This window comes from Carassius gibelio, chromosome B23, assembly GCF_023724105.1.
Source record: "Carassius gibelio isolate Cgi1373 ecotype wild population from Czech Republic chromosome B23, carGib1.2-hapl.c, whole genome shotgun sequence".
NCBI lineage: Eukaryota > Metazoa > Chordata > Actinopteri > Cypriniformes > Cyprinidae > Carassius > Carassius gibelio.
The window spans coordinates 6,588,852-6,650,140 of NC_068418.1; the positions used below are offsets into that span (position 1 = coordinate 6,588,852).

The window sequence follows — 61,289 nt, forward strand, 5'->3', positions numbered from 1 at the left end:
TCTCTTGACTATAAAAAAGGTATGAGAAAGAAAATGTACAAATAATTGGATTCCAAGGGAATGTGGAAGAACTTTGAATATTTTGTCTTTTTCTCATACCCATCAAATCACATATTCAGATGCCCACACTCAAATAATATTTAATAATAAAAAGAACAAGAATAAGAAGAAAACAATTATTATTATTATTATTATTGTTATTATTATTATTATTACATAATACCACTACTAATATTATTATTATATAATATAACTATGGGCCCAGACAACTTATTTACTAATCTTTTAATGCCTTTTTATGCCCATTTTAAATTAGGTCATTTGGCTGAACTTAGTTCATTAGTACAGATCCAACTACAGAAAGTAGTGTTTCTGAATTACATACTCAGTGTTTATGCAATAACTATTGGTTAAGAGATGGATTTGTGACTTAAACAACCAAAAAGTAGTGTTTAGCTTTGGATGAGTAGCTTTTTTAACTCTCTTCTCTCTAGCACAACCAGACACCCCCAATGATCTGTAGACATCATCAATCAGTCCTCATGTATACTGAGAAGAGGATAGGGCCAAGTACTGAACCCTGAGGTGTTTCAATAATAAATACAGTTTACCATTAACACAAGACATTAATACTTCAGTGTGAGTTATTGTCTGACAGTACATGTACATTTATACTTTTTTTTCTCACACATTTCATTATATTTGTTGGTTTTATGCATTGTTTGAAGAAATTGAAAGGCTTTCTAAAATAATACATTTAAATAAATTAACTTGCAAAAGCAGAGAACTTTCTCCCTAATGTTTAGCAACTGAGAAGGACTTTGTCAGTGAGTCTAACAGATGGAAAAAGGACATATTTATATTTTCATTGAATTGTTGGTGACAGTTGTTGGTGACAGTCAACACAGGCATGGCTGCATTTTAGCCAGCCCATCATTATTCCTGAACTTTCACCTTTGACATCACATTATAGTCTCAGCTCTGGACAGACTACAGACTCCTACAGACCTATGAGAATCATTTCATCTCTGTAACCTCTGACCTCCACGCACATATTAGTGAGTCCAATTTGTGCTACGTGACTGTTGCAGATGACGTACAGGTTACTGATGAACTTGCATACTGGCAGATGAACACACACAGACTCACGTCTAAGCAGGTCAGTACAGACTAAAATAGACAATAAGGTAAATACAATAAATACAGCTAAAACATCACTAAACATCATCCAACCAGAAGAACCAATAGTTTGAATCCATATATAACTCTGGATAGTCCATTGTTATTATTATTATCTTCAAAACACTCTCGCTGTGAAAACACGACTCAACAGGATGAAAAAGTGGAAGTGTGGAATAATGGTTAGCATACACATTGAAACACACAAACAGGAATCCATGCCTTCACAACCAAAATACAGCACAGGCCCTGGCCCGCTGCCCCCGGATGCAGTCCGACACAAGGCGCAAGACCCACACCTGCATGTATAACAGGAAGTAAACACACACACACGATATGCATAAATATACTTTCTATCAGGTAGATGCTTTCCCTTGGACAAATTTAATTTAAGAATTTCAACTCATAAGTTAATAATAATATTAATAATAAATAAAAAAAAAAAACAGAAACATTTGATTCTTAAAGATTTGAATTAAAATTTGTATTTTAATTGTCTGCTTTTTGATATATGAAAAAAAGGCTTTGGTAACACTTTAGTGAATGCATATTCAAAAACTATGAGTTTTCTAATTGCTGCTTATTGATAGCAAGTAAAGTAGATGTTGTATTAGGATTAAGGAATCTAAAATATGGTCATGCAGAAAAAGGCATTCATTTGTGCTTTATATGTACTAATAAACAGTCAATATGTTATTCAAACTTTATGCACGCTTAATAAGAAAAAAGTTAATAGTAAATAGTGTCTCCAATTACTGACTTCTCCCTGTTCACTGATGTTACTGCTGTAGAACCTTTAGAGGTGGCGGCAACCACTGCAGAAACCTCCAGAGATGTCATTTATGAACTCTCTGCCTGCCCAGTCATGGCCAAGGAGGCCGTTTATGAGTTTTCAGTTTGTCCTGTCACTTTCAAAGTGACCGTTGCTGAATTCTGTACCTGTCCTGTTAAGGCGGATGTTAATGAACTCTCCGTGTTTCCTGCTGGTATTAGAACCTCCAGGGGTGGCAGCATCCGCTGTAGAACCTCCAGAGGTGTCAGTAATATCCACTTTTGAACTTTCGTCCTGTACTGTTCCGGCCAATTAGGCCGTCTGTGGAGTCTCTGCCTGTCCTGTAAAGGCTACAGAGGCTCTTTATGAACTTTTATCCTGCTCTGAACCGGTCAAGGAGGCCATCTCTAAACTCTCTTCCTGTTCTGAACCAGCCATGGAGGTTGATTCTGAACGGTCTGTTACAGCCTGCCTTTGAACCTTTAACCCTGTCTGTCATGAGCCCAGAAACTATAAATGCACCCTATTTCTTTCCCATTTATCCTGTCACTGCTATAGAGACCACTCATGAGCTCTCTACTTGTTTGTTTCCCCAAGTGTGTATGACCTTGAACTATATGTCTTTTCCTAGGCACCAGTCTCTGCCATGGGTCCCGGCCCTGTCTGCTTCACCCTGGTGGGCTTCTGCTCTGTCTACTCTGCCCTGGTGGGTACCCGCTCCTTCTGCTCTGCCGTGGAGGTCTTCTGCTCTGCCCTAGTGGGCTTCTGTCCCATCTGCTCCATCATGGTGGTCTTCTGCTCTGTCTGCTCCGGCCTGGTGGTCTTCTGCTCTGCCGTCGGGATCTTCGGACCCGTCTGCTCAGCTGTTGTGGTCCTCAGCTCTGGCCTGGATTCCTGCTTCACCAGTTCTGCCTTGGTGCTCTGCTCTGCCAACTCTGCCTCAGTCCCCGGTCTCTTCATTTCCACGTAGACCTGGCCCTCCGTCCCTCCCCATGTTCTATCTCTGTTCCACCAACCTCCTGGATTGTATTGCGTTAGGAGTGGCTTACAGACACTCCATGTCACAAATCAGGGTTTATAAACTTCTGTTTCACCAACAGAGGTCAACCGCTCTCCACATGGACTCTCACACTACACTGACTATTACACATCACCCTGGACTACATTTCCCATGCTCCATTGCATTAATCACAAGCTCACCTGAAACCAATCGCACACAGCTGTCAATAATCACATGCTCACCTGAGAGCTATTACACACTCAATTTAACACCCATTCAGTTCCTGTTCAGATCACTGAGTATTGTTTGCATTCATCTCTCTACACTTTACAGAGCCATTGCCCTGTCTAGGTTTCTTGTTCCTAATCTCAGTTCCTAGTTATACTCTTAGTCTAGTCCCATTGTGTTTCCTTGTTTCTGATTCTTGCCCGCATATCTTGGTTTTACCTTTTGTTAACATTCGCTGTTTTCTAAATCAAGCCCGTTTTGGATTGCTCTTTTGTCTTGCCTGTGCCATACCCATTTGCTGTTGTTTGACCCTGCCTGTGTTTTTGACTGTTAATTAATAAAAGCTTGCATATGGATCCACACGCCTCTCATCTCATCAGCCTTGTTACAATGCCACATTTTTTTTTTTTTTTTTGGCTTTTCATCAGCTTAGACTTATTTACCATTTTTCCAAACACAAAAATCTTTGATCACCATAAATAACTGTTAAAACAGAAAGAAAAAAAAAAGTAAAATGGACCATCAACAGACAAAACACAACAGGATGTGCTGTTTGTGTGCGAGTAAATTCAGATTAATGAGGTAATGACAGACAGCAGCCTTGATTGGTCAACAGCTGTTTTCCGTGCCTTGTTACCATTTTTAACACACACACACACACACACACCCTCTTAAAAATTTTAATGGTCCCACTTTATATTAGGTGGCCTTGACTACTATGTACTTACATAAAAAATAAGTACAATGTACTTAATGTGTTCATATTGTATTGTAAAACACTTGCTGCTATTGAGGTGGGATAGGGGTAAGGTTAGGGAGAGGGTTGGAGGTATGGGTAAGTTTAAGGGTGGGTTAAGGTGTAAAGTATGGGTCAACGGTGTAATTATAAATGTAATTACATAAATTAAATACAGATGTAATTACATGTAGGTTTTTTAAAATATAAGTGGAAAAACATTTATGTACAGAATAAGTACATTGTACTAAATTATTAATTAAAATGTAAGTACATAGTACATAGCCACTTAATATAAAGTGGGTCCTCTTTAATTGTAGTGTGTGTGACTGGATAGATTAAAATAAAGCTAACACAAATACTAACAAAATAAAATCACACAGGTACAGTCATGCATTGGTCACACCACTCGTGTAATCAGGGTGTCCTGGAGAGCCGCAGCCCTACAGAGTTTTGCTTTTACCTTGATAAAAACTCACTCGCCTGTAGCTTTCTAGTAACCCTTACACCTTGTTTAGCTTGTTCAGATGGGTTTGATTAGGGTTGGAACTGAACTCTGCAGAACTGTTGATCTTCAGGACTGATGTTGGCTGCCTCTGGTGTAGGCCACGAGGGTGCTAACATCCAGCACATTGTACCAACATTTCAGATGTTAATTTAGAAAAACTGGAATCATCCATAGAGTTGCACAAGCTAGACAGAGTGCACAACAAGCATCTGATTATGTTTATACTCATTATATATTGTCACTGTCAGACAGAAACCTTGCATGTCCAAAACCATTACTTTCAAGAACACTGACAGACATAAAGTGTGACCAATATTATTGATTTAAGAAAGAAAAAAAAAAAAAGAATAACAAGCCAGTTAATAGAATTGGAAACGTGTCTCTGTTTCAAGGTCAAGGAAACCTTAGTCTAACATTCAACTAATGAATCGTTCACAATATATGAAATATTTTCTGTGGTAATAAATTATAAACTAAGTCTAAACTCAACAGTTATACAAAAGAAGCCATATTTTTGGCATTAATTTGTGTGCATTAGCATGGTTTAAATACTTATGTAACCACCATCAGTTCGTAGCAGTGAATGTAGAGGTATCATATTGATCACAAGTGCAGCATAGAGTACCTCAAGGCTCAGCACTAGGGCCGCTACTCTTCACGCTTTATATGTTACCCTTGGGAGATATCATCAGGAAACATGGTGTTAGCTTTCACTGTTATGCTGATGATACTCAGCTCTATATTTCTTTGTGGCCCGGTGAAACACACCAATTCGAAAAACTAATGGAATGCATAGTCAATATAAAAAACTGGATGAGGAGTAATTTCTTACTGCTAAATTCAGAAAAAACAGAGGTGTTAATCATAGGACCTAAAAACTCCGCTTGTAATAACCTAGAACACTGTCTAAGACTTGATGGTTGCTCTGTCAATTCTTCGTCATCAGTTAGGAACCTACAGTAGGTGTGCTATTTGATCGCAATCTTTCCTTAGAAAGCCACGTTTCTAGCATTTGTAAAACTGCATTTTTCCATCTCAAAAATATATCTAAATTATGGCCTACGCTCTCAATGTCAAATGCAGAAATGCATTTATGACCTCAAGGTTAGATTATTGTAATGCTTTATTGGGTGGTTGTTCTGCACGCTTAGTAAACAAACTACAGCTAGTCCAAAATGCAGCAGCAAGAGTTCTTACTAGAACCAGGAAGTATGACCATATTAGCCCGGTCCCATCAACACTGCACTGGCTCCCTATCAAACATCGTATAGATTTTAAAATATTGCTTATTACTTATAAAGCCCTGAATGGTTTAGCACCTCAGTATTTGAATAAGCTCCTTTTACAGTATAATCCTTTACGTCCACTACGTTCTCAAAACTCAGGCAATTTGATAATACCTAGAATATCAAAATCAACTGTGGGCAGCAGATCCTTTTCCTATTTGGCGCCTAAACTCTGGAATAACCTACCTAACATTGTTCGGGAGGCAGACACACTCTTGCAGTTTAAATCTAGATTAAAGACCCATCTCTTTAACCTGGCTTACACATAACATACTAATATGCTTTTAATATCCAAATCTGTTAAAGGATTTTTAGGCTGCATTACACTTCCCATAACACCCGATGTACTTGCTACATCATTAGAAGAATGGCATCTACGCTAATATTTGTCTGTTTCTATCTTGTTCCGAGGTCACCGTAGCCACCAGATCCAGTCTGTGTCCAAATCAGAGGGTCACTGCAGTCACCCGGATCCAGTACGTATCCAGACCAGATGGTGGATCAGCTCCTAGAAAGGACCTCTACTGCCCTGAAAGACAGCGGAGACCAGGACAACTAGAGCCCCAGATACAGATCCCCTGTAAAGACCTTGTCTCAGAGGAGCACCAGGACAAGACCACAGGAAACAGATGATTCTTCTGCACAATCTGACTTTGCTGCAGCCTGGAATTGAACTACTGGTTTCGTCTGGTCAGAGGAGAACTGGCCCCCAACTGAGCCTGGTTTCTCCCAAGGTTTTTTTCTCCATTCTGTCACGGATGGAGTTTCGGTTCCTTGCCGCTGTCGCCTCTGGCTTGCTTAGCTGGGGACACTTCATCTACAGCGATATCGTTTACTTGATTGCAAATAAATGCACAGACACTATTTAACTGAACAGAGATGAGATACCTGAATTCAATGATGAACTGCCTTTAACTATCATTTTGCATTATTGACACACTGTTTTCCTAATGAATGTTGTTCAGTTGCTTTGACGCAATGTATTCTGTTTAAAGCACTATATAAATAAAGGTGACTTGACTTTACTTGACATGTTGAGTTGTGAAATGTGGATAATAGTTTTCTGCAGTAAATATGTTCTTATACACACTAATGTAAAGAAAGGACAAATGAACATGATTTGTGGAAATCAAAAACAAGATACTTAATGAATACCTTGAATAATTAATTATAAAATGCATTTCTTTCAAAGATTCAGCAAAGAATCACTCAGGCATGATTTAAGTAACATAGGAAATATATACGGGTCGTTCTAGAGCCATGTGTGTATGTACTGAAGAAAAATAAACAAAATGATTTGTGGAAGTCAAAAACAACATATTTAAAGACTCTCTGGAATAAAACATTTCAGAGATTCAGCAAAGAAACACTCATCCATAACTAAAATAACAGGAAATTAATAATAGGAGTAATAGGTGCAATAAACCAATCAGAGTCTCATCTTCCATTCCCTGTAAGAGCCAGTTGTGCTCGTGCCATGACTGATTTATTATTTACACCGCCAAATTAGACAAGCGCAAAGACAAAACGCGTCTCAGAGATGAAACTTGTAGTTTGTGAGCAAATAGATAGCTTTATTCTGATACATGTGATGACAATCCATTATGACATATAGGCATTTATATATATATATATATATATATATATATATATATATATATATATATATATATATATATATATATATATATATATATATATATATATATATATATATATAGTATATTAGCCTTTAAAATATTCTTATGCAACGCAATCCTTTATTTTTTTATATTTGGCATGCTTGTGTGCTGCTGTGCATCCCTGTGTTTAATAAGCAGTGTGTACGCTCTTTAAATAACAAAGAAAAAACATTGCGCCAGACTTAAGACCAGGTTTGAGCTGGTCTATGGCGAGTCTATTTTCAGCTCCTTAAAAACCCCACACAGCAGCAGTGTTTATACTTCGCTCCACAAAAGTCTACTCATAGTTCACTCTGCACATTAAACTGGGATGCAAAAAGTGCTACTTGGTTTGTTCTGCTGTGTCTTTAACACTCTTAACACAACGGCATCTTTTATCTATTACAAATCCAGCACTGGTCACTTAGAATCAGGTGAATAGACAAAAAGCCTTTCCTGAAGCTCTCCACATGTTTTAATGAGGACGCTTTAAGTCATTTGTGATTGGCTGTGATGATTGGCCTGTTTTCACATGGTTCTGAGCTGTGCACAGGAGAAGTGCGTATGCATTGTGTTTCGCCCTGCGGGGTTCACCTGTGACCCTCTTCCACACCCTCAGAGCACCCAGCAGAGCTTTACGTCGAGGTCACGACCTTTCACCTGTCCCTCTCAAACTACCCACAGAGAGGTCATGCTTCAGAGAGACAGAAAAAGAGAAATGAGCCTTCATCTTTTGTTTCTTCTCAACAACACAAACCTACCCCCACTCTCTCCCTCTTTCTCTCTCTCTATCTCTCATATTTTCAGACTCGAGTAGTTTTATTGACATCCCACAAAAGCTTTACAATGCCAAAGCACTGATTACAAACTGGTATGCATTTAGACACATATATCAGCAAATACCAATAAAATGGAATCCGTTTTTTTCTTTTTTTTTTGGCATAAGAAAATTTACACAATGAAGTTTATGTCCTAATAATGAACAACAGTAATACTGAGGTTTCCATAATAAAATAAAAACAATGGTTTGCTAAACTATGTAATAGCATGGAAGCCCGTTTCCGCTACTTTTGAAATTATGACTTTTTATCTCACAATTCTGACTTTTTTTCTTGCAGTTGTGAGTTTACATCTCAGAATTCTGTCATATAAACTCACAGTTCTGACTTTCTTTTTGTTTTTTTCAAAATTGTGAGATGTAAAATCACAATTGCAAGTTATAAAGTCAGAATTGCAGGATATAATCTCGAAATTGCAAGAAGTAAAGTCAGAACATTACACTTTTTTTTATCGCAATTGCGAGTTTGTATCCCACACTTCAGACTTTATATCTCACAATTTTGACTTTATATTTCACAATTCAGAATTTTTTTTTTCTCAGAATTGTGAGTTATAAAGTCCAGCTCTAAAAAAAGACCGATATGTTCTCAGAATTGTGAGTTCTGTCAGAGCTGCAAGTTTGTATCAGGCAATTGTGAGATGTAAACAATTTTGAGAAAAAAAAAGTCAGAATTGTGAGATAAAACTTAATTTTTTTATTCAGTGACAGAAACGAGCTTCCATATAAAAGTGATGCCTGCTCATAAAATTAAATTAACCCTTTGATTCACAACAGGGGTCTAAAATGCCCCAACTGAGTTTATTTTTTTCTATATCTTTGCAAGAAATTAATTTCATCATTCAGAATTCCAGGAATTCCTCATTTAACTTGTTTTTGATTATTAAAAATGTTTTGTGTAACTGTTTCTAATGCACATCATGGGCCCTATCATACACCCGGCGCAATGTGATGCAAGGCACAGAGCAAGTGTGTTTGCTAGTTTCAGTCCGGCGCTGTTCGCATTTTCGCGTCCAGTGCCACGTCTTTTAATTAGCAAATACATTTGTTCCAATTTGCGCACACATGGGCGAGCTGGTCTAAAAAAGAGGTGTGTTCAGGTGCATTGCTATTTTTAAACACTGCTGTTTGTCTGACCAGCTCAGCATGTTGACATGAAGCTCAATCAGTGCTGTGAGTTTGGGGAGGAACGACCTGTCAGCTGTGTCACAGAGGGAATGTGAAGCCCTGCGTGAATTTCAGAGGACGGTAACGTCAGCTTCCACCTTCTGTTGGGTTGAATGTTGCAGTGAACATGAAATGTATTAGCAGCATACATCAAATTATTTTTACATGTTTTTGAAAGAAGCATCTTATTCTCACAACAGATGCATTTGAAATGAAACAGATTTCAATTTGAAAAATACTGAAAAATACACCTTTTGAATAAAAAGGGAAAATATATGAAAAATAAGCCTTTATCAGTTATACAGTGTCATGCCCCCCATGTGCCCCCTCAAAAATCATGGGTGCATGAGCCCCCGATCTTCACCACAGAGTGTATTTACAAACATTTGGAAAATTACATATTGTGAACAATTGTGTCCTTTCAGAGGATTTTAGGAAATAATGTTTTAGTGAACTCAAATTCATAACTATTGGTTTTGAAACTTGGATTGAAGCAATCAGGCTTCTCAGTTGATATGAGCTTATTGGGGTTTATAGTGTTCTGCAAATAACTGAATATACAAGAGGCAAACAGACACAAGCCTTCGAGCAGTTTTGTCTTTTTCTCAGATGTTTGGTGGAATGTGAAGTATTTTAGATCTACACTGCAGGGATTCATCACTCGGCGAGCTTTTCAGCTCAAACACACAGTCTGGATGTCTTTAAAGGCACGGGTCAGTGTTTTTATGTGTTGTTGAAAAGCAGCTGCACACAGTGTATGTGTTGTGTATGTTTCGTAAGCACAGTAGCTATGTGAGAGGTGTCTAGACAAGACCTTTTGATTACAGGCCATTCCACATCTTCAGCCGTCCTGCAGAGCTTTCCCTGGAACATAATAATACACTCAGCATGTTGTTTCTTTAACTCATGATAGAGCTTATGTAACACACACACACACACACACACACACACCTCTGATGTTTCGATGCCAGTGCTAATCCTAATAAGGCTAACCAATGCTTAAAAATGTTGACAAAATTGTTTTATAATTCATTATTGGCCTGCTTTATATTGATTATATGAAACAAAAGACAGGGAGTATTGGATAGAAGACTTTTCGCTTTAGTTTATGACCACTTTTGGAGTTTGCAGAAATAACAGTTCATGCTTCAGGCAGGTGCATTATGTATTGCTGTGCAAAACCTCTAAAAGCATGCTAATGGATTGCTAATGGGGTTTCATAATTTATTATTTGACACCAGTCCTGAAGGGATAAATTAGGAATCCAAGAATTCCAACCCAGTCTCTTTGGAAAAAATTGCCTCCGTCTACACTTTCTATGACTCACTTTAACATGCCTATACATACAATCCTCTGCAGTTTCAGCTGAAGCCAACACTGGTAGCAGTACAATAGCAACAGCTTTTCCTTTTTACACTAATTAGGATTATACGACCAGATTATTGATCATTAAAGACTTATCTTCAAGACTATATGATCTCAAAGCACCTTGAACATAGTGCATGAGTTCTAAACTAATCTATTTTCATCACATAAGTTTGGTTAAACAAGTTTCTCCCCTGGTGAAGTGTCGCACTTACAGATCTCTCAGATATGAGGCCTCAAATCCACCACATGCTTTTATCCAGCTCGCCCACTATATAGGTTTATTCGAGGGTATGTTATTTTCATTAGCGACAGAGAATATCTTTATATATCGCCACACCAGACATTTCATTTCTGAACTGGTGCAATACATGCATGAATGAACCAATGCAATTCTATCCAAAAAGTATTTACTGGCTCAACAGTGTAATCCGATTACTGTACCAATTACTCTTTCTAAAAGTATTGCATTACTTATTACTAATTTTCTATAATCTTTGATAAACCTCGACTATTTGGTCAATGCATGGACAGATATGAAACTGTGTATTTAGTTGACAGGATAATATACTGTACAATTGCATAGGCCTAACTTATTCCCGTACTGACTAAAGTATTTAAAGGGAGAAGGTTACATTAACCTCGCAAAATGTCACATTGCTTCTTGTTATACAGATTTACATAAATTACATCAGAAGTAGGCCTAACTGTAATTCACTTTAAATTACTTTATTTTATTTTAATTAATTACTTCTCATTTTTTATACAGTCACGTTCATCTGTTTTGGAGGAAGCTGAATGCACTTTTCAGCGCCACCCACTAAATGTTTTACATTGAAACTGCCACCTAACACGCAAGAATGTGCTCTTCAGTGATAAGAAATGAATGCACCGATATCCTACTGTATATCAATATATTTTTTATTCTTTTTTATATCCGTGAATACTTGTCATATTTTATAAATCATTTTTACAATGTTCTTAAAACCAAAAACGAACTTTAGAATATTATTATGGGAATGTTCTACAAAGCATCCAGCAAACCAAAAACAAAACATAAAAAAATAATGTTCTAGGAACCAAACATTTTTAGCCAGGATGTCAGGTTGACATTGGACATTGGACATGACGTCAAACAGACATTTTTCGTTGAGAAAGAAATTGGGTTAACGTCAGTATTTGATGCCAATTTGACGTTGACTAAACATTGAATTTTGGTTACAGAACCTACTGTAAAAACAACAAATATTAATGTCAGCTGACGTCAGTATTGGACATCAAATTAACATTGAAATTAGATGTTGAATTGAATTTGAATTTTGGTCACACCGATGTCACAACCGAAATTCGACCAAATATCAACATCTTTTGACATTGCTGGGATAAGACTGAGCTGGAGAAATAACTGAAATTTTTATTTCAGTTTACAGTATAGGCTCTATAAAATATTTGATCGTTTTATTTCAAATTAAAATGGACATTATTTTAGTATTTTTGAGAAGGGGTTTTGATAGAAACATAATTATTTTAAGTCACTTTATAAAAATAAATCCATATCCTACTAAGGGTCTTTTAGAGGTGTAATTTCCGCATATTAAACTAGACTGAGAACATCCAAACAGCTAAACAACACATCAGCTTTCTTACTGTATGAACCTCGATTGGCCTTCAGTAGCTGATGTGTGCTCGTGTTGAACTGTGTCAGTGTCTCATCAGCCGCAGTGGTGTGGGGTTTTTCCTCATCTGTGCTCCGGTCTTTACTGCTCCGGCTGCAGCGGGACGCCGCTGATGAACAAGCCGTCTTTAAAAGCCCTTGAAAAGCTGCTATTGAGCGGCGCTGGGCGGCTGCCAAGCTCTGTGGGCAGACTGCAGGACTACAGACTAATAGAGCTGAGCGCATTCACTGGGAGGACGCCTATCGGTTTGGTCTCAAAATAACTTCCAGAAATGTATTAGATGTTTTATTTTATTTTTTTGAAGTTTCAATGTTTTACAGCTACAAATTAACCCTCTTATCTGCAATGATAACTGGATTTTTACATTTTCTGAAGACAATTATAGCTGTGCTTGTTGTGTAAACTCTTGCCACTATGATGCAAGCTGTTGTGGATGCTTGACAGGGCAATACTGTTCAGTTGCTAAGGGTTTTTAGGTCACTGCTAGCTTGCCCAAGGGCCCAGACAAACGGATGGACATCGGGACAGATGTGTGATTGTAGAGTCACACTAGTGCAGTGAATCAGTGTGTCACGGTGCTGTGGTGATCTGAGCCACATTCCCATCACCATGTCTGTATCTGGTTCACAGCAAGCTGAGCAAATGTCATAAAGTGGGTTCATATCTGATTATGCCTCCTCAAAAGACAATGCAGATACTGAGATGCTGAGGGTGAGACATGAAGGAGCTTGAGGCGGAGAGAGAGAAATGAAGAGAGTGGGAGACTTGAAATGGGAAATATCAGAGACACATCTATGTTTGTGCTACTGAATGCTTTTTACTATATTCATTTTTATGTATTATTTGCTGAGTCTTTAGTCGTAAAGACAAATAGGCATAGGCAAAATTATTACAGATAACCTTGTGCTACCTTGTGATTCACTGAGCTGAAGTCATGAACCAATGATTCAGACTGGCTGTGTGAACTACATCAACTGATTCATTATAAAGAGTTAATTCACTAATCAGACATGGTTACTTCTCTCTTTTATCATGTGACTTTAAAACAATTGTGTGTAGTGCACAGTGACTTCTTTTTTGTCTTATTTGTTTGTTTGTAAAGTCCTCATTGAAATTCAATACATTGGAAAGATCGGTCAGGATTTTCCTCTGTAGAGATCTAATGATGTGTAGTCAAGCACCGAACACAAAGCGGACCTTCTTTGTAATTACAAAATGACACTTCCTTCTGTATACAAAATACGTGATGTGTTATTGAGTGTATCCTTGTGTATAACTTGACCTTTGTATGATAATAGAAGGATATAAAGCAGTACACATACTGATCAGCAGCACCACCCACTCAATAATAATGAAGATTGTTATGACAGGACACACATGCGAATGATGACTGACCGATGACCCGAGGGACTGGCCTTTATTCCCAGACTATCCAAAAAAATCAAATGTAGGACAATTTGAGAAGACCAAATCCCTCCAGTCATAAAGATCGCTATCCTACTGCTATTTATTGGTAAAAAAAGTGTATTTGTGGCTCACTGATGATGACTTCCTGTTGGTGGGATATAACTTCCTGTATGCGAATGCTTGTTTATCTATGTGTGGGTTTGTTAATGGCTCTGTTATAGAACATAAGGTGGCTTGCATCTGATCGTAAGTGTCCTGTGAAGTGGACTTTGCTGGCTATTCAGTCTTTATAAGTGTGATTGCAGACTGGCCATGTTCAGATCTGGGCGAGTTATGAAAGAGTTAAAGAGAAAGCTGGGGGGAGTGTTTTTATTATGTATCTTCTAATATGCTGTCTCAGTTTTATTTTTGGTTATGGTCATGTATTTTAAGCCAGTAGCTGTAATTGTGGTGTGTAATTACTGCTGTATGTCATCAGGGAATCATTTCAGCACGTGAAAATCCTTTTCTAAATATTCATAGTAGTAATGACGTTCTAACTAAGACCAGATGTGTCACAGATGGCTGCAGTCTAATTAGGAAATGTAATTGTTTACTGAAAGATTTGTTTGTAATAAGGTCTTGCTCTGAGAGAGTGACGTACAGTGTCCTGCTCATGATGCTTCAAATAATGAAACACGTGAAGCCGTGACCTACTGAGAGACAGAGACCCTTCAATTTACATGAAAACAGACGCACAATTATGAGAGACAGAGACAGCTGTAGTTGATGACATCGTCCAGACGTTATGTTTTGTCTTCTACTGCGTATTAGAAAGACATTGTCTATTCATTACAGCCAACTGACATACAACTACGTTAACATTCAGCCAGACTTGCCAATGTTGTCTGAACTGAAAATGAACAGTTAAGAATAGTTTTACTGTCTGCAATTTGCATTATTTCCAGGTGATGTTTAAGCGACGTCTCATCCTATATCCAATCTTAAAGGTGCACTCGGGTTTTGATAATTACAAATGTTTTACTCATAAAGAAATTAACAACTTTTGCCTGCAGACAGACGCTGCTCTTCATGGGGCTCATGGCAGTGAGACTGTAAGCATCTGTGTGAAGCATCTCTGAAGGTAATGAGGATCATCACACACAGGAAGTGAAGGAAATGCCACAGCGGGTGTGTGATGCCCTCTCTGCTGTCTTTTATACCAGTCTGTTTATTGATGTGGAGGGGGCTGTAAATGTAAGATGGGGAAAAATATACACTGACCCAAACACTGCACTGTGACAGGCACATCAGTGAGAGTATTTACAATAGTTACTAACAAAAAAATGAGCTATACTCTTTTATTCAATATTACATTTAAAGTTAATGCTGCAACTTTCAGTGAAAGCATAATCACTATCTTGTCATGTTTTTAATGGAGAATAAAGCCAAACGAAGACATCCTCTCACCTTCAAGAGTGTGTGTTATGTAAGAGATGAAGACCATCATGTATTTATGAGGATGTGTTAGAGATAAACAATAGCTATTCTGCATTACATCAGTCTTTTTGAAGTTTAGGGATGGTGGGATGCACATCTGAGCAAAGGTACTGTAGTGGGTGTAGTCACAAAACATTAAAATAAAGGTGGTTTGACATCTGTTAAGGCTACTCTCTCTCTAAGATGGGAAAGTCACAGCTGACACAGTCAACATCAGTCCAGTCCAGTCTCAAAGCAATCGTTCAGCCAAAAATGAATGTGTTATTTTTCAGGTTGCTAGTTACAGACAGCTAAACCTACCTTTTACAGAAACCTGAACATGACACTGAAAAAAAAATAGATATAAAAGATATTGTTAGCCATAAATGCTTCCACATCTTAATTCATTACCTCGTTTAAGGGTCACGCTGGGTAAATTACTAACATGTTTTAGCTACTAATTTGTTCATGGCCACGATTGAACTAAATTAAAACATACTGTTGTACTACGATTGAAACTCCCTAAAACAAGGGAACAAATCAATCAAACATTGCCGTGATTTAATTAAAACATGGCCACAGATTAATAAGTAGTTGGAACAAATTTGTAGGGTTTACACAACGATGTACTAGACAACATTTGCTCTGCATCTTTGAAAAGTTTCACATACAGACAACAAAGTTGTCAAACAATGTCTCCTGATCCATGAGAAAGTGCTGCATTATTCATGCCAGGCCAGTAGTAGGTGCTGTCATCTTGTGGGAAACACTATGTGACACACACAAGCGTATCACATCAAAGTAAACCAACAGTACACTCTAAAAAATTATATTTCTAAGTTGAAAATAAAATAATTATTGTAGTATATTTTAGAAGAAAATATTATTTCAGTCTATTTACTTAAAATGTAGCATTTCATCCAGTGTTATTTGCAGTTTTGCATAAAAGTAGCAAATGTAGCAATTTCTGAGTGAAAATTGTTTTAAATTAAATCCTACACAATATTTTTTTCAGTGTAAAAGAAAATTATTTTCTAATGCCTGCTTTAACACCCCTTATTGCAACACTGAGAGTGCAACATATTATGTTATGAATTGCTTTAGATCCAGTACGTATCCAGACCAGATGGTGGATCAGCACCTAGAAAGGACCTCTACTGCCCTGAAAGACAGCGGAGACCAGGACAACTAGAGCCCCAGATACAGATCCCCTGTAAAGACCTTGTCTCAGAGGAGCACCAGGACAAGACCACAGGAAACAGATGATTCTTCTGCACAATCTGACTTTGCTGCAGTCTGGAATTGAACTACTGGTTTCGTCTGGTCAGAGGAGAACTGGCCCCCCAACTGAGCCTGGTTTCTCCCAAGGTTTTTTTCTCCATTCTGTCACCGATGGAGTTTCGGTTCCTTGCCGCTGTTGCCTCTGGCTTAGTTTACAGTTTTGGTTTTATTTCCAGTGATTTTGTTGACCTGATTGCACCAAACTGAACTGAGCTGGATGATGACATCATTGAATTCAACGATGAACTGCCTTTAACTGAAAAATTGGGTGTTTACTATTGTCTTTTTGCATTATTGACACTATTATTTTTCTATTTAATACTGTAAAGTTGCTTTGACACTAGGCATCAATTAACACTGTTTTGTTAAAAGCACTATATAAATAAAGGTGACGACATTTCATAACACAGTGAAACCGACCATGCATGACATGAAGAGTTCATTGACCTTCATCAAATAAATGGTTTTACAGTATATTAACAAGAAAAAAGGATACAGATGTTTTATGCCATATTTAATATCAGCTGTTAAAGCAGTTTCTAGCATTTACTGCAAGGGTGTATTGTTGTTTTTCTCTGGCTTTCCTTTGCCGGGCCTGACCCTGAATGATGACATCAGCGAGGAACGAAACTAATGTGACTAATCGACCTCTTCCTCGGCTCCTTTTCACCTCCCTATTCATTCATTCATCAGAGTTTCCTCAACAGAGATTCCTGTCTGACCTCACCTCCTTATTTTGTCATTTCATTCATTTTCTCAGATCTCATCTGTTTTCTCCACCAGCTGAAGGGGGTTTCTCCTGTTCTCCTCATCCGTCTGGAGCTTCCGAAGGGAGATTCCCTGTTATTCTCATCAGCACAGCTTCGGTCTGCACCTTTAAAGTGCCCCTGTTATGGATTTTTGAAAATGACCTTTCATGCAGTGTGTAACACAGCTCTGAGTAAATGAAAACATCCTGCAAAGTTTTAAATCTGAAAGATTCACTTCATTGGGCCAAAAAAAATAATTGTTCCCTCAAATCACTTTAATGACGACCTACTTTTACATCAAACGTCATGTCAAATCATTAGTGCCTAACCTAATTAATATTCACAACCCACCAATTCACATTTTTGACATCACAACCAGGGGTGTTTACCAAAAGCATCTCTAGCCAACTACAGCTCACAAGTCAATTTCAGTAAACAATCGTAAACAGCATGACAATGTTGTGTAGAGGGAACTAACTTTCTTGTTTCTTGATATTTGTACTTTAATAGATCACAGTCTTGTCCTAAGCAAGCTAACATACTGTATCTTTAATTCCATAAATATGCAAATTAAAGTCTACATCTTTCTAACAACAGTGAAAATACCATGAAAAAAAAAAAAAAAAAAAACTTTCTTAGTACCCAGAGAGGTGATCATAATATTTTTCAGTTTTTTTCTCACAACAGACCCCTTACACACTTTCTGTGTCTTTCTCCAACTGGCAAACATGTGCAAATATCTCTCCCTCCCTCCATGCTTATCTCTCTCTCTCTCTCCCTGATCTGTGCATCCTCAGCAGGTTTTGTGCTGCTAATCTCTAATATATCTGGTATCAGTTACTTGTGACCTCCGGCAAGCAGTAAGAAATGTGATCACATTCAACTTTGGTTTGTGAAATGTCTCACACTCTTCAGCTGATGCTGGGTCAGTGTGAAACTCTGGTTGACTTCCTGTACTTCCTGTTTTTCTCTCCTTTATTTATGAACCACTTTTTCCTTTGAAGATGACAACAGATTAAAATTCAGAGTAAAGTATAAAATTATAACAGTATAGATGATAGATATTCCTCCTTATACACACACACCTCCAAAACCTTCCATCATTTATCATCGCTTTTTCCTCTTTGTTTGGTCCTGCAGCAGTGTGTGTGTGTGTGTTGTGTCAGCATCCCCTGATGACAGAACTAGATCTTTTTAAACTGGGCGAGTGCGTCACACACACTCAGGGACAGGTTGTCCCACGGCCCGCCCCAGATTAGATCCGAACTACCAGTAGCGCTAAAGTTAGCGATGTAATTAGCACACAGGCTAATTAGCCCAGAGACATGCAGAGCACACACACATACCATTAGACACACACACACACACTTGACAACAATGATGGGGGCAGTAGGAGCCATGATACACCACTTCCATGTGTTCAATGCAGCAAAACTGATATTTATAACATCATGAACTATTTCACAGATTACAAATGATATTAAGCATTAAAATATTATCAGCCACTATTTATTTATAGTAGCATCATCATGGTTAGTAGGTCTTAGATATATATATATATATATATATATATATATATATATATATATATATATATATATATATATAAAACATTAAAATAAATGTATACTGTACATACATTGACTTGAATGCACTTCTTCTGGGATAGACAATGTTTTACATTTCTGCATCAAAGTTTAGTTTTATTTTTATTTTATTTTTTCTAGGGCATAACAGCAGAAATGTCAAGGTGACACAACTGTCCCAATACCATAATGAAGAAAATACATAATTAAATAAATAATACATGGGCTGACATTATGCAAATGTGTTACTTTGTGACTTCTTAAACAGAACTCAGTCCTCATGGACAAAGGTCTAGTAACAAATAGATGGGCCATCTGCTGTCCTGCTCTGTAGATATAAACAAAAAGACCAATATCAGCCCTGCATCACGTCCTCTACTGTCCTTCTCGTCTCTCTTTCTGTCCCTCATGCTGATCATGCTCTCATTTTTTAATCAGTCAAGCTCATTTTGATCTCAATCTGATGCTTGAGTATCTCTCTCTCTCTCTTTCTCTCAATGGAAACTAAAATGCCCACCTTCCCACATTCTCTCTTAATGGTGTCACTCAGCCGAAACATATCCAGCAGATGAAGAGAAAACTGAAAACACGAGCCCCGGGAAATGTGTGCGATGGTAATCAAGACCACAGCCAAAGAATGCAGAGTGAAAAATATCTAACAATTACCACTCTGTTGGTCAGTAGGAAACTGACTCAGGTGCAATCAACGCTCATTCACACATTAAATAGAGCTCATTGTGGGTTCACACACACAGTATCGAGCAGTATCTCTCAGCATCTGAGTATCAAGTGAATGAATGCACCTCACACATTCCCTCTGAATCATTGTGCGTTATATATAAAAGAACTCAATGGGATCACATTGAGGCATCGGGTAACAGCCTTCCCTAATATGGAAAAATGCACACTTGATTGGCATACAAGAAGCATGCACAATTGATTCAAATTCTCGAATTTTTAAACAATATTAAATTAAATGGCTCTGCTTACAAGCGTGTTCAATTATGTACTGCCTCTTCTTGGTCTTTCTTTAGGTTAAGCTTCGTTTACTGACATTTGAACAAAAATAGATTTTTTTTCAAGGGACATTGGATGCAAAATTCACTTTTAAATGTAAATGCATCTTAGCAGTGTATGTACACAATCACCCTATGTGATAGATACAAATTCAGTGCTTTTTTTATGCACACAAATCACAAGCACTTTCTCAGAACAAGCAGTTCACAGATTCTGGGCAAAGTGACATCAGTTTGCACAGGCTCCTCCCACGACTATTGACTGACACTGGTGTTTAATCATAGACCTGCCCTGTGTCAGCTGTCAACCGTTCACCATTGTTTCGAAGCCAGAGCAGGTGTAGACAAGAATGTCTCCTAAGCAGTTGAGGTGTTTTGCTGTTTGATGTGATAATGAACATAAGCAGTTGTAATTTACGCCCAATATCTAAACTGCTATAGACGCAGAAGATTACCTTTGTCTTTGAAGGGAATGTACCCCCCGATCTATTTAAATAAGTCTATGTTCACACCAATCATTCATGATCCAGCTTCACCTACAAGAAGATACGACAAATCTTTGACATTAAACTGATACACCGTTTTATTTAAGACGTACATGTATGTGAGCAAAGAAAACAATCAGTATAAATGTAACGATCAGTATACTAAACATAGCACATCCTGTGGAATCACACAACATGATATCGATACTGAAATATATATATATATATATATATATATATATATACATATGATGCAACCCTATTGCCCAGGCAATCAACAAACAGGGGAAGATGCTCCAGAAAGTCATCACTGCCCTTGGTCAGCTGTCTTCCCCATCCCCCTCCCAGTAGCAGAATTCACCAATCAGCCCTCAGGATCTCTTGAGCCACGTCCCAATGGTTGGTACCTCTCCCAATCCTTTAACTCCCAGTCCCATGGCCAAACCTTCACTCTATTCAGGTGCCCCTGATGAATGCAATGAATACCTCCTTCAATGGAAACTGGCCTTCAAAATGCAGCCATTCTAGTAACATGGATCAAACCAATGTCACTTTTATCATCTCTCATCTCACCTACAGAGCTCTTCATTAGGGCATAGTGCCCAAGACAAGACAGGGGCTCAAATCAACAAAGTAATACATTTGTGGCTGATTATGCTATCCTGTTTCCTGGCAGAAGTGAACCAGCCCTCGTACTACATATTGCCTTGTGCTCTGCAATAAGATCCAAATCCAGTTGATGAGAAAGGATGACACCCTTAGAATAGAAGAAACAATTTAGTATGTTATTCATGTAGAGGGATGGTTAATGTCCTGCCAACACAGGTGCCAGTCTCTAATGAAAACCACATGCTCCTTTTTCCGTATCTCACGTGGTTAGTTACACTGCATTGTCTATTGTAGAACCTATGCAAGTGGGGTCCTCCCAATTTTCTTTGGCAGACACCTGTTTGCCCTCCCTGGCGAATGATGAGTTAATTCAGATATTTGCCCCCAGAATCTACAAACATCCCCTCTCTCCTCAGTTCATCATCACCAGCCCTATTATCTCACTCTCCGCCAGTGGTCTTTCTGATTCTGGCTCTGCCAAGAATTTCATCACCCATGCCCTCAGTTCCATCCTCCAAGCCTGAGTGAAGCCCCTTGTTATGACTGCTTTCACCATTGCCCCATTCTCAAGCATCCAGATACAACCAAGGCATTTGTTATTGAGGTTGATGCTTCTAACTCTGAGGTAGGAGTAGTACTTTCACAATACCATGTTATTCCTCCAAAACTACAGCCCTGTACATACTTTGCAACAAGCTCCAAATAACCGTAGACTCCTGGCCATCAAACGTTTAGAGGATTGGAGGAACAGGCTACAGGGATCCTGTCTACCGTTCCAAGTCATTACCGACCACTGCAATCGGAAGAACATCCACTCTGACCAAGCACCTTAATCCTTGCGGGGCAAGGTGGGTGCTCTACATCATCTGATTTCACTTCACTGTCACCTACTAACCTGGTTCTGAGAGCAGTAAAGCTAAGGCCCTCACCCAACTTCATACTCCTTTTATCGTACCCATACTCCATTTTCATCAACCCCATCCAATGTGTGATGACCAGGAGACATTATCATTCCTTATACTATTGGACCATTAAATGCTTCAATCTGATTGGCTGACAAACATTCTGAGGTGTGCAATTATTTTCTGGGAAATGCACAACGAATGTAGTTCCAGGCAGCTCTCCTGACCACATTACAGTTCCATATCATTTTGCCTAATAATGGTCACGCAGTTTGTACAAAAAGGTGTTGTCAGCGCTGCCCTGATAATCCCTTTAAATAAATCATTGGATCGATGTCTTGAGGTGTGGTGACCGTAGAATAGCCTGAATAATTGACTCCGGACCGTTTAATTATTAGAAAAATAATGCACACATGAGGTGAAATGGCCACTCCGCTTTTCGTTGTGACCGCATCGCCACCTCAAGTGTGCATTATTTTTCTAATAATTCAATGGCCGTCATCAATTATTCCTTACTTCTTCTGCTTCCCCAAGGTCTGGCGACAAGAATGTCCCTCTTCTGACACCATTCTTGCACAATGGTCCAGTCTACACTGTTCAGGCCACTTACAGTATCTCATTGATTAGAAGTAGTATAATCCTGGGTCTCATGGCATAAGATTCTGGATCCAGCCCTGGCCATGTGGCCATTTGGGTGTTCATGATGATGAGGAGTTTGGGCATTTGGAGCTGTCCGTGGAGGTTTTGTCTGGCCCTCTCTCTCCCTCTCCTGTTACTAATCTGTTCCACTCTTCATTTAACTCACATGTTCCCCATTTCCTGGACTGAGCTTTTTGTGTGTATACAAGCCCTTCAGATGGTTTATTCAGTGCAAAGTCTTGATCGTGTGTACACCCTTCTGTCTATTCATCTATTAACTGCCCACCTTATCTCCGTTGCTTTGCCAAAGCTTAGTATCACTTGTCCTATGAGTTTTTGTAGTTGGAGTTGTAGATCTTTACTTCAATCATTGGATTTGCTTGGCTTGTTCATCTGAATCATTCTTTTTCTTATTGAAGTACACACCCCAGATTGGTTCCTCTCACAGAGGATCCTCGTTCCTAATCCCTGACCGTAACAGTAGCTCATGCCTCATTTTTCCACACACACATACCTGGTTGTGAATAGATTCAGCAGTAACAGATGGAGCTCCATTAATCACAGGAAAAAAGACGAGTTTGTGGCCCATAAAGAGAGCAGCGATGTGGGGAGGAGAAGATAGACGAAGTCCCTGGTCTTGTCTTCAGATCACCCAGAAGGCCACTTGCCTCTAGAAGAACTTTAGCTTACACAAACTACAAAGGACTTTTTAACAGTTTCCTCTTGGTTGAGACATTTGTACCACAGTGTACACAGATATGTCTGTGCATATGTGTATGTAACTGTGTGGTATAAATCTGTGCATAGGGTTATGGATGGTGTCGGTCATGGGGTCATATTGGTATGGTTTGAATATTTCCAAACAATCATCTGCAGATGATAACCAAATTAAACTGTTTAAATTTGCATTGAACACTGGAGCCAGGATTTTTTCCGGGTCTCAAAGAATTTGCATAATTGAGCACTGTAAATGCATTACAAGGTACTGTACATTGTAACAATTTAAAATTTTGTCCATTGAATTTCATTGTGGGTGGAGTTACTGAACACAACACCAAAGAAATCTAAATTAAACTAACCAGCAAAATAGTGTAATAGTTCCTAGGGACTGTTCCAAAAATAGGAGCTATTATACTATTTTGCTGATCGGTTTAATTTAGATTTCTTTGGTGGTGTGTTCAGTAGCTCCACCCACAATGAAATTCAATGGACAAAATTTCTGCACCCATTATATACAAGTATATATACAGTAAATACCATGTGTTTTCATTTATTCTGATAATAAATGTATGACATCACAGACAAATACAATGTGTCACCGAAACCTTACATCGCACCTGGCTAAGAGTTTACTATGTGTTGGTTGTTATTTTTGCTACTGTTATGTTATGCTACTCAGCATAGTTTGCTTGCTATATATGTGCGTGTGTGTAAACAATGCAAATGTAATAAATATAAACATATAAATAAAAAATAATAATGTAAAAACAGTATAAAAATACAGTATAGAACAAAACAGATTAAAAACCATTATATTGGGAAATATGTGATGAATTCCTTTGAAGCAAAGCTCTATTTTCAGCAGACATTACTCATAATCTTTAATACATCTATGAACAGAAAGTTCAAAAACACATCACTTCATCATTTGTTTGAAATAGATGTTTTGTAACATCATAATTGAATGTACTGTTACATTTATTCTGCAAGCACACAATACACACACACACACACACACACACACACATATATATATATATATATATATATATATATATATATATAGATCCCAAGCTTTTGATCAGTAGTGTATATATTTACAAATAAATAAATAAATAAATAGAAATAATAATAATAATACTTTTTGTTAATTTTCTCATTACTTCCAAAGAGTGCTTTGGAATTGGCTAAGCTGAGCTCAGTATGAGGTTCAGTTATGTGTTACTCCATTAGACCAGGGGGACTTTCCAGCCTCAGCACAACCAAAGCACTATTCTGTTTCCTTTATCGCTTTCGTCATGGTTTGCTTTGGTGTAGCATCCGGTCATCTCCAGCGGGACTCGACCATAGCACTCGGCAGAGAAACATGCTCTCTCTTCAGGCCGAGGTTGTTCCTCCTCGAGCCCAGATTTAGACTCAAAGTTTCAGACTGGACTCACACAATGCCGGCTTTCACCATCTGACTTCACGCATGACCGCAACATCTCAATGATCTAAAACCTCTCACACACACACATTCATGCAAACACAGCAGCAGCATTCAGAATAATTAATATAAAAAACTGCAGTGCTAGTCAAAACTGCAGATTCCAGTCAGTGCTTTTGTAACTTTAGTTCACTGCTGCCTAAAACTGGCTCTAAATAGAGTTGTTATATGATGTCTATACGATAAACAAAGTCTATCTATCTATCGATCAATCTATCTATCTATCATAAAGTTTGGTCTAAACTGAATGGTCTACATATGTAGAACACATTTATCCCCATGCTGCAAAACTGCACCAACATTTGCCCAAAATCTGTGTAGAAAAAGTGAGATTCTGCAGACTTTGTCAGTACAGCTGCATTATGATCAGTATGCATGTGGCGTATTCATGTCATAATAACAATACCTGAGCCAGGGGCTGTTTTTGCCGTGGTTTCATTCTCGTCTCACTGACACAAATGTCTAGACGCAGTCTACTGTATAGTTCATTTGTACATTCCTGAGGGAAATAACATTAAGTCACCATAAACAATAAACTTATTTATGTCCAAACAGACATGAAAGAGAGCAGGGCTGCTGTTCTTAAAGCAGAATAATGACAGCAACAGTGTTATTTGATTTTCATAATGCTGTGTTTGATCAGATGCCAGGGAAAAATGTGTCCGAGACTCAACGGAAATGTCACACAACACACAAAAACTATTGTCAAAATACATTTATATCAATGTTATTAACAATGTTGAAAACAGTTTTTGCATATATATATATATATATATATATATATATATATATATATATATATATATATATATATATATATATATATATATATATATTGAAGATTAATTAATGAATAGAACAAAATGTATTAACAGCCTTTATTTGCAATAAAATAGTTTTTGTAACCATGCCAAAGTCTGTCACATTAGATAAATTGTATGCATCATTGCTGAATAAAAATATAACAAAAATCCGTAAAAAATAAAGAAAAAAAAAATAAAGAAAATACTGATATCAAAGCATATGCATATACTATATATTGTATCACGTTGATATGGATGTGGAGTTTAAAAGCTTTCACCTTGTGCAGCTTTAACCAATGATCATGCTTTCATTTATTTCTGTAATCATTCCTTTCAGTCTGAAGGTGGGTCATGTGTGTGGTGTTTGAGAGCCTGATCTGATACAGCTGTGATCTGCGGTCATGGCCTTTAGCAAGTGAAACAGTTTCGAGCTGATAAATTAAACCCATATGATGAAAGGAGCCATCTAGTGGTAACTTACTAATAACTGCAATGCAACGCTTGATTTCCCTACCAGTTTCTTTTCTGGCTACCTTTGCATGCTGTTGTGCTTTTATTTGTAGTGGGATAGAGAGCATTACCACAGCAGCACACAGCTCTACAAAGATCAGTCCTGATTGGAAAACATTCTCCACTTCAAAGAGCTCCTATCATAAGAAATCGACTGTTCCCTGAACATCTGAGAGTAAAGAGCTCATTGTGCTATGAAAACACTGCAGCTTTCTCAACATTTCATCCTCAGGGGAAAAAAAACAACTTGTTCTGAATTTTCAAAACTTCTGAGATCAGAGACATGAATTTATAAACAACTCGTATTATTTACTGAGGTAATAAAGAAGAAGCAAGACAGATGCAATAATTTCTAAACAACAGATGAAAAGATCAACTGTGGGTCAAAGCCTGTGCTGTTTCTGACTGTGTAGCACCTACAGCTCTGCAGGACGCTTCAGTTGATTTAGTCTGATCACAATCATTTGTGAGTCATATTTTAGCAATGATGGTTTTATGAATCCATCATAGTATTTTGCAGAATAAAATATATAATGAACCCCTGAAGAACGGAAACAAGAAGTGGCTAACACCTAGTATCTAGAAGTGCGCTGATGAAGTTCACACAGTTTGATTACCCTTCATGACCAGAGTAAGGGGACAGTGTGTGTGTGTGTGTGTGTGTGTGTGTGTATATACAAACACACACACACACACACACACACACACACACACACACACACACACACACACACACGCGCGCACACACACGCACACACTCTAAAACAATTATGAACACAAACACTCATTTTGGTGTATCTAAAAGACTGGTACACAAAAATGACGTTGAACGTAGCAGTTGTGTAATTCAAATGTTTAAAAAATATTTCAAACATCTCGGTTCAGTACAACAATCAAAAATATACAGAGTAAAAGTATAAAAGCTGTAAATTCACACTTAAATAAATAACATTCTAGAGACTGAGTTTCTTTAAAAATGATAAGACAACTACTATTAATAGAGGTAGTGTTAAAACACACTGGACAGGAGCACAGGAGCTCTACAAAATCAGAAATCTATATAAAATATGAGATTTTCATTTCATATGAGGCATATCAAGAAGTCTTTTCACTGCTGCTGATGGTGTTGTGCTGAGATCTAGCGTGCACTGACCAGGGAGGCGATGTAGACCCAAACGGAGAGCACGTTACCGGGGTACGGGTGCACGTAGACCGCCAGGGCAAACTCTACATTTGGGGCTTCGACCTTATGAACCCCTGTGCTGTGAACGGCTTCAATGATTGGCCGAATCTCTGAGAAAGGAAGGTGCAGGGGAAACCCAGATATCTGAAACAGATCAGTAAGAAGACAACATTAAAGGGACCGTTTACTGTGATGCAATAAAACTTGGCCACCTATGTGATAAAAAGGCTTTTTTTTGGATCTGTGCTACATTACAAGAGAACAAGCGCTATGGAATTCAGGTTTGCTTTTTACGCTATGGAATAGCTGACATTTGTGCTTTCTGTAAGGCTGTTAGCCTGTGTGAAGTGTGATTTCTTACAGAAGACTTACCCTGTATTCTCCCAGAAGGCTTTGCAGCTCGAGGCGGTGTTCCTCAGCCACCTCTCGCCCTCCGCTCAGCTCTAATTTTGGCAGGAACTGACGTAACGTAGAGATGCAGTAGCGGTTCCAGCGTGTGGGGTGACGCGGACGCCATTCCATGATCTTCTCCCTCAACACCTTCTCTATTCTACAGCACAGAAGCTCATTATCAGATATGTGTACCTTACTCTTATAAATCTGTTAGATACTCAATGATTTGACACACCTAGATACAATATCACATGCACATGCACACACGCACACGCACACATACTAACACTTACAAGAATACATATATACAGGAAAAATGCTAGCTAACAGTATATATATATATATATATATATGTTCGTTTGTCGAAGTGATTATGTATTTGGCACTTGTAAACATTGTCACATTCCTTACTTGCATAATATATATATAAAAGGATGTGTAGTTTAATGACTGGTGTGTGTTTGATTCACACTGACCTGTCTTGTAACTCAACAGCAGCAGCTCTGTCTGTGTGTCTGTACACCAGGCCCTCCGGCTGAAAAACATGACTCAAAATCAGCAATTTGGCCCAAAATGGCAAGAAACTGTTCTAGTTATTGCGTTAGCAGCGCAAAAGGTTGTGGGTTCGATTGCCACAGAACACACATAGTGCTAAAAAAAAATGTATAGCCTGAATGCACTGTAAGTGGCTTTGGATAAGAGCGTTTGTTAAATGCATGAATGTAAATGTAATATAAATCGAGGCCTGTGATTGGTGGAGCCGTCCTCACCTGCACACTAGAGAGACCGGGATCAGGGAACGATCGTGAGAAAAACGCTTTCCAGAGATTTGGTTTAGAGACGTCGAAACTCATTCTCACAGGTGCAGCGTATGGCTGGATATTAAACCACACCTGAGACACACGGACATAAATATCAATACAATTACCATACAATATATATTTTTATCATATCACAGAAAATAAGTGCCAAGCTTTGCCATAAATAGCTTTTTTTTTGTGCACAAACAAATGACTGGTTTGGATTTATCTGATAAAGTCTCTTAAGCTTAAATTTATTTGCTCAAAAATACAGTTAAAACAGTGATGCGAATATATATTTTTTCAACACTGATAATAACATAAATGTTGCTTGAGCAGTAAATCATCATATTATCATGATTTCTGAAGATCATGTGACACTGAAGACTGGAGGAATGATGCTGAAAATACAGCTTTACATCACAGGAATAAATTAATTTTTTTAATATATTCACATCGAAAACACTTATTTAAAATTGTAGCAATATTTGACAATATTACTGTAGTTCTGATCTAATACATTTGGCACAATGTTCCAAAAACATTTTTTTTTTACATATTCTAACTTTTGACTTGCAAATTGACTGTAAAATGTATATTTGCACAGATATGAAGTCAGTTCTGATAGTTGTGATAGATTTAACTGATTGTTTTGGTGGTGTTTACTAACGTTGTCTGAGCTGATCAGGCAGCCGATGGTCTGTAGGGGGCAGAATGAGTCATATTGTCCGTAGTGCTGCCCGGTGCTGGGATTCCAGATCAGATAGCGGTTCTGCTCATACGTCAAAACATACGCTGTAGGGCCCTAAGACAATGACACAAACCCATGCAGGCATAACAAAAAACAACAACAACAGCAACAGTCCATCACTGATTTCCACTGATGTGTTTTCATGATCTCAAAAACAAAGATTTGTGGTTTGTGGCCCTCAGTTTTACTGACGTGTGATTGGCTAAGAGGCTTGTCACTCACCTCAGGAATGGCGATGCCTATGATAAGCCACGCCCTTTTCCCCATCGACAGGAAGTAGTTACAGAGTAAGACAGCATGCTCCTCCTCATCTCCAGCTAGCAACGCTAGGAATTGCTAAAAGAGCATAAATCAGACACAAAAGAGTGTATGACACAATCGCACAGAACAGAAACAAACAGGAGAGACGTCCATGTTTACTTACATCACATGTGCTCCATAAGTCACAAACCCCTGCGAAAGACACGCTGTCTGGAAGAGAAGGAACGAGCGACACGTATCGTGCAACCAACTCCTGAGGAGAGAGCGCAGGAGAGGATGAGCAGAAGACAACACACACACACACAGGTGTCCAACAGTGTGTGGACAGACCGTGGTCTCCTGAGGGCCGTTTGGGAACGCGTCCAGCAGCTCCTGCGGGGGGTTCAGAGGCCGGATGAAGCGCGTGACGAACACGGTTTTCCCGTTGATGTCGATGACGGTGGTGAGACAGGGCCGCTCGGGGAAACGCCCACCTGCCTCCTTCTCAAACACTTCACTTGCCATCAACAAACGCTCACCTTCCTGAGAGTCGAACTGAGAGGAGAGAGAGGTCAGAGGTCATAAAACTGTGATTTCACTCAAGTTTCCCTTACTGTATATTAATAAACTGAGCTGTTCACTGAATCTCTGAACTGAGATTTTATTAGTATTATTATTATTTATTTGAAAGAAGCCTGAAGTTGCAATTAATTGATCAGAATACAATGAAATCTGTATTTTCAGCATCTGTACTCCATTCTTCACTGTAACATGATCCTCCAGAAATCATACTAATATGCTGATTTGCTGCTCAACAAACATTATTATTAACATTTTTATGGCAATGGGGATACTACCCCCGCCCCAAAGACTGCTTAATAATAAGAAAGTTTAAAAGAACAGAATGTATTTGAAATATATATTTTTTGTAACTTTTTTACATATCTTTACTGTGACTTTTGATCTTTTTTAATGCCCCCTTGCAAAATATAAGCAGCGTTTCCCACAGACTTACACTCTATCTGTGGCAGCACTTGTCCTGGTGGAAATGTATGTATTTAATGTAAATATAAAAAAGTGCTAATTCATTCTCTGCCAGCAGGAGGCGCTTTAAGAGCGGCAGAAACAGCAGCTTCCCCGGTAACGGCTGTAATCATGAACACTACTTTATCAGCACTATAGGACAGATGAACTGAAAACTACATCAAAACTTTTCTGAAGACAACCGGTTCGCTTCCAAACCGATACATTCACATAAAACACCCTTGCTGTGTTTTGATTTTGATACATGCAGTGCTCGTGTTTATTTAAAGAAGTCAAAGCATTGTGGAAAATCTTTTTGTGGCGGTCAGTGTTGATAATGTGACAGGCCACCACAAATAAGTCATTGTATGGGAAACCCTGAAAAGTATTTCTGTCTTTCTCTCTTTCTTAAAAATAAAAAAATAAATAAATAATAATAATTACTGACCCCAAACCTTTGAATGGAAATGAATATACAAGCTAAGCTGTACGATGCTCACAGATGCTGTCGATTACTACAGAAAAACATTTCGACTCTTTTCTCCATTTGTGAAAACAAACAACAGTCATCTTTACAGTAATACAGTCACTTACAGCTGAAGTCTGTGGGGCAAGACAACACAAATCTGCATCTTGTGTATTTGCTAAAGCGCTTTTAGTCATTATTCCACATCAAACGTTTCATATTTAAGCTGTGAAGTTTTTTTATTTATTATCCTTGTAGAGGTCATGATCAGCAGACTTTTCTCCATGTAAACAGTTCCTTTCTTGCATCCTTTCTGCAGATCATGTGAATACCTCCCAGTTTACTGGCTTTAGTAAAGGTTACTACTCAGTTGTACGTTAAAACATAAAAGTTTAAGCTTTTTGGTGATACTTCAAAAACAGTTATGTATTTCAATGTTTATGTTAGCACAACGCTTTTCCCCATAGACTTCCACTGAAAATAAACATGATTCAGACTCCAAACATGTTACCTTTACTTCCTTCATCTTATAAAAGCAGTCAAAAAGAGAGACAGAGAGGAAAAAGCAATATTGAACAAAAAATAATACGATTCTTATTTTTAGGAACATAAATAATTAGTGCTGTGAAGCGATCAATCGCATTCAAAATAAAAGCTTTTGTGTACGTAATATATGTGTGTGTACTGTGTATATTTATTATGTATATATAAATACACACACATACCGCATATATTTTGAAAATATTTATATAATATAATTTATATTATATACACATGTATTTAAATCTAAATATTTTCTTAAATATATGTGTGTGCATGTGTGTGTTTATATATACACATTAACACATAGTACATAACATAATACACAACACAGAAGTACACTATGTAAACAAAAACTTTTATTTTGGCTGCAATAAATCATTTCACAGCACTATAAAAAAATTTTTTATATTTTTTTTGTCCTCACATAACACTTGCTATAATGAAGCAGATTTTTCTGCTGTACCTTTTCTCTGATGGTGTCTCCAGGAACCAGCTGGGGTTCGATAGTAATGAAGAGGCTGAGGAAGGTTCCTTCACTCAGGCTGCGGACGGTGTCATATCCGCCTTCACTGCCCAAACTGCGCTCCTTACTGTATCCCAGCAGCACTGGAGGAGTGGACACCTTAAACGTCCCATCAATCTAAACATAATAATAGATACCGGTCACAATCAATCAAACCTGAGTATCTTCAGCTTTACTGATTACAACATAAATAAACGAGAAAAAACACACCAGCCAATCATATTTAAAAGAGATATATTGTGTCAACCAATCAGAGGGGAGCAGGAAAATTTAAGAGCATGATTCTATTATACAAGAACACTTGTACAGAAGCAGAAACGGTCATGTGCTCTGTGTGAAGTGCTGGTGTCTGGTGTCTTGCCCGAGACTGCAGGTAGATGGTGCTGAAGGGGATCTTGATGGAGCCGAGCCAGTGGCGCTCTATACGGGTGTGAATCGTGTTCCCTCGCTCCCGCTCATCCTGACAGAGTTCAGACAGACAGCTCAACATCACATCGGGAAGCTGAAAATGACTCTGGGAATGATCAGAATGCTTCTCACCTCCACCACATCATAGAGGACCTCATCGAAGATGTTGATGAAGACCTCGTCTCTGACCGACTGCAGACTGCTGGAGCTGTAGTCTCCGTTTGGAGCACTGACATAAAGGAGACACTGTTGATTCACATCGTGCAAATACTGAAACTCAGTGTGAAACGAGTCACATTTCCTAGTGAGCTGCCTACTAAGACAGCACTGCGAGGTATCACAGGCACACTCCTAACAGAACCACTGTTCTTAAACTTAGATAGGAACATTATTCTGTCTTTTAAGACGTCTAATTTTTTGGCCTAATTGTAATGTAGTATCACATCACAGATTACACCATGACAAGCTCAATGAAAATAAATAAATAGATAAATTAGAAGAAACTGCAATTTTTCAACAGCAATAAATACATACTATTATGTAAATGCTTCTCATGCTTCACTCAACATTGCAGAACATCAAGAAAAAATTTATAAAAAATATATATTACTGATGTAAATACATATAATAAATATTCTTATTCAATACTATAAATTATCAAGAAAAATTTAAAAAGAAATCCTAATGTATCAAGGTCAATAATAAATATAATTAATGCAAATTTATTTCTATTTTTATTTCATTTTTTTAGCTTCAACATTTGAGAACATCAGGGGGAAAAATGAAAATGATATTTTGTCAAAATAAATAATATATATTATTGATTTAAATGTATATTAAAAATATGCATTCATATTCAATACCTGAGAATATTAAGAATGAAAAACTAGAATTAGGAAAGTATTCAATATTATACATTTTTACTTTTAAAATATTGATGCATTGTTCAGTACCGGATATTGAATAATGAATAGAAAGTAAGAATAAATAAATAAATAGATACCCCCATTTTACCTATGTACCAGTTTTTTTTCTTGCTTATCCACCTTATTCCTAAATGTGGAAGTACCGTATTTTCGCACTTTCGCACGCAAGTCGCACTTTTTTTCATAGTTTGGCTGGTCCTGTGGCTTATAGTCAGGTGTGACTTATTTATCAAAATTAATTTGACACGAACTGAGAGAAATTAACCAACAGAAAACATTACCGTCTCCAGCCGCGAGAGGGCGCTCTATGCTGCTCAGTGCTGCTGTAGTCTACACTGAAAACATAGAGCGCCCTCTCGCGGCTGGAGACGGTAATGTTTTCTCTTGGTTCTTGGTTCTAAATGAATGCGACTTATAGTCCGGTGCGACTTATATATGTTTTTTTTTCCTCATCATGAAGTATTTTTGGACTGATGCGACTTACACTAAGGTGCCACTTATAGTCCGAAAAATACGGTTAGCCTATGGGCAAGACTTACAACGTGAATAACAACGTGCAGTAAACAGTAAACCTGGTTGCACTATAAACCAGTGTGTTCATAATTAAGATAATACGTAAAAAATAATATAGTAAGACACCAATTTGCAGTATCAAGCAGCAAAAAAAAGAAATAATAATAATACAAATAAATAAAACATTTTGTACAGCTACAGTAAAAATAGCTGGAAGTGAATGCGACCGAAAACAATACCCATACAATTTACAAAAGGCCCACCCATTTTAATATAAGGACTAAGATTGATAAGAGTGTCATTAGTGTTACTCACTAGGAGCTTTTCATATGAGCCACTTATGAGGTTCTGTTTCAGTTTGGAGACTGTCTTTGAAGACGGCAAGACATGTTCAGGAATAGAGCTGTAGTGACAGTAGAGCTATGAAGTTACGCTGTAGGTTTTAGTCTGACCTGAATGGCAGAACAATCTCCTCGTTCCAGCAGGGGTTTGGCCCCTCAGCTGTAGACGTCTGCAGCACTGAACGCTGGAAGGACACCTCCACAAACGGCCTGATCAAGGGCTACAGTACACACACAGTACATGAATACATACAGTTAGAGTCAAATAATATTGAGGTAAAGGTGCAGGTGTGTGCTGTTACCTGTCCGAAGGGCCACTCACTGCCCTGCTGGAGCGTCTGGGACGACACGGGAGCTGAAAACGGCTCGGTGAATGATCGCCCAGACTTAGCCGACACAGGGGGTTTGCTGAAAATACAACAAAGGATGAGTGATTGTTTCGGGTCTTCTTATTGGTCAGCTTTCCTGGGAGTGCAGAAACAGGTACCTGGTGTAAGGTCTGCGGATGGGCAGGTCGTACCCTCTGATGATGTTGACCAGGAGCTTGATGTCTCCATCTGAGAGGTTCTGAGCAGTCACCTTCTTCCTCTCCTTCCTGCGAGGCTTCAGGGGCCGTTTGGGCTCGGCAAGTTTGAACAGGTTCCACCCTAACACCCTGAAAGAGTGTCAGCTGAGAGTCAGTGGAGATATCCCAGAACACACTGCGGTATTAGTGAGGGATCACAAGAGACAGTGAAACAAGACTGCATCAGCCTCACATACAGCGCACTGGTTTCTATCCTGAACACAAAACACATAGATCTATTATTGATGTTGAACACGTTTCTGATGGACAGTCACAGTTAGTGCATTAGTGATGGAGAGGCATCAGGGACTCTTTCTGTAGCTGACATCATTAAACCAGTCCATGGAGACTCTTTAGGAGTCATTCATTCAACCAATTAATTCAAAACTGCATTCTTTCTGGAAGTGACTGGGTCTGGGTCAATAACAATAGATTGTGTGTGAACCGTCTGAGTAAAATCATTTTATGTACTGAAAGTAACAAAAGCCTATAAAGGAGAGGTTGTGGAAACTCTGTGGAGATTGTTTGTGTTTTATCCAAATTACTAACCTGGGGCAATTTTTTTATGATTAGATTTCCTGTGTGTGTAAATCTAAACAATCTACATATTTATTGATTAATGAGACTCACTTTTATATGAGGGAGTCATTGAATCATGCACTTAAAGGGGGGGTGAAATGCTATTTCATGCATACTGAGTTTTTCACACTGTTAAAGAGTTGGATTCCCATGCTAAACATTAACATAAACGTTTGAATGAGTATTTCTGTTCCAAAAATACTCCTTCCGGTTTGTCACAAGTTTCGGAAAGTTTTTTTCGAGTATGGCTCTGTGTGACGTTAGATGGAGCGGAATTTCCTTATATGGGTCCTGAGGCACTTCTGCCGGAAGAGCACGCGCTCCCGTATAGCACAGCACTGAGAGCACAACAGACTTCACTGATCAGAGCGAGAGCGTCGCGAAATGTCACAAAAGAAGTGTGTTTTTGGTTGTCAGGGCAAGACAACCCTGCACAGATTACCAAAAGAGAAACAGCATTAAGGGACCAGTGGATGGAGTTTATTTTTACAGAGCATCAACGGAGTTGTGCAAGTGTTTGTGTTTGTCCCCTGCATTTCGAAGATGCTTGTTTTACAAACAAGGCCCAGTTTGACGACGGATTTGCGTATCGTTTGTTTCTTAAACTGCAATTTACTCAAGATTAACTTCTTGTTTACTGAACTGCTGTATAAAAGCTATACAATCACGATCATGCTGTTGCCCTGAATATCACCAAGGAAAGCTAAAAGATCTGTTCAATTTTGGTATTATTTTAGAATGTGTTAGACTATTTTTGTTGCATTTGGAGTTTGACAGTCTCTGGTTAATGTATAATTTCACTGCATGGAAAAGAGCAGCATCGACATTCCGTTAAACGTCTCCTTTAGTCTTCCACAAAGGAAATAAGGCTGTATGGGTTTGGAATAGCATGAGAGTGAGTGAGTGAGTGAACACGTACATAATTGCTCTAAACATTCACTATCAGTACTCACCAGCAGATCAAACACACACACACACTCTCTGAGTGTGTGATCTCCACATTAACACACACACTTTACACTGACTAACTCTACAGAGAACGGCACCTCATGAACACACAGATCTGAGGGGAGGAGCACAATAAAAATAAAGGAATGGAACAGAAAGTCCTCAGAACATACCCTGCACCTGGACCACTGAATATACAAACGTACAGGAGAAAACAAAAAGAGAGAAATAAAAGACAGGAACTGTCAAATAAACATACTTTTATACTGACTCAAGATTAAACTAAGCCTCTTGTTCTCTGCAGTTTGTGCACAATCCAGTCATTGAAGACTGCTGATGGCATAAACTGCAATCAAACATGCTAATCTTCATTAGAACCATCATCAAATGTAATGAACTGCAGTGGATTTAGCTTCACACAGAAAGTCAGCATGTGTACCAGACCAGACCTGAATATGACATCTAGAAGTGCCTCCAGAAGCTTCTAGTTAAAGTCAGCTGTAGATCAACAATAGAGTGGTTTACCCGATGCTGGGGACCTCGTCCTCCGAAACCACATCGGACAGGATGAAATGATGCTTTGCTATGAGGAAACGATTAACGACTGACTCCCGCACCTGAGAAAGAGAGAAAAACTAAGAATTTGATTTTAAGGGCCCTACATACCACGCGTATCTTATACATAACACGCATAACTGTCCACTGCTCTTACATTATTAAAACATAAAGACAACAAAACTGAAAAGAAAACAATATTTAGGGTCCGTAAGACTTTTGTGACAGTCGGCAATAATCTTATGAATGCTTTTCTTTTGAACTTTCATCAAAAACATGTTTCAAGATTTCCATAAAGACATTAAACAGCACAGCTGTTTTCAGCACTGATATTAATAATCAGAAAATCAGCATATCAGAATGATTTTCTGAATAATAAATAAATTACATTCTAAATTAAAATAGAAAACACTTATTTGAAATTGTAATAATAGTTTACAAAATTACTGTTTATTACTCTATTTTGATCTAATAAATGCAGCCTTGGTGAACATAAGAGTTCTTTCAAAAACATTTAAAAAATCTTATAGATTCCAAACTTTTGAGTAAGGAACTTATTCCATGGCTAAATTTGACTCATCACTCACTCTCTGCAGATATTTGGCCACAAGGGCTCGATGTTCATCAATGTGTTCTTTGGTATCAATAATCTCGCCCTCCTTTAGTCTCTTCTCATAATCCTGAAACAAGATTATTAGACATAAGAATATTAACATAAGAACTACTTACAGTATACAGTACTCTGTCTGGACAGTCTATATTTTTTATTTTGTAGTCTTTGGCGATTCATCCATTCTTCAGTGATCTTACCTGGAACACTTTTTCAGATATTTCCCGCTCCATGGATGGGACGCATTTAAAGTGACGGAACTCGGGCACCTCCTGACTCCGCAGCCTCAGGAGACGGAAGCGGCGGGAACGCTGCAGCTCCTCATCCGTCAGGAAGTTAAACTCCTCCTGAAGCTGCTCCAGGCGGAAATATTCAGGCACCGCTACATCTCCACTGCTCACCACCTACAGACACAATAACACATCAACAAACTAACACAGCGCTCCTGAACACTAGACTCTTACTGGTTTTCTCTACTGTGGTGTTGAGCAGCCAAAAACTTATTTATTTTTATTTTTTTTATGACAAAAATTCACGTTTTATTTATTTAACTAAACACTGCGAAGAATCATCAAGCTCATTGGCAGATGCCTTTCTAGATATGCTAGAGCTACAGTGTAGATTGATGATGTAAAGGCAATAGGGCTGCACGATATTGGAAAAAAAAAAAATCACATTGCGATATTTTTATTTTCTGCGATATATATTGCGATATGAAATCTAATCAAATTTTTTCTTACAAACAAAAATGGGGTGAGCACACTTACATTCTCATTTTAAATTATTTAAACATCGACACCATCGTGTTAATTGATTAATTTGCACGAGGAAGAGAGAGCAAGACAGCGCTCGTGTTGTTTGAAGACTGTCTCTCTCTCTCTCTCTCTCACGCGCTCTCTCTCTCTCTCTCTATAGCTCTCTCTATAGCTCTCTCTCTCACGCGCGCTCTCTCTCTCTCTATATATCTCTCTCTATATCTCTCTCTCTCAATTAATCCGTGAATCACATCAAGAGCCGGGGAGCAGCTGGCCCGTACAGTTAATGAATAACGGATCAACTACGACAACCTACATCGCACATCCTGCGATGTGACTATCGTCGATTCGTACATCGCGATATCGATGCTTAAACCACACATCGTGCAGCCCTAAAAAAAAATAATTATTATGGAGGTATCTGGGGATTTATGTACCGAGAGCAGTTGCATGATGGAAGCATTGTTGGGGTCATTGGGGTCGAGGCGAGACTCAGCTGCCCACTTCCCCAATTTCTTCATGTCGTTCAGCCCAGATGCTCCAATACATGCTATAGCATCCATCTGCCTGAGACCACTGAAGAGAGAGAAAACAGTGCATCTTATGCAGCACAACTGAAAATAATGCGTTAATGAAGGGCTGGATCTCAATTTGGCTCTCTGACCTGTACATCCCTCCTCCAGGCTGACTGGATGGGGGAGCGAGGGGGACATCATCTTCCCCTACAGCCCATGACACACAGCAGGAGAGCTTCCCTGACGTCAACAGGGTCTGTGTGTTAGTGCCGTCGGCCTCGAAAGAGAACGGAGCGCCTACCACAAACAAGATTCCCTTCATGACTCATGACTGTGACGCACAAAACAATCTGTTCAGCAAGGTTTAAAGAGATTTACCACTGCCGACCCCCTCATGGTTGAACGTGACTCTCTGGTTGCTGCTAAACTCCATCTCCTCAAACGGTGCACTGCCGGTCAGGACAGAAGATTCTGGAACCGGCACACACACCTCAGTCAGCTGGGAGGTGGACGAGCCCACACTCTCAAACACCTGTGAGATAACATCCAGAACCTCTCAGACACAAGCAGACAAACAGCAATGCATTTGTGTGAACGCGCACACAACCCAACCCAGCCGTACCTGTAGTTTGATGCTTTCTGGCCAGTTCACTATCTTGAGGTTGAAGATCTGACCAACGTGAACTCTGAAATCCATGTTGAGGGTTCGACTGTCTGTTCTGGAAACTTCTTTATCGTTGTACAGGACCTTGATGAAGAGGGCACGTTTGGCCACATCCTCTCTACGGGCAAACTCGGCACTAGATAAGGCAAATAAAACTAAATGTTTACATTTCTAGAGAAAATCTGAATGTTTACTGTATTCAGGCAGGAGTCAGGGTGTTACAGGGAACTGAGATGTAGTTTCCAGAGTCTAAGTTTCTAAAGGTCCACCAAACCTTCATCAAAGAACTAGGAGCAAATAAAGCTGACTGCGGTGTTGCCTCAAGTTGATTGCATAAGATCCAAAAAGTTGCACTTGAATACACCACAAAAACTACAGTCAATGGCCAACTAGTGTGGGAGGAAAAACCTCTCCACAACAGCAGGTGGCAGTAGTCGGACGCTGTAATTAAGATTATGGTAATTTTAGATTCGTAATGGAACTCTTCCAAGTCTTAAAAACACCAAAGCGCAGTGCACTTAAAGCACACTAAATCCACACCCGAGTACCTCACATGAGCACTATTCGAGGCTTAGGCCTAATCCCAATTCTACCCCTAAGCCCTTCCCCTTTTGCATTCACGTGAAGGGTTAGGGGTGCCTCGATTCTCTTTAGGTTGGAGGGGTAGGGGTAAGGGCCAGATAGCCCTTCAAAAGAAGATTTTTCGGGACCACACTTCAAACGTAGCGGTAGAAATTATTTCGGCAACATGGCTGCTACAGCGAACAAAAAGATACAATAATGTAAGCTTTTTTGGCATAAATAAAGATTTTAACGAAAAGTAATAATTTGTTTTATGTTACATTTAATTGTGAATTCATATTAATGGTCATGTTACTCAAAGAAATGTTAGCAAAAAAATCGCTAATATTTGCTAACGTCATATCATTACAGACTGCATGATAGTGCCACATACGTCTGATCAGGGCCATAACTGCTGTAGACACTGATGGGGGCTAATCCCCCCAATAATTAGAAATTGCTAAACCATTTTCTCAAATATTGCCTATTTGAGAGAGATAGAGAGAGAGAGAGAAAGAGAAAGAGAAATGGAAGTTGCGTGTATTCGTGTTTGTGCGTTTATCTTTTTATTGTGAGTTTACTTAAACTGCATTGTATCCTCTCGTGGCTGGAAAATATAATGTAGCGATTCATTATTTAAACTGTATTTAATAAAAGTCTTGGGGCAGCTTTGACAAGTTTATTTCCTCCTGGATTCAGATTTTTTAGCTTCAGACTATGATTTGGTCTAGTTAGAGGATATCAAACATTAATTTGTCAGTGTGTGTGTGTCATTCACCGTGGGCACTGCTCATTGGGGGTGATGGGGCCAGAGACGGTAAGTTCAGGAATCAGAACCGGTTCTCCAGGTTTCCTGCGGATCCTGGCTGCCTTTTCCCGTACTTGCTCTTCCAGGTCACCCATGTCTGGTTTCTCTGGAGGTTCCGGCTTCTCTGGCTCCTCGCCCAGCTCTTCCTCACTTTCCCCATCCTCCTCTTCCTCCTCCTGCTGTCTTTTCTTTTTCTGCTTTTTCTTCAAAGCTTTCTGAAGGAATCAAAAACGTTGAGAACATCTCAATCTGGTTTTATGACTGCAAAAACAGTAGTTGCATCCCATGTGTAGTAGAACCTGTTTTCTCTTCCAGGATTTCCATTCCTCATGTTGTCTTCTGTATTCATTCATCTTCCTCTGATAGTCTTCCTCTGCCTCCGCCTCCAGCTCTGACACCTCCGCCATGATGTCAGTCTCAAAGTCCCGCTCGTCCTGCTCTCCGTCCACCTTCTCCCTGCAGAAGCCACTCGTCTCATGAAACACAGCACAGACACAGAGTCAAACTCATATGAAAGAAGCCGTACCTCCTGATGAAGAGTTTGAAGGGCGTGTTGGTGAATCTCTGGAAGTCTCTCAGAGCTTTGAGCTCCTTCCACACTCTGATGATGCTTTTGAGAAGAGCTCTGTCCTTCTCCTGCTCCACATCACGCAACTGACGGGTGTGTCTGACGATACAGGAAGAGACCAGGAATCAATTAAAACGTGATGAAACAACGATCATAAACATAACAGGTAGAGGTAATTGGAATGTCTTACCTCACTTCCTGTTTGTACTCCGCTATCCTCTGCTGGGACACCTGACTCAGAGCCTCTCCTCTGTGTAGCTCCAGCATATTCTGAATCGTGTTCCTCAAGCTGTTCAACTACACACACACACACACACACACACACATATTCAGAACGAGTCTGAAGAACAGGAAGCTTGGTTTTGTTGGCACACTTCTGGGTTACCTTATCAGTCAGGAGTCGTGTGAGGTTCTTGTGCTGTCTGGTCAGGTGCTGATCGTACAGCTGGGCGAGACGGGCTGCCAGCACGTGTTCACGGCTGAAGAGAGGATGATGGGAGAAGATGAGGCCGGATACATCTACATCCAGCTGGTAGTCTGCCTGGGGGTCGCCCATTCCAGCTATGTAGTGGTTCACATGCTTCGACTTCAGAGCCTGGGACAGAGCAGACAATAGTGGAAACGCCATGTCATTATGCATTTTCAGAAATAGCATACAAAATGGCATTCAAAAGTAGATCTTTTGTTATTCTTTCAACAAAGGATCAGTGAAATATAATAACTGGTTGTTCCACCCTTTGCATAAAACAACTGCAATCAAGAGTTTGCGATAAATTTTGTCTTTAACATTGCTGAGGAATAATGTTGGCCCACTCTTCTTTGCAGAATTGTTTAAAATGAGCCACATTTGATGATTTTTCGAGCATGAATGGACTGTTTAAGGTCATGTCACGGCATCTCAATCAGATTTAAGTCCTGACTTTGACTTGGCCACTCCAAAACCTTAATTTTGGTATTTTTGAGAGATTCATTGCTGGTGTGTTTGGTATCATTGTCGTGCTGCATGAGCCAAGTGTGCTTGAGGTCATCAGAGGAATGGTTGTGTCCTGCATCATTCCCGCTGCGTGGACACGTCACATATTCTTCGATGCTCAATAGGAAATCAGTACTAATCAATACTGATCAATACTAAAATCAACTGAATACTGAGGGGCATCTGAAGGATTCGACACCTGCATCTCTACAACCTTCCATAACATAGCAACTTCTATTGCTCTCTGATAGACACTGCATCTACCTGCACTCTATGTTTCAATCCAGGATGGACCATCTTTAATGTAGCAACAAATCTGCAGAACGTCTGCCATTATATTTAAACTGTATAGCTAGAGGAAACTGAAATTATGCTTGACGCTACATCGAATTATTAATTTAAAAATTCTACAGGTATGATACTTAAAAAGGAACGAAGTGCTAAAACTACTTAAATAAAAAAATTAATCAAACAAAAAAAACTAAATAAAAATGACAAATGCACATAAAATTGCTAAACTGGACATTTAAGTACAGTTTGATTTTGTGATTTTCTAGCAATAATAGTAATAAAAAAGAAAAAAAAATACTACCTAAATAAACAACTGAATAAATCCAGAATAAGTAACAGAGCTGCAGACTGAGCATAAATTTGTACTCAGTAAGGGCTAACTTAGTCTTGGCTCAAATGTTGCTCTTTTTTTTTAAATAATGTAAAAAATGTTCCATTTTCTACAATTGTTTTTCATATATTTACAAAGCTTGAATACAGTTTGCAGCATTTAGCAATTATATCAATTCTGATTTCTAAACTGTTTAACCAAATTTTTGAAAATTTTGAAAAAAAAAAAAAATATATATATATATATATCAATTTTTTTAAAATACTTTCAGGTTGCATGTTATCCAATCACCTGTCTTTTTTTTCACTATTTTTCTTTTTCTTTAGGTAACAGGGTTGAATGATTGAGTTTGTCGTATACGTTCAACACTTCTGCCTGTACTGTGCATGAGGACTCATCAGCCTCGTGCTCCTAGTGTCAGCTCGATGTTTCTCATTTTCACTCTTTAATGTCTCATTGGGCTGCATTACCGGAACACTTCATGTCAATTAGTTCCACATGACTGTGAGCACTTTCATAATGTTCACTTTTATTGGCATTCAGCATTCATAACACACAAGTACCTCCAAGTATTATAAATCACACATGGCTGAATGGGTGTGTTATTGCTCTAACATGTGTGTGTGTGTGTGTGTGTATTATAACGTCTATTACATATCTTATTTATTTTAAGTTGTGTGAGGCGTGACAGGCACATGTGACCTCACTGCCCTGTCTTACAGCAGAACCTGTGACATCATCACACATCTGGATCCCATCTCCGTTCTCACACCTCTCATCTCCACAAATATTACTTTTCCAGTTCCTATTGCCTGGAAACAGACTGCAAGGAGGATATAACACCAAAAAGTGCTAGTAAACATTCTAGCATTTAACATAAAAAAAAACAAGGGTGGGCAGCCTGATGCCTGATCTTTTTCACTAATTCACTACAGAAATTTGCACAACTTGCTAAGATTTTATGGTGTTTTCCTGACCTACAAGATATTTCCAGGTCTTCCCTGTCCCTGGGGTCCTTGGAATTATTAAAGTAAAAAAGGAAAGTTTTTTTTTTGGAAAGAAGACAACTGATTGTTCCTCTCCAGACCAGAGTTAGAGGTCCAGTGTCTTGGGATCACAGAAAACTGTCTTCCAAACCCAGTACATTCAATGTGAGTCATGTTTCATCTGAATTCCCCAAACTTTGCAAAACTTAATCAGACAAAAAATGAATTACTCACTGAGTTAGCCTGCTTTCATATTTTAAGTAGCTTTATAATTTCATATTTAAATACTGACCTTATTGTATAGAAAATATTGTACAGAATTATTAACCCTTCATGGTAAAGATAATTTCTGTCAGAATATGAAAATTTTGAGAGTCAGCTGTCTGTAAAAGGCCTAAAGAAACCAGCACATAAACACACACAGTGTTGTTCAATCTCTGACCTTTCTGTAGACCGCCTGCAGCGCAGGGTCCAGCTCATCCCCCAGGTGGAAGAGAGGCGGTCTGGACGAGGACTCTTTGATTGGGTCAGGCAGAGCAATAATACACCCATCATCTCCAAACCACTTCCTTCCCTGCACAAATCACAAACACTCACATTACAGACAATAATAACATTTGTAAACAAATTCGTTTTTTTTACAGGTTTCTTTAATTACCTCAGCCTGCTTCAGGATTCGGTTCTCCAGAATGTTCTGATTGGTCATACAGACGTGTGGCCTGTCCCCCACATATAACCCTTCCTCCTCCAGGTAACGGGGACGCACGTTCTCGGGCAGCTTACTGGAGGCAGGAACTGTGTGGCCAGTGTAAATCACAGATTATCTGACCTGCAGGAAGGTTCAGGTGAAGAGCTGTGTAAGTGCTGCTTCGGTTTCTGTACCTGGCCTCATGCTGGGAACAAACAGCGTCTCTCGCTCCCTGTGCAGGCGCCTGCTGTAGCCTATATATTCTGCTCTCCTCACTTCCAGGAAGTCCTGTGCTGATTGGTCAATGATGAACAGATCCTCCTCATCGTCTCTGACCAGAGGAGCATCTTCATCCTAAACAGTGAATGAATGAATGAATGACAACCAGAAACTAAAATATGGACACTTTACAATCATTTCAGATTAGTTCATCTGAAATTGCATTATTGCATTATTTTATTACTAAAACTGAGCAATACAGTGGTTCCTTTTATTAATCTTTACAAACTACAGTTGATAAAAACACAACTAGTCATTGTTAGTTCATGTCATGATTCTGCCCTCGTGTCCTTGATTTTTCCTAGTCTTGAGGCAGGATCATGACAGACCCATGTTTTGTGTACAAGCACATGGCCTTGTCTTTGGGCCATGTGCTTGTGTTGTCTCGTTCCCTTGCCCCGCCCCCCTTGTTAACCTAGTCGTGTCTTGATTGTCCTATCTGTAACACCTGTCGTGTCTTGATTAGTACCCCTATTTAGATCTCCTAGTGTGCTCTGTCTTGCGTTGGTTCATTGTCATTGTGATTGTACCTCAACTGTGTCCTACAACTGTGATTTGTGTGTTCCTCACCTGTGATTGAGATTGTATCCTGTATAGCCGTGAGTGTTATTTGTAGTCAGTGTTCTCTAGTTTTGAGTCTTTGTTTATCTTGCCTTGTCAGTCCTGTTTAGTTATTTTTGTATCTGCCCTAGTCCTGTTTTCCCCCTCGTGGGTTTTGTTTTCCCCTTTTTGTATTAATAAACTCTTTGTTTTGTGATTCCCTGTCTGCACTTGAGTTCCTCCCCTACCAAAACCCTGACAAGTTCATGTTAGCTTAACTCCATGAATTAAAAGTTTATGAATAAATGTTATATTAGTAAATGTCAGATTAACATTATCTAATTAACATTATTATTATTTACATTATTATATATAACATTTATTTATTATATATATATATAACATTTATTTATTATATATATATATAATAAAACATTTATTTATTATATATATATATAATAAATAAATGTTATATATATATATATAACATTTATTTATTATATATATATATATATATATATAAACTCAAGTCACCCTGGCTTCAGGCTCTTCTTCTGCTTCATGCTCCCTCTCCAGGTCTCCCTCTTCCTCCCCTTCTTCTTCTTCTTCCTCCCCTGATTCCCCCTCTCCTTCTCTTCTCCTGGAGTGTGTTTTCTTACGCCGCCGCTGCTGTTGAGGCTCCGGGTCAAAGTTGAAGGTGAAGAAGTTGTACGCCTCTTCAGCCGTCGGCAAACCAGCCTCACCCTGCTCAGAAACCCAACCCTCATCAGGATCTGAACATGTCTAGATTCTGTCAGTTCTGTTCATTTATACTCCACCGAATGAGGAAAATATCATTTATACAGAGCACAAATCTCCAGTGTAGTTCGCAGGTATAATAAATAACCATTTCATTACTTTTTGAGGGTGCTTCTCACCCTTGCAGGAGAAACAGCAGACTCTTACCCTTTTGTCTTTTGCTGCGCGTCTAGCTGCATCACGAAACTTCAGCCTGGCAGCAAAGGATGAGTCTTCATCGGCCTGTAGATCTGGATCTGACTGAAGGAGGAAACCACATGATCAGACTACTGTCAGTTCTAAACTTCAGGTGGCACGTTTTAGGTTAATTATAAAATATGCATACAAAATGATCTGTGTTTACATGTGTTTACTACTGCTCAAACATTTTTAAAAGTCAAGATACGTCTCTTACGTCTCTGTCGAATCTAGTGAGGGTGTCTCTGTCTCGTAGAGTCTGTAGACGGCTGGCAGGCTCAATGATGCTCTCCTGCTCTAGAAGACTAGCGGCTTTAGACTGAAGGGATGACACAATTATGAACGAATTAGGAACCATTTATTCTTCTGAAATAGATGTTTTCCTCTCACTGGCCCCAGACGACCTCTACCTTTGCTGCTCTCAGCTTCTCAGTCATGCGCTGTCTCATGCTGGTCTCTGATTGGCTGGATCCTGGCCTCATCACAGGACGAGGAGGAAGATCTAGAGAGATTGTGAGGATGAGAGTGTTGTACTCCATGTCAGTCACACACAGCCCCAGTGAAGGCAAGGCTTTGAGATAAGGTCCTAACCTCTGGGTGAGCGCGCTGGAGGGGTTTCTCCATCATCTCCTCTGTCCTGCTCCTCTCTCATCTCCTGCACTGCCGTCACCTCCTCCTCATCTGGAGGAGACTCTACTGCCATCTCCTTGAGCAGCTGGAACATGTGCAGACATTACAGACAAGAGAAACCCAAGTGCAACGGAAAACACTGCCATGAGGTCTGAGGAGATTCGTTAACAAACTCCAGATGGACTGATATTTTGTAGAAATATTCATACTTTTGTACTTCTCTACTTAGATTCAAGATTCAATATTCAAGATTTGCATTCATCACATACATGATTGGCAAAATCATTAATAATAATCAATATCATGTTTTTAATCTTAATCTAAAGCAAAGATTACTTACTGAATAAAACTGATTACTGACAATATTATTTGCATTATTGCTTAACTTTTTAAAAGCCATCAATGTTAAAACAGCAACAATATATACTAATCATCATCATCATCATCATAATAAGGTCATAAATCACAAGATAATGATTATAAGACCAAAATATTATAAAAATTATAATAAGTCCTAAAATAATGTCATCATTTTATCAAAAAGCAGAAACTGATAATTAAAAATCATCTCTGTATAGTGGTAATGATATACTGTTTATCTGTAAAGTTATCACAGTCCTGACCTTCTTCTTCTTTTTCATTCTCTTCGCCATCACTGAACGTCTGAGTGTCTCACCAGGGTCCTCTTCTCCACCTGGAAGCTCCTAATGTAACATATTATGATATATATATATATATACACACATCATATATGTGTCTATTGTAACTTTTTTTTTTCTTTGAGTTTGCATGAATTGCTGTTAATCATGTCAGTCCAGTTAGATAAAAAATAACATGCTGTATTTTTCTCGCTGGTCAGAGACAGTTTTTAAGGAAATTCCATGCTTGAATACAAGAAGAATGACAAAGAATGTTAAAGAGAGTTCTGAAATCCAATAGACAAGCACTGAAAGAATAGTTGAAATGTTGTTACTGAGCATATTAAGATCAGCATAGACATTCTCCTTAACATCTCAATTTGTGAATAAATGGATGGATGGATGGATGGATTAGATAGATAGATAGATAGATAGATAGATAGATAGATAGATAGATAGATATATAGATAGATAGATAACTAAGAATTACTACAGAAGCTCTATTGAAGGAAAGTCTAGCAGAAATATATTATTGCGCTACAGGAAATGGCAAGGGTGAGAACAGAACCAACCTCCAGCGCAGTGTGTTGATTCTCCTTAGACAGATCCCAGTGTGAAGGAACCAAAGCCTACAGCAGATCAGCACACACACACCTCACACACAGCTTCATGCATGTGTCAGTCAAGGAGCTTGCGCTAGCTTTATATCACTGCAGTTTGTCTTGTATAACAAACATGTCTAGCAACATCACATGTGAAATACACCAAATATGAGCGTATGTGTGTACTGTCCAAAAGTGCAGCCCATTAATAACAGGTGATAGACAACAAACAGAGCAAATAGCAATCATTTTTCAGTAGGCCTACACTTTACTATCGTGTGTAGTGTTTCCACCTGTTTATCATCTCTGACTCTTCCTAAAGACTCCTGCAGCTCTCTCCTCTTCTTCCTGATCTTCTCTCGTACATCACTGGAGATGACAGGAGAGAGGATTTAACAGTCTTACATCTTACGGTTTGATTCTTGAAACAGTAGAAACGGAAAGACTGAGTTAGGTTACCTGGGCGATGACATTTTGGTGGCCATGAACGCAAATAACTATTTATATGAGATATCTTCCCAAATTCATATCAGATCAGAAGTCAGGACTTCACGGGAACTTCTTGATGAAACTGAACGAGTGAAGTTTACAGACTGTATCGTCTACAGCAGACATGATGGTTTATAAACACACACGATGATTCTGTTAAAGTAACGTTAAATCTCTTAATAACCGCAGACTGTTAGTCTTTCGAGGCAGGACATAAACAAAACAAATGAACACAACTGAAAACAAAGGCTTTTTAGATTTTAACAGCGCAAACAACATCAATCCTCTGAAGGAGCAGCTGTTCAGTCTTTATCTTGCTAGAGTTTTACCGTCATGCTGCGCTGAGCGCTCCGCTGCCTGGTAACGGATCAAAATAATCTGTACCGGACACAGAGCAGCTTGCGTCCGGTCCATCCCACTCAACGTCAGAGTGGTTTTCATTGGCCCACAATCCCGTCAATCATCTAAATCTGGAGACGTCACGGGCTTGAATCCGATCCTGCGTAAACGTAGTTTTTTCTTCCACGTCGTTTATTTGATCTTTCATTACAATTTTACAATACTACTTTACTACTTTATTTAATGTAAAAAAAAAAAAAAAAAAAAAAAAAAAAAAAATATATATATATATATATATATATATATATATATATATATATATATATATATATATATATATATATATATATATATATATATATATATATATATATATATATATATATACATAATTTGATTATTCGAGGAGTGTGTTCTCAGACCTGTTAGAACTATTATTTAGACGTCTGAGCCCGAGTTACGTTATCTAAAACACAGTGTATTATTTCTGAAACATCCCACTAGACTTTTTTCTTCCAGTAATAAACCTTACACCAGTTCCAGTAATAAACCTTACACCCTGTTTTGATTTCAAATATTTATTGGATGATAGATTAGAAGAAACCCTTGGAAACTAGGATTTCTGCTGCAATATGTGAACAGTTCTTTGGTTTAGCACAGATCTGACCTCATTCACTGTATTTTGGAAACTTCTTCCTGTTTGCTCCAGAAAACAAATGTGTTCTGCAATAAAGATGTTGAGTAGTTTTCAGTTTTTCCTCTTTTCATAGGAAAAAGCAACCAATGCGCTGATTTCCCCATAACTGTAGTTAGTTGATCTTATTCAGATGGCTGTAATCAGAATTCAAAAAGGGCGTTTTCGGGACTCTGAGCTTTGGTTTCCACATCATTTGTCTGGCTGTAACAACTTTTCTCATACTTATCCATTTGGTGACATATGGATTGGATTTACGCACTAACATGCACTTACAAGTGCACAAGTGCAGAATTACAGGGACATATTGGTCCAATAATCCTATTTAAAGTTATTAAACTTTTTTTTTTTTTAAATGCCAAAAATATTCAAAACAAATATGGCATTATTCTCTAACACTCATATAGCCACAGAGCTTTTGTTCAGGTCATGGTCTCTGAGCAGTCCAGATGGTTGAGCTGTTTCCTCTGACAAACTCTCTTATGACAAATTAAACTGAATTCAAGAAATGACTCATCAAAACAATAAAACCAAGGGAGTTTCTGTTCAAATCTTTGGGTTCATTTGACACATGAATACACACAGCACATAATTATGTAGCATAAGTTGTCATGGCAAACATTGTCATTATGTATTCATTATGTATTAATTAAACAATATATATCTTTTGAATAATACAGTATAATATTTCACATAAACATTAATTCATTGTTTCTTTTGCATCTTTAATAAGTAAATATTTAAATAAAAAAAGTTAGACTTATAGAAAAAAATCACATACATTTCACATGTGCAATCACATGAAATATGTTTAACCCATGTGAGACACATGATCATATGGGTTTCACATATTTACACCATAAAAATATCCACAAATCATGTTTTATATATATATATATATATATATATATATATATATATATATATATATATATATATATATATATATATATTGGTATTTTCTAAATATGGAAGTGGAAAAAGTTACTTCCAAATAAATGTAGAAAAAGGGAATATTTGCAACCTCAAACTGATAAAACCCCAATCATAGCGATTTGATGAATGTATATAAAACAAAAACAATCTCACTTTTATTTTAATGATAGGTAACAACATCATTTTCATTTTCCGTATTTTCATCAATAATATAAATGGTGACTTTCAGGAAGTTAGAGGCCATTCACACTGGACACATTCTTCCATTAAAAATTATCAGAAAAAAACTGAATGCAGAATATATATAATGTTTTGTACTTTTTTTTTTTTTTTTTTACTATAAAACCTCTAAAAATGGAACCAGTGTTTAAAAATGTAACATTCATGGCGTGAATGCTGAAAATCAGTAGGACCCGATCTAAGGTTAAATGATGTTACCACACTGCTATTTGTAGTCTTCTGCCAATGTATCCAAATAGTTTGTATCTGCATAGAGCAAAAACCCAGAGAACAGACTGTCAGCCCAGCCGGGGTCAGAAAACAGGCCGTTCTGGTCCTTGTAGAAGATCTCCAGCCACACCTCATCCTCTGGGTTGAGAAACATCACTGTTGAGCCAGATGCGACGTCATGGTTCCCTGTGTTGGCATCAAAAGTCTTTATCCGGTACTGTCCGTTCTGAACCAAACCAATAGCCAGGTGCTTGTTGGCCAGAGTGATGTCATAGGAAAAGTAGTATATTCCTGGGTAAGCACATATGAATTTCCCCGTCTCTGGGTTGTAGTGGCCACCCTCATTAAAAAGGACTTTGTTGAATTTGATAGGTGCTTTCTCAGTGGGGTAGCTACTGGTGATGCCTACAGAAAAAGCAGATTTGGGAACCAAACTTCCACATCTGCAGATGCCTGGTTCACCCGGAGGGCCTCGTTGGCCCTTGACCCCCTTAAGTCCGAGATGCCCTGGAAGACCAGGAGGCCCTAAGTCTCCAGGATCACCTTCAGGTCCACGCTTCCCAATAAAACCTCTCTCTCCACGTTCTCCTAGCTTTCCCGTCGGCCCGACTCTACCTCTGAGGCCTGAAACAAACACAAGATGATATTTATGTTAAGCCAAAATCATAAGTGCACTGGCCCAGTCTGAAATGATTTACATCAAATGATTTACCATTATTAATAAAAACCATCATACTCAGAATGAAGGATGCCGTTGGAAATGCTAAAATACTATGATGTAGTATCTTTCTGGAACTCAGATCTCTCCCAGGACTACAAATCTGTCATTCACATCATAAAAATATTCCTTCAGTTCTTAATACTCGTCTTTAATAAGATGTTCATCTATGTGTGATTTATCACAATTTGATAACCTTTCATCACGAATCAAAAAATTTACTGAAGCATTTTTTCCAAATAATATTCTACTTCACATGTCAAACCCTGGTCCTGTAGAATCACTTTCCTGCAGAGTGTAGCTCTATAACACCTGCCTGGAAGTTTCTAGTAATGCTAAAGACCTTCATTATCTGTTTCAGGTGTGTTTAATTAGGATTGGAGGAGCTAAACTCACCTGGAACTGAATGTGACACCCATGTTCTACTACAAGGTATCTCAACTCTGGCCCTCGATATCCACTTTCCTTGAAAATTTGGATTTGTCCCACCACATACTTGGAAATAACATCTAGAACGCTGCTTGAAGTTGAACATCCCACTTGGGAACTCAGGGGCATCCAACGGGCAAGTGTGGTGTGGTGATACATGGGTATTTTAAAAGTTTTTACTTCTTCCATTTAAAAAAAAATCTCTATCCACATCAAAACGCAATCACAAGCCAATAAGTACTGTCAAGGTCATGCCAAACCAACAAATGGCAACAAAATCTTAACCATAAATCCTTGTTGGCCAATCAGAAGCCTGAAAAAGTTTATAGTAGGCGGAGATAACAGCTTGGGCTCTGACGTCACAAGTAAAAAACGTCAGATTAGCTGTCTACACGACAACACTATAGGTTGAGTTTTTTAAAATCCTCACCCTGGCAGATGTTTTCAAAAGTGTTCGCTTTCAGTGACCTGGTGCTTCATTTTTGTGTGGATGGATGGACAAACCGTGTGGAAAAGATGCGGTTTTAAAAATAACTGTGTTCGGGTGGACAGGGCCATAGAAAAGGGGTGTCCAGTCTTGCTCCGGGAGGTCTACTTTCATACAGTGTTTTGCTCCAGTCCTAATTAAACCGACCTGAACTAACGAATCAAGATCATCAGAATTACTAAAAACTTCCAGTCAGTTGTGTTGGAGCAGGTTAGATCTAAAGCAGTAGTCTGACTATGTCAGACTTTGTACTTCCGGTCAATTTCAGTTCTATCTCCCAGTTTTCCTCCGGCTCTAAAACAGCTGGCCAGTCAACGAACAGAGGGCAGGCTGAGAGCCGTGACATAGACGCTAAGTGCCGAATTTAGGAATGTAGTTTAGGTTAGGGAAATCGAAAATGGACACAGAGACACTGAATGCTATTCGCTCTGTTGTGGAGAATATTCCCAGCATTTGCCAACTGAAGTCCGAAGAAGAAGAGTGTTCGTATCACATTTAGTGAGCTATCTACCAGTTTTCCTCCGGCTCCAAAACAGCTGGCCAATCAACTAACAGAGGGCAGGCTGAGAGCCGTGACATAGACACTAAGCACCAAATTTCGGATTGTAGTTTAGGTTAGGGAAATCAAAAACGGACAGAGACACGGGATGCTATTCACTCTGTTGTGGAGAATATTCATGGCATTTGCCAACTGAAGTCCGAACGGCAAGAGTGTTTGTTCCACATTTTGAATGGAGGTGAAGTTGTGGCCCTACTCCTGAGTCCTGACAGGTTTTGGGAAAAGTTACATTTATCAACTGTTACCGATCGTTAGCGAGAAACTGGGGAGGCCAGGGGAGGGGAGGCCCTAGTAAGTCACTGCCCTGTAAAGCCGAAGGTATACTTCCGTGACGGTCCGCACACTCTCCGCGTGACACACTTTTCATCCTCAAAAGGGTTCTGGAACTCAGAACCTGGAACTCAGCCATCTTGAAGTACATCTCTGTTATCTAATTACACCATGAAGAAGCAAAGAACAAGGTATAAGGAGGCTTCCTGATGAGCTCTGAGCCAGGATACACAGGTGTATCCGATAAAGAAGTCTTTTTCAATGAAAAACCGGATGCACATATAAATTCTCCTTTTACTTAACCTGTCATAATAATTTTCATTTTCATTTTACCTTTGAACCTCTCTTATTGTAAAACACAGGACCAATGATTAGGAGCCACAATCACAGAAATCACCATGATTGTTTCAGGATGTCATATCTTTCATCTGGGACAGCTGAAAATCATGCAGTGTGTCATGCTGGGCTTAAGGGGGGTGGAGCTAAAATGCAAGGAAAGGTACCAAGGATGCACAGAAATGGGAAGCACCTTTTGACATTTTCAGTTACCTTTAGCTGTAAATATTTTATGATAGTTCACATCATCAGGGACTAGCTTTGCCTCAGAAACCTTTCAGTTGCTTAGGAAATGTCCTATACCTGGTTCTCCTTTTTCTCCTTTCTCCCCCTTGCGTCCATCTCTGCCATCTCTTCCTGGAATTCCGACATGGCCATCCTCTCCACGAGGCCCAGGGGGTCCAGTCTTTCCCGGGGCCCCTGGCACACCTGGAATGCTGCAAATAAACTGAGGCAGGGCTCCTTTGGTCCTGGCCTCCAGCAGCTGACCAATAATACACTGAGAAAGACAGACCACACCCACAATCGTCCACATCCTCAGACCTAAGCACAAAAATTATAGAGCAAGGATTAAACAGAAACCAGATTGTTCACCCAATTTTTGGCTGAATTCCTTAAGGTCATGACACACTAAGCGGATGCTATAAGTACCCAGTTTTTGTGGTGCATGACACTATTGGCTAATAATTAGACTCCATCAGTGGCTCAGAAAGGCACTTCAGCTTAGTGAACCAGTGCATGAGAAGAAAATCCAAAGTGGCAAAGGAAAGAAAACAACAGAAGGCTCTTGTCATTTTACATCTTCATAATTTCTGAGCATTCCAATACACCAACATTTTCATGGCTATCTGGAATTAAGTAAGTTCAGCTGATCAATATTATTCATATTCAAAATGTTAATGAAGTGCTGCTTTGTTTACCGTTAGTATATCCACAGTCTTAGGCAAATGATAAATACAAATGACTGCCACCTGCTGGTTTGGAGAGCTGTTTCCGCTTGTGAAGGAACAGAACATACATGTGTTCAAACCCAAATTTTGGCCTAGACACAGGCGATGCTAGATGACATTCAGCTTTCATCCCTGTTTGTTCTATGATGTCACTTTGGTGTGTCACAGGCTTTAAACAAGACTACTGGCAATCATGCCAGTGTATTTGTACAAATAATAAGAAGTGTCTCTGTTTCAGAACGAAAAACTGTTTCGCATTAAGAGGAAGTGTCTTTGAACTTCATAACAGATCATTTTATTGTTTAGACTGTTTGCTGACCACACATACACACTGATATTATTTGTAATTTGCGCGTTAAATTACACACAAAAAAAGCTAATTCAATATAAATCTTACAGATGTATATACATTAAGTGCATGTGTTTATTATTTGCTTTGTTATTGGATCATATCGTGTAAAAGATGTTATAAAATTGAAACAATATTTGTTTCTCTTTACTAAAAAAAGATTGAAGGTCAACAGGGGAACTTACCAGAGCCAAGTTTACAGGAATGAAAACACAATACTGAGACTCTTAAAAATGAAGAACTTGTCCAGTCTTGAAACAGATAAAAACAGTGGTAAAATAACACATGCATTGTACAGCACTTAAAACAAGACTGCACAGCTTCTCAACTAATGGAAAATAACTACATGAGCAGTTTATTATGATTACACATCTGAGTTTATCCCTGCCAAGTATTCCACAAAGATCACATATTGTGTCCTTAAGAATTCAGATGTGCATACGATTACCTAAAATGTGTGTGTTCAAACGTCCACAAATATGCTGCAAATATATGAATTCTTGCAGGACTTTGTGAGTTTTGACATCAGCTCAGCTACATGGTATGCGGCAGAAGTAATCTTATAGGCCTTTCTGAACGATGATATGGTAATGAGTCTGAGGCTTTGATCCAGCTCATTCCAGAGCTACAACATCACTGAACTACTTCAGAAAGCAACATGAGTGTAAGACTCTGAAGATACTGATTCTAGTGCCAGATTATTGTCATATGTTCTTGCGTTAAATACATTTTGTCTTGTTTTTTAGTAAAATAGGCACCCTTAAAATAGGATAAATGTATGTATTGCATTAAATTAAATTGAAAAAATAAATAAATAAATGTTTTCAAAGAATATATCAATACGTTTTTTTTTCTTTGCCCACTGGGATATATTATGCAGTAAGCATAGTTTATAATTCATAAGTTTATGCATAATGCATAATAAATGAAAGGTGTATGCTTAACACATACAATTTTGTAAGGCTTTTGGTAATATTTGGGCAGATTTTAAAAAATTAAATTGTGCTTTCATTATTTAAGTTTGTAAAAAAATGCAAATGACATCTGGAAATACACAGAAGAAGAAACGAGCACATGTTGTCATATGATTTGCCAACAGAGAGTTGGGCTACATCCATGCTGGTGTGCTCATCTTTGGCTTTCTTTTGCGTCTAAATATTGACACCACCTGATTTTTAGCACCAAATAAAGCATTCTGAAACCATAAAACGATACAGAACACTGAAACTGTAGCTCATTGGTTGTGTAAGCTGTCCTGCTCAGATACAGAGATCAGGTTTAAGTGAATCTCTATCAACAAAAAGTGTCAAAAATCTTCTCGCCATTCAGAAATCTGTCCTTCATAGCTGTCCCAGCTAATATAATTTTGTTACAAGAATGTTCTCCAAATATTCAGTGTTAGTTTTGGCAAACATAAATAATGTCAAGTTTTCTTGATGTTAGAGGAATGTTTTTAAAAGGTATGATGTTCCTCAAACGTTCTTTTAAACTTAATTTTGATTTAAAATTCAGAATTCTAGGAACGTTGTTTTGTATAATTCCAAAAACATAAAAATGTCCAGTTTCCTTAATGTTAGTAGAATGAAGACGGAGGCGGGAAACTGGCGGACAAAATAAAACTTAAATAATAAAATAAACAGAACTCTACAAACACCATTACCAGCTTTAATTATTTCTGACCAAATTGACTTTATTTCTGTCAGACATCTACCGAAGTTCTTAATGAGATTTAGCAGAGGTTTAGATGTTGATGTCTTATGGAAAATGTTTTGTTTGAGGTCACCGTAATGGAGATTAGTGTTTACTGTAGTTGTGCTCTTGACCCTTGACTTTTGTTGAGTTGCTGCTTTTGAAAAATGAATGAATAAACAAAAATAAATAACTGGTAACACTGCTGTTGCACTTTAAATGCTGAATGTTGATGTCTGTGAGTGCATAAATACTGTCATTGTTAACTTTTTGTTTAAAACATCTTTTGTGTCATTTATACTCACAGACATCAACATTAGACAAAGGAAACACAACAATGGTAATATCATGCCAGCATACAAAACACATTCATGGCTCACAGCATTCATTGCTGTTTTTTTCTTCTTTTTTTTGTCACCATTGTTGTGGTTTGTATGATAAGTGCTGATGTCTAAGCGTGATGTAATAAACTTTTTGGGACAATCTTACACTTGGGGGCTCAGGCCATCCATGACAGCCAAAAGAGTTTGTGAATTCGGTTTGTGAAAGGGAAGAGAAAAGCCATAGAAGAAGTCGCACAGACCCATGCAGTTGCTGGTCATTCAAAAGCTAAATGTAGAAAATATGACGAGGCAAATCTTGCTCTCTGTTTCACTCACCGTGTTTATACCAGATGCTACAGTTGTTGAATTTTGTCGCAACAGCTCTACGCTAGATGTGACAAGGCAACCGTTGCAAATAATTGTAACTTGTAATTTTAATGGTTCAGTATGTCATAAATAGAACAAGGTATCAGTTTAATGTCGGGGTTTAGCCGTGTCGCATCATGACACATCCAGTGTAAACAACGTCACTGATTATAATGATAAATTATAATATATATATATATTTATTATTATTATTATATCTAAAGGAAAGGGAGGAGGGATTGCCAGATTTTCTTTTATAGGTTTAAAGTGGTGCAAGACCAAAAAAGTTTGAGAACCACTGCTCTAATGTCGAGAATTTTTTTTTTATGTTCCTAGAACAAACACTGAATATTTGGAGAAGGTTCTTGTAACAAAATTCTGTTAGCTGGGGTACTGTCTGATGAGCCAAGCACAGCTGTGAGAGCAGATTGGACCGTAACACAATTATACGCTCTTAAATCCAGTTGTGATGGTGAATGTAATAAAACATCTGTGACATTCAGCAGAAGTGTGAAAAACTACCAGACATCCTCCTTTGAGAGACAAACACTGTTACTAAGACAACCCTGTTCCATCATAAAACTGTAGTCTGGAAAAGGTCACCTAAAAATGAAAACTCATCATTTACGAACTTTCATGTTCTTTCCAACCCTTATGTATTTCTTTTGTGGAACACAGTTAAATTATCATAATAGTGATCAATATGACTTGTGAACTATTCAAAGTCTTTCAAAAGTTTTATGAGAGAAACAGAAGTCAATCTTGAGTATTTACCTATACATTTTATTATTATTATTATTATTATTATTATTATGGGTTTGAAACAACGTGAGGGTGAGTAAATTATGAATTTTTCTAACCGTTTCTTCAGGTTGTTTACACGAAAAACATAAAACCTGATCTTACCAAACAAATAAAAAATGATTTTTTATTTTTTAAAGAGTTAGAATAATCTCTGGTATCTTTGAAAAGCACAACAAATGGTTCTAAATCAAAATACAGGTTTTATTAAAAAGATACGTCTCACAATCACATTTTCCAACTGATGACAAAACCAGATACAATATTAACAATATTTAACCAAATTCAGTATTAAACAATTACTGTTTAATACATGGTCCAAACAAAAAAATAGTGACTTGCCAGTTTCTGTTGCAGGACTGTTTTCGTTGTCCTGATTTATGATTTCAGTGATGTCCTTTACTTGTTTGAAATCCTCAGTTTGGGCTGTGTCGTCTTTTCTCTGCTTCAGAATTTCTGCTCTTCTTTTTTCCTTTCTGTGCATCCATGAATAAGCCAAACATTTGGAGCAGATACATATATGGCTTACTCATCTTTCCCTCTATACTGCTGTGACTCTCTCTGACTTCACTCTATCTGTCCTCATGCTTCTGTCTGTCTCTGTCCCTCTCTGTTCATCAATCTCTCTAAATGAGTGCATTTCTGCAAGATGTGTGCAGTGATCTTTCAGCATTACTGATTTACTTGTAGAGAGAGATTTGAACCACCCACTTGAAAGACACACCTCCAGCGTTTCTCAGTGAGGTCACACATTAGCTACAGTAATCATACACTACATACTCAAGCAGTGAAGAATTTATCAAATGAAACTGCTGCACAAACTGCAGTTTTCATATTTTGTTTTGTTTTCTAATGGATGGAACTAATTCCATTCTTTTACATTCCATTCCATTTCATGAACACAGTTTTCCCCAACGAACCACACATTAATATCCACAGTCTGCACAAATTGTTCAGATCCTTCAGGTTTAAGTTTAAGCTTAGACCTGTAGCTGCTAAATCTCACATATCTGGCGTTGTTCACTCGCAGAGCACAAACTTCAGGAGGGCACATAAGATTTAACCAGTGAGTTTAGGTATGTTGGTGCCGTGCCAGTAGTCATCTTGTAGGCAAGCATCAGTACCTTGAATTTGATGCGAGAGGCTACTGGTAGCCAGTGTAACCTGATGAGGAGAGGAGTAACATGAGCTTTTTTTGGCTCATTGAAGGCAACCCTCGCTGCTGCATTCTGGATCAATTGCAGAGGCTTGACAGTACATGCAGGAAGGCCCGCCAGGAGAGCATTACAATAGTCCAGTCTGGAGAGAACAACAGCTTGGACAAGAAGTTGGGTGGCTTGCTCTGACAGGAAGGGTCTAATCTTCCTAATGTTGTATAAGGCAAACCTGCAGGACCGGGTCGTTGTAGCAATATGCTCTGTGAAGCTTAACTGATGATCAATCACAACTCCTAGGTTTCTGGCTGTCCTGGAAGGAGTTATGGTTGCCGAACCAAGCTGTATAGAGAAGTTGTGATGAAACGATGGGTTAGCTGGAACCACCAGGAGTTCTGTCTTAGTAAGGTTGAGCAGAAGGTGATGGCCTTTCATCCAGCCAGAAATGTCACTCAGACAGGCTGAAATGCAAGCAGCTACCATCGGGTCATCTGGTTGGAATGAGAAGTAAAGTTGGATGTCATCAGCGTAGCAGTGATAAGAAAAGCCATGCTTCTGAATGACAGATCCCAATGACGTCATGTAGATGGAGAAGAGAAGTGGTCCAAGTACTGAGCCTTGATGAACCCCAGTAGCAAGTTATTGTGACTTAAATTCATCCCCCCTCCAAGACACGCTGAAGGATCTATCGGAGAGGTAGGACTTAAACCACAGGAGTGTGGTTCCAGAGATGTCCATCTTTCTGAGGGTGGACAGGATAATCTTGTGAATTAACAGTGTCAAAAGCAGCAGACAGGTCCAGTAAGATGAGTACTGAGGATTTTGAAGCTGCTCTTGCCATGTGCAGGGCATCAGTAACTGAGAGCAGGGTAGTCTCAGTTGAGTGGCCACTTTTGAAGCCAGATTGGTTGCTGTCCGGGAAGTTGCTCTGTACATGGAACATAGAGAGCTGGTTGAACACAGCTCGCTCAAGTGTCTTTGCAATGAATCGAAGAAGGGATACCGGTCTGTAGTTTTCAAGAAGCGCTGGATTTAGAGATAGTTTCTTAAGCAGTGGGCTTACCCGAGCCTGCTTAAATGCTGAGGGAAATGTTCCAGAGTGAAGAGAGGAGTTGATAATGTGAGTGAGTGAAGATATGCCTAAAGAAGAGATTGCTTGAAGAAGGTGATCTGACCAAGTGGACAAGTACTAGGATGATTGGACAAGATAAGTTAGGAAACATCCATCGTTGAGAGTGGAGAGAAGGAGGAGAGAGAGTGTGCATTGGTCATTGTGAAATTAATCTCAGCCTGCGGTGTGGAGAATTGAAGAAAACTGCTAAGTCATCAGCTGTAAGAGTCGATGGAGAAGGAGGTGGAGGTGGATTAAGAAGAGAAGAGAAAGTTTTGAAGAGTGTCCGAGCATCACAACAGTTGTTAATTTTGTTGTGGTAGTAGGATGTTCTAGCAGTGAAGACATTTGCAGAGAAGGAAGAGAGGAGAGACTGATACACACTGAGGTTGGTAAAGTTCCTTGATTTATGCCATTTCCTCTCTGCAGCCCTGAGTTTAGAGTGATGTTCACGGAGAACCTCGGACAGCCAGGGGGCAGATGGGGTGGTGCGTGGTGGTCTACTCTAGACGATAGTGGGAAAAGTTTTTCAAGCAAGAGGTTAGAGTGGAGCAAAGAGTGTCCGTAGCACTGTTCATGTCCAGAGCTGAAAACTGAGAGA

The 61,289-nt window shown here is 38.6% G+C and overlaps 2 protein-coding genes across 3 annotated transcripts; both read right to left on the minus strand.

Moving 5' to 3' along the window:
- Positions 1 to 26,905: 26,905 nt before the first annotated feature.
- cc2d2a (coiled-coil and C2 domain containing 2A) lies at positions 26,906 to 49,117 on the minus strand. 2 transcript variants are annotated; one of them, XM_052594858.1, is made up of 38 exons: positions 48,698 to 49,117; positions 48,532 to 48,607; positions 48,209 to 48,265; positions 47,622 to 47,702; positions 46,960 to 47,083; positions 46,779 to 46,870; positions 46,586 to 46,687; positions 46,339 to 46,431; positions 45,928 to 46,137; positions 44,769 to 44,928; positions 44,545 to 44,681; positions 44,329 to 44,460; positions 41,691 to 41,900; positions 41,496 to 41,602; positions 41,264 to 41,404; positions 41,037 to 41,193; positions 40,708 to 40,952; positions 39,327 to 39,504; positions 39,083 to 39,236; positions 38,854 to 39,001; positions 38,627 to 38,765; positions 37,635 to 37,838; positions 37,412 to 37,504; positions 36,795 to 36,886; positions 34,665 to 34,832; positions 34,480 to 34,585; positions 34,289 to 34,398; positions 32,530 to 32,626; positions 32,351 to 32,449; positions 31,930 to 32,106; positions 29,786 to 29,989; positions 29,619 to 29,708; positions 29,417 to 29,530; positions 29,114 to 29,248; positions 28,414 to 28,536; positions 28,120 to 28,178; positions 27,623 to 27,800; positions 26,906 to 27,394 (listed from the first exon to the last, which is right to left on the minus strand). In XM_052594858.1, the coding sequence occupies exons 1-38, from the start codon at positions 48,721 to 48,723 to the stop codon at positions 27,206 to 27,208; spliced, it is 5,007 nt and encodes a 1,668-aa protein (XP_052450818.1). In that variant the 5' UTR covers positions 48,724 to 49,117; the 3' UTR covers positions 26,906 to 27,205. The 2 variants fall into 2 exon arrangements, with proteins under 2 accessions (XP_052450818.1, XP_052450819.1); XM_052594859.1 differs by lacking the exon at positions 48,209 to 48,265 and having other exon boundaries at positions 48,698 to 49,102.
- Positions 49,118 to 50,706: 1,589 nt separating this feature from the next.
- On the minus strand, positions 50,707 to 56,769 carry LOC128011165 (complement C1q tumor necrosis factor-related protein 7). The gene is made up of 2 exons (XM_052593306.1): positions 54,249 to 56,769; positions 50,707 to 51,770 (listed from the first exon to the last, which is right to left on the minus strand). The coding sequence occupies exons 1-2, from the start codon at positions 54,478 to 54,480 to the stop codon at positions 51,142 to 51,144; spliced, it is 861 nt and encodes a 286-aa protein (XP_052449266.1). The 5' UTR covers positions 54,481 to 56,769; the 3' UTR covers positions 50,707 to 51,141.
- Between the last annotated feature and the right edge of the window lie 4,520 nt (positions 56,770 to 61,289).

What these genes read in the sequence shown, in the direction of transcription:
- cc2d2a (XM_052594858.1), bottom strand. Translation starts at nt 48,723, where the DNA reads ATGGCCACCAAAATGTCATCGCCCAG. An exon ending in GAATGAAAAAGAAGAAGAAG is followed by an intron (nt 47,084 to 47,621) that starts GTCAGGACTGTG and finishes CACATGTTCCAG; the next exon opens with CTGCTCAAGGAGATGGCAGT. An exon ending in TGGCCAAATATCTGCAGAGA is followed by an intron (nt 36,887 to 37,411) that starts GTGAGTGATGAG and finishes TCTCTTTCTCAG; the next exon opens with GTGCGGGAGTCAGTCGTTAA.
- LOC128011165 (XM_052593306.1), bottom strand. Translation starts at nt 54,480, where the DNA reads ATGTGGACGATTGTGGGTGTGGTCTGTCTTTCTCAGTGTATTATTGGT. An exon ending in AGGAGAAAAAGGAGAACCAG is followed by an intron (nt 51,771 to 54,248) that starts GTATAGGACATT and finishes TGTTTGTTTCAG; the next exon opens with GCCTCAGAGGTAGAGTCGGG.